General features: G+C 33.2%; 5 protein-coding genes and 1 long non-coding RNA gene across 11 annotated transcripts; 4 read left to right on the forward strand and 2 right to left on the reverse strand.

Moving 5' to 3' along the window:
• The first annotated feature begins 1,566 nt into the window (after positions 1-1,566).
• Positions 1,567-3,432, forward strand: LOC103491077 (cytochrome P450 71AU50-like). The gene is made up of 2 exons (XM_008450900.3): positions 1,567-2,238; positions 2,812-3,432. Exons 1-2 carry the CDS (start codon positions 1,567-1,569, stop codon positions 3,430-3,432), a joined length of 1,293 nt encoding a protein of 430 aa, XP_008449122.3.
• A 12,701-nt stretch (positions 3,433-16,133) lies between these two features.
• On the forward strand, positions 16,134-19,098 carry LOC103491078 (cytochrome b561 and DOMON domain-containing protein At4g12980-like). 2 transcript variants are annotated; one of them, XM_008450902.2, is made up of 3 exons: positions 16,134-16,817; positions 17,570-17,827; positions 18,459-19,098. In XM_008450902.2, exons 1-3 carry the CDS (start codon positions 16,161-16,163, stop codon positions 18,846-18,848), a joined length of 1,305 nt encoding a protein of 434 aa, XP_008449124.2. In that variant the 5' UTR covers positions 16,134-16,160; the 3' UTR covers positions 18,849-19,098. The 2 variants fall into 2 exon arrangements, with proteins under 2 accessions (XP_008449124.2, XP_016900588.2); XM_017045099.2 differs by having other exon boundaries at positions 17,570-17,861; positions 18,459-18,990.
• Positions 19,099-19,973: 875 nt separating this feature from the next.
• On the forward strand, positions 19,974-23,392 carry LOC103491079 (uncharacterized). Its single transcript, XM_008450903.3, has 7 exons — positions 19,974-20,319; positions 20,417-20,483; positions 21,102-21,148; positions 21,551-21,638; positions 22,153-22,286; positions 22,543-22,641; positions 23,190-23,392. The coding sequence occupies exons 1-7, from the start codon at positions 20,098-20,100 to the stop codon at positions 23,268-23,270; spliced, it is 738 nt and encodes a 245-aa protein (XP_008449125.1). The 5' UTR covers positions 19,974-20,097; the 3' UTR covers positions 23,271-23,392.
• Positions 23,393-38,708: 15,316 nt separating this feature from the next.
• LOC103491080 (uncharacterized) lies at positions 38,709-39,649 on the forward strand. Its single transcript, XR_007821453.1, has 2 exons — positions 38,709-39,276; positions 39,395-39,649. It is a non-coding gene; the product is annotated as an uncharacterized LOC103491080 (long non-coding RNA).
• A 1,591-nt stretch (positions 39,650-41,240) lies between these two features.
• LOC103491150 (uncharacterized) lies at positions 41,241-48,549 on the reverse strand. Of its 5 annotated transcripts, none has more exons than XM_051085668.1 (7): positions 47,832-48,549; positions 45,857-46,214; positions 43,486-44,873; positions 43,220-43,339; positions 42,812-42,966; positions 42,564-42,639; positions 41,241-41,541 (listed from the first exon to the last, which is right to left on the reverse strand). In XM_051085668.1, exons 1-7 carry the CDS (start codon positions 48,222-48,224, stop codon positions 41,509-41,511), a joined length of 2,523 nt encoding a protein of 840 aa, XP_050941625.1. In that variant the 5' UTR covers positions 48,225-48,549; the 3' UTR covers positions 41,241-41,508. The 5 variants fall into 5 exon arrangements, with proteins under 5 accessions (XP_050941625.1, XP_050941624.1, XP_050941623.1 ...); XM_051085667.1 differs by having other exon boundaries at positions 41,241-41,595; XM_051085666.1 differs by having other exon boundaries at positions 41,241-41,703.
• Positions 48,550-50,502: 1,953 nt separating this feature from the next.
• On the reverse strand, positions 50,503-59,324 carry LOC103491081 (protein HOMOLOG OF MAMMALIAN LYST-INTERACTING PROTEIN 5). Its single transcript, XM_008450905.3, has 6 exons — positions 59,065-59,324; positions 58,881-58,981; positions 53,036-53,145; positions 52,069-52,144; positions 51,848-51,988; positions 50,503-51,512 (listed from the first exon to the last, which is right to left on the reverse strand). Exons 1-6 carry the CDS (start codon positions 59,156-59,158, stop codon positions 50,748-50,750), a joined length of 1,287 nt encoding a protein of 428 aa, XP_008449127.1. The 5' UTR covers positions 59,159-59,324; the 3' UTR covers positions 50,503-50,747.
• Between the last annotated feature and the right edge of the window lie 1,624 nt (positions 59,325-60,948).

The following is a 60,948-nucleotide window of genomic DNA, read 5'->3' on the forward strand; positions in this document are numbered from 1 at the left end:
TTAAGAAACAAAGTAATTTGTTTTCTTTTCTGCTTTTTAAAATTAAAATGTATTTTTCTGAAGTTTTTAAATTCATTTTCAATTTCTTTTCCTAATTTTAAAATTACTGATTTCTTGTTAAAAAAAATTAGTTACCAAATAATACATTCATTTTTTACAAATTAACCTTTAAAAACAAAAGAAAAAAATGGTTAGCTTAACCGAACCAACCATAGGTATTTATTTAATTGTGAAGACAGAATAGATATTCTACAAATTTATATATGAGTTGTTGAAGCATCTCGATGGAGTAATACGTCTGAAGGATAAATCTGTAAAAATAGAAACTTGTTGGCAGTATGTCTAAAGTCTCGGATTTTGCTTTCTTTAAGACGTTTCATCACTCTGTTCGGTATGCAAACAGTTCTGTAATTGCCCGTCGTCCCCGACAAGGATAAAACAACCTTTGTTTGTTGCATCGATCTGAGCTGCACAGATGCCGAACGAAAAACCAACACTCGAATAGAATATTTGCTCGAAATTCACGAGTTAAAAAACAAAACAAAAGAGAATACAAGAGAATAGTTTTTTTAATGTCTCAAATGAGAGCTGAAGTAGGGTATATATATGGTGGAGAGAATGTAATGTTGGTAACGACTCAACAACCTAAAATTCATTAAGAAAAACGCTTCAACGGTCCACAATATTAATTAAAGAAAAAAAGGTTCAAAAAATTAATTTTAGTAAAAAGATAAGTCTACACAGCACGTGTGGTTATATTGACAAAGCCATGTTTACCTATCTTTTCACCCTGCCTAAAACTTGTGTACTCCTGTACAGCCCAAATCCGGGAACTTCTACTTTATGCTTGCTAAGCAAGTTGAGAATCAAATTTTTGAATAAAATAATAATATTTAATCTATTTTTCATCCACGTGAGTAAATTGGGAATCAAACTTTTTGTGATTTTTACAAAACCATACAAGGAATTTGTTACCATTAAGAATCGACTTCTTAATGGACTTAGTCCCACTGATAAAATTTATTAAGGGTTCAAAACTAAATTCAAGAGGGACATGAAAAGAATGTGAATTGAAGTCAGCATTATTTTATCAATATTGCATGGACATTGTGATCCCACAACATAAAAAGACAAAATTCCAGCAAATTAACAAAAAGTATACTCATAAAAATCCATTAAGCCCCACTCTCAACAATGAACAATGACAATCATTTAACTAAATTGACACAATTCCCATGCTTCCCACTTGAATCATCACTTTTCACGCATCCATAAAGTTGTTCATGTAAATGCACTATAAATAAGATTATAATTAGTTTGTTCTATTCACCATTCTATTGCTACTACAACATAAAACATAGCATTATTATGGCTTTGATTTTAGCCTCCATTGTTACGATTGTCCTTCTTTCTTGCCTCATACATTCATTGTTCTTCAAAAGTAAGACCAAAAATCTTCCTCCCGGTCCAAAAGGATTCTCCATTATTGCTAACCTCCATTTATTAAAAAAATTTGGTCATAGAGATCTTCATAAACTATCTCAAACTTATGGCCCCATTATGCACATGAAATTAGGGCTTAAATCCACCATTATTGTCTCTTCTCCTAATGTTGCTAAGCTCTTTCTCAAAACCCATGAGCCTAATTTTTCAAACCGTCCAATTCCTCTAACTTCCAACCAAATGTCTTACAACCGTAAAAACATAGCATTTGTTGATTTGGGCTCTTATTGGCAAACTATGCGTAAAATATGTTCATCTCATTTGCTTACATCTAGCAAGGTCAACTCTTTTTCATCGATTCGAAGGCAAGAACTTGGGTTATTGGTTGATCGTCTTCAAGAGGCGGCAAGAAATCATGCTATTGTGGATCTTAGTTCTCAAGTCTCTTCCCTTACTTTTGATGTGATTTGTGTAATGTTGTTTGGGAAGAAATTTGTTGATAAAGAGCTTACGGTTGCGATACGTGAGGGTACCTTCTTGTCTGGTGTTCCTAACTTGGGAGATTTTATTCCTTTTATTGCCTTCCTTGATCTTCAAGGGTTATGTCGTCGCGCCAAAGCCATTAACAAGGTCGTTGATGGATTCCTAGACATGATTATCGAAGAACGTCCCGAATTCAAGGACCAAAATAAAACTGACAAGGGTGGGTTTTTTGTGGATGTTATGTTAGATCTCACGAGGTCACAAGAAATAGAACACCAAATTGATCGATCAAATGTCAAAGCCGTACTTTTTGTAAGTAAAACTTTTAACTCTCAATTCATATGCATCAATTAGGTGTCGTATTTTGTCTGAGTACTATTTCTATAAGACACGTTGAATTACTTATCTAAAATTTTTAAAAGCCAACTAAGCTAGAGATGTTCATGTTGGTATGAAATTCTTGTCTAGGCCGAGAATGGGCGAGAGAAAATGATTGGAAAAAATTCTATTTATTAGTAATAAGATGTAAAATTTTGTTATATTTTATAAATATTTTAGTTCAATTTTGCTATATTTGAGAGTACTTTGAATTAATTCGTTCTAAAAAAATTCATATTGAAATTCAAATTCAGAAATGTTTTAATTTCATATTCTCGTATGAAAAATTTGTTATTGTAATAAGACCCTTAGAATGAAAACCAACTATTTAATTAAAAAATTTCAATATAATATAGAATTGTTATGAATAAAAAAAATTAAAACTAATTATAAAATATTGAAGAAAAGTTAAATAGATCTAGGAGGGTTGGATGAATTTTATAAATAGATTCAATATTTGATCGTTAATTCTCTCCCATGGAAACTTTTTTTTTTTTTTTCTGGTAGGACTTGATGATAGGAGGAGTGGATAGTTCAAGCACCACAATCATTTGGGCATTATCAGAGATAATAAAGCATCCACAAGTAATGAAGAAAATCCAAGAAGAACTACAACAAGTAGTTGGTTTAAACAAAATGGTGGAAGAATCACATTTAAACCAACTAAAATACTTAGACATGACCATAAAAGAAACCTTAAGAATTCATCCACCAATTCCATTAATCCCAAGAAAATCCATTCAAGATTGCAATGTAAATGGCTACCACATTCCTAAAAATACAGACATAATGATAAATGATTGGGCAATTGGGCAAGATCCATCTTATTGGACTGAGCCTCAAAAATTCAATCCAGACAGATTTGTTGATAGCCAAATTGATTTCATAGGAAATAATAATAATTTCGAGATGCTTCCATTTGGATTTGGAAGAAGAGGTTGTCCTGGAATGCAATTAGGATTGGTTATGGTTCGATTGATTGTGGCTCAATTGGTGCATTGTTTTGATTGGGAGCTTCCAAATGGTGTATCGCCAAGTGAATTGGATATGAGTGAAGAATCATTTGGGTTGACTTGTCCTCGAGCTCAAAATCTTAGGGTTGTACCTATTTGTCGTGTTTGTATTTGAATTGTGTTTTCATTTAATTTGGATGTAATAATTTATTCTTGTCTTCTTAAAACTCAAGGATAAAAATGTACAACCTATAGAACAGATCCTGTTCAAGTAAGGTTGTTTCGATGTAATAATTTGTTGCTTTAGCTTTTTGAATAAAACTCCGTTTCAAATATCATGTTGGTCCATGTATTTTAGGTTATTTATACTTTTGAATATTGAAATTTACTTTCCGAATCTTCAATCATTTAGTCTCAACTGCTATTTTATTAATGAGTTTTTAATAATATTTTGTTATCTTTTACAATTTTTACAGTAAATTTTACTATATGTAGATTCTTGTAAACCCTTCTACAAGCTAAGAAAAATAGTTATTAGTCAATCTTTTTTTACAAATATTATAAAGTGTATGGTAAGGTATATATGTTCATGTTTTCATATAAGAGTATGTAATTAGAAAGTACTTTGTAATTGAAATGATATGTGTAATGATAGGCCTGCAAGAAATAACAACCTTGATTAATGTATTTTCTTGACGATAAAAAAATGTGGTAATATATGAGTATATGACATTTAATTTTAAAAAAGAAGTGCCAAGGTAAATATATTGCGGACTATAAAAAAACTGTCAAAAAACTTTAAATCAGATAGCTTTTAGTTTTTATAGTACCCTTTATCTTTTGTAGTAAAAATGTTCTAAGATTCTCTACTATCTCCGATTTCTTTGAAATTTCAACAATGTTATTGTGTGTTCTTACAAGATCTATTAAAGACTTTTATTTATAGGTGAAGAGACAAATAGGTGGAAAATTACATTAACACTAATGAGAAATGTAAGCTTGAGACACTTGAACAACAAATGAGGTGATAATTTTTTGACATATGACAATGTACATTAAGAGTGTATGTTTGTAGAATACATGGAATAAGTAGGTGAAGGCTGCCTTGCTTCACAAGAGCATCTAATAATATTATCCTTTAATATTTATAATATAAATGATGATGTAATATTAGGAAGAGAAATTAAATTATAACATATAACAACATTGGAATTAAATTATAACGTATAACAACATTGGAATTAAAATTAGAAAATATAACATAAAGAAAACTTATTATGCATTACAAGAATTTATGGATCTCCCGACGCAGCTTAATATAATCGGGAGATCCGACGTGGGAGATTGGACCGTACCTCTCCCAACGCAAAAATTATAGCGTCGAAGTTATAGTAACTCCTGACACACTCTCTTGATGCATTGGGAGTTGTTAGTGGAACTACCGTCGCCACCATAATGCATCAGCAGTTCTCATTTAAAATCCTTCTTCTAATCGGTTTTACAGATCTGCGAACAGCGCTTATAGAGAGAACGAAGGGTTTACAAAAAGTAGATCGAAGAGAACAAACAACGCGTGATAACCCACCACTGTCGCTCCTAACATCGCCTTTCTCATCGCCTTCCTTATCTTTTTCAGTGCCGCCACCGCTTCTATCTCGTAAGTTTAAGCTATATTTACATTTTGCCCTAATGTTTTTTGGGGCATTTTTGCATATTTGATGTTTTTCCTTATTCTATTGTTGAAGGGTCAGTCATTCTTAGATTTTGCAGATTGACATTCATACAGCTATTACTAAAAATCATATGAGGTAATTCTTTCTTGATATATATATGGAGAAAATATTTGACCTTTGAAGTGTTAGATCATCATGCTTATAGGCTCTAAACTATGCAGTGTAATTATCAGTTTATTAGAAGAACAACGCTACTAACTGTACAATTGTATGGTTTGTTTGCTTGGACTCTTTTTTCACACATGCAATTCAATCTTCTCAATGTTTTTTGATTTCTTGCAAAAGAGGAAGAAGAACCAATTTGATTTCTTGCAGAAGGGAATGTTTTAAAAAATATAAACAACGGTGTCGGGAGTTCGCCATATGAAGCATCAGGAGTTCTTTGATCTCCCGACGCTTCATTTCACAGTGTCGAGAATTCCTCTCCTGACGAATTACTCCCGACCTTGGTCTCGACGATGATTTGTGAGTCGAAAGATCCTTTTCTAACGCATTTGCGTACATCTCTTGACGGTTTTATGCGTCGGGAGATTCCCCATTTCTTGTAGTGATATATCATATAGCATTATTTTTCTTTTTTTTTTCTCTCTTTGCTTTGTTTTACAATTTCCATCTATTTGTTCTTCACAATTTCAGCCTCAAACCAAAGCTTGATTGGGTTTTTCATCCTTGACGTATACCTCTACAACAAATTTATGAATATATACCTAAAAACAAAAACTTCAATTTAAATTAAACTATGACAAACACTTGCTTTTCTTATGCAATCTCTGATATAAATCTACCATCAAGAATTGTTCCAAAAAACTCAAAATTTAATTAAAACCTAATTCATATGCCATTGTCTATGATATATCAGTATTAACATCGGGGTGGATGCCCCTAGTGCTTCGACGACTCAATGGTGTTCTTCCACTGAAAGGCCGACGATGGGTTGATGGAACATTTGTCTCCTAGGATTCCAATTCCATCGGATTCCACCAATTTTGTAGTGAGTCAACTCAGGGTGAGCTAATGATTCCACATCTCAACACGAAAATTTCTCTAATACGCCATCACTAATAGCCGCTATCAAGAATAGTAACTAATAGCACATTTTGCAAATTGACCAATTTATAGAGTCAAGAGTGTCACCACATACCAAGACGACGCGGAGCCATCGACGTCCTTTAAAATGGTTAATTTTAAAAATAAAAAAATAGTCGCCACCAATATTTTTTACAGGTTGACTGGACATTGAAATAAAATAAATAATTTTAAATAAAATAAAAATTGGTCTACAAAAAAAACTAGAGTTGAGTTCGGGAGTCATTTGTATACAAGGAAGGTGTTAGCACCCTGTAATACCCGTTTAGAAAACGGTGGCCAAATTTTATGTCTTGAATAAAATTTATTTAGAAAAACAAATATTTTTTATTATATGTCTTATTCCATTGCTCACCACTCCAATATTTGAAGCAATTATCCCATAAAATGAGTGGGGTACATTAATTAGACTATATTGAGGAAAATTTCTCACCTAAAGAGAATGAGAAATTATTGCAATTTCTCAAATTATTCGAAGACTTCTATAGTAGGCTAGTCTTCGAATAATTTTTTTTAAAACATTGATTAAATTCATTTTTTCTTAGGATTAAATCTCGAACTCCCAAAGATATTCATCCATCACCTCAAGAATCTAGAAATAACGGGCTTCTAGATATTTCTAGATTCCATCACATAATTTTTTTAGGAAAATAAATGTGGATTATTACAAAACAATTTATTAGAAAACCTTATGAATTATATATTTAATTTTGAGTTTTTAAAAAAACATTAAAAAAATTAAAGCAAAAAAAAAATTATAAATGGTTTAAAAAGGGAAATTTAAGGAAGATTTCAAACTTACTTGTAATTAAGGTTAAAAATATTTTAAAAACTTCAAGAAATTTTTAATGAAGGTCAAATAGGAATAGTGCACCATGAACCAAATCAAATATACCACATAATAAATTAGGCAAATAGCGTAAGATATCAATGCATGCATATATGTATTTAAGGTCAATCTTGACGAAGGAGCCTCTGACATTATCATCACTGTAGCATGGTTTGTTTGAGCTACCTCCTCCAAGTCTAGCTCAATCTTTTTCTCATGAGCTAACCTTAGAATTAGCTCCTTCATCACAAAACATTTCTCTACTGGCCAATGTTTTGGGGAAAGTGTATGAGAGAGGAAAGGAAACAAATGTTTGTAATTTTATTGTTTATATTCAATGACATTTAAAAATTGTCAAGACTCGTGAAATTCCATATGAACCTGTGGATCAAATCAGTGGAATCAAAAAGAAGTTGCTCTTTCTTTTATAGTGGAATTCATAGAGAATATGGAATCAGAGTCTTCAAATCTGTCATAAATTCTTCAAATCCAAAAAATTCTGCATTTTCCCGCCAAAAACGCGCTTTCTTAGCATTTATGACATTTATTTCACCGCTCAACCTCAATTTGGCTATACCCAACTATCATAGAAACACATATTTTTTGTAGTGTGGGTGATTAATGACCCGATGATACTTGCAGTAGTTGGGATCATCTACCTTTCCTACTTGCTTAGGTAGCTTACATTCCGACAGCTAGATCAGTTACTTCTCTAGTAATTGTTCTAACATGTCTACAATATTTGAATCAGGAAATGGGTAAACTTTTTCCTATATTTCTTTTAAAGTCAGACGTCGTCTCTTGCTTCCATTATCCTTCTTTTCAGCTCTCACTTCTTTTCTTTTGGAGAATATTAGTAGGGTTTTGTTTACGACCATAGATTTCTTCACGGTGCTCTTCATTATCTTTTTAGCAAACTTGATCTCTTTCATATCTTTTCTTACTTCAAAAACAGGAAAATCCTTAGCTCCTTTATTGGTGATTCTCAACCCCATATCATAAATGCGAGTTGCTAACTCTTCAAATGTGCATGGCTTTATTCCTTGCAGAATGTAGAAGAGTCTCCAGTACATGCCTTAGGTGCACATTTCTACAGCCAACAGTTCGATGAGTCGATCTTTTCAATCAAGACTTAAAGCCCTTCATCGGTTGATGTAGTCGATGACTGGCTCTCCCTTTTATTGTTTCATGTTTGTATGCTCTATCATGCTTACGGTGCGTCTGATGTTGTAGAAACGGTTGAGAAACTTCTTTTCTAGCTGTTCTCAGCTGTCAATGAGTTCTAGCTCCAGATTTGTGTACCACTCGAAAGCATTTTCTTTCAGGCTTTGAATGAACTACCTGACAAGTTGGTCTCCTCTTGATCCTGCATTCTCGCATGTTTCGACGAAGTGGGAGATGTGTTGCTTTGGGTTGCCCTTTCCATCGAACTGCTGGAATTTCGAAGGTTGGTACCCAAGCGACATTCTCAAGCTATTGATTCTCTTAGTGTAAGACTTAGAGTACATGAAAGAAATTTGCAGCAGTCCTCCATAATGAGCTCTAATCAAATTCGCGATCAGATCCTGTAGCTGTTGAACTAAGAGAGAAGTAACAGAAGTTCATTGTTGTTGTGATTGGTTTTCTTACACCACATTCTTCTCTTTATCAGTAGCTTTAACAACAGGAGTTTGACTTGACTCAGCAGTTTCACGAATCTGCATCTGCTCTCTCAAAGTTATGGTTTCGTGGTCTCATTCCTCCACAACCTTCATCAAGAGGTTAATTTTTTCTCTCCATCTCTACCATGGCAACCTCATGACAGGCATCGCGTCTAGGTGTGCTTCTTTCTTTGACTTGCTAGAGGAAGAATCAAAATTATCGTACAAAGAAAAATCAATTTTCCTTGATAACAATCCCAGCTTTAGGAGACTACATCAATTGCATAAGAATGCTCTATGCGATATCATAACCTTGATCCTGCTCCTGAATGATTCCCTTAGAACGACTACGGGTGATAGGTCTTATGTATAAACATCACTTACAATAGAAGATTTGGTTGCAGCCTTCTTTGATGTCATTGCTTTTCTTGTAGATTTGGATAACGAGAGAAAGATGAGAGGTAGAGATGTCCCACTGGACTCACCAATTTGTTCACATGAGATTTTCGGAGAAATTTGATTCGTGGAGTTGAACTTGTGTTGATGTTGTATTTATGTTGATTTGATGCAATGTGGTTCGATCTCTAGATTTTGATCCTCTAATTCTCTCTCGGTTGGACGCTTACGCTTGATTTAAGAAAGTGAGTGGAGCACATGATGTTCTTGAAGTTGGAGTCTTGGAAGAAAGCTTGTATCTTTAAAAGAGCCTCAACCTTTGATGGTGGTCGACTTCAAGAGTTAGGAAGTCTTTTAGCTCTTTGGGAGAATTCTCTTTAGATCTTGTGGAGTAAAAAATTTCTAACCCTACAAATGAAGAGAACTCTTCTATTTATAGAGTTCCCTGGTGGGCTTTTATGAACTTGGGCCTAGTTGATTCATGGACCAGACCCATGAGCTCAATCAGATAGATTTGGGTCATATTTAACTTTGGGTTAAATTAAGCTTATTTTTTGGCTTAATTGAATTTTAGCCCAAGTAAATAATATTTAATTGAACTAATAATGATATGTGGCATTATTAGAATTGTCTAATTTATCTTTAAATTTAATTTGGAACACATGTCAATCTTTAGTTAATCTCAAATACAATTATTTTATTAAATGACGTGACAATTTGTGATTGGTTCCAAAATTTCTTATTCAACACTAATAATAATAATAATAATAATAAATAAAAATTATAAATAGTAAAAAAACTAAATAAATAAATTAATAAAAGTAGAAAAAAGAAAAGAAAAAGAAGACAGATTGCCACCACCCTAATGAAAATAAAAAAAATTATAGAATTTTATAAAATAAAATAAAATAATAATACAAAAAAAAATCTTATACCTTTTTCTTTCACTCTTTTTTTTTTAAGATGAGAAGAAGGTTAAAACGTTTTTTTTTTATAGAATAATGATAAAAATAAAAAAAAAATGTGGCAAAAGAAATAATGAAATCTCCATACATTTTTCCTTTCTTTTTACATATAAAAAAATAAGAAAAAAAGGTAAGAACTTAAATCCCAAAGGAAATTACTTGTTGTATAAGGTGCGGATCATTAGGAGTAAATCTCTACCTAATGCAACCTACAATTAAGTTTTTCCTTCGTTATGTGGTTAGGATTGTTTAGGGAGAAGAGAAAGGACAAAATAAATAAATAAAAATAAAAATAATAAAGCAAAAAAATTAAAAACCTACCTTTTGTAGAGGAATACATTTTTTCACAGAATTTTTTTGTAGAGATTCTCTCTAAACGTATTTTTTTCTTAGGAATTCTCTCTAACCCAATTTTTTTCTCCTTTTGTAGAGATTCTCTCTGAAACAATTTTTTTCTCCCCTTTTTCCAAATGACTAAAAGTCCCTAATTATAGACCCCGGAATGTACTACGAATTAGAAAAATTTAATAACTATAAAATCAAATTAGATATTATGTAGTTTTATTAATTTTCTTTTTCTAAAATAGTAAAAATGTGATATGGAAATATTTTGTAACAAAATAAATATCCTGAAACTGTCTCTAAAAAATAAATGACTTTTTTTAAACATAGGCAGATAACGAATGTCATTTTAATTACAAATGAAGCGGCTGATTTCTGGAAAACCAAGAAGGTTAAAGGCTTTATTATCATACTTGACATTGAAAAGACCTTCGACAAAATTAATTGGCAGTTCATAGACTTTATGCTGTCAGAGAAAGGCTTCCCTCAAAAATGGAGAAATTGGATAAAATGTTATGTGAGCAGTGTTCAATATTCTGTCATTATAAATGGAAGATCCTAAGGAAAAATTCAACCTTCTAGAGGCAATCGACAAGGTGACCCATTATCTTCCTTTCTTTTTGTCCTTGTTATGGACAGCTTGAGCAGACTTCTCAGTTATCTTGAGGAAACGGAAAAATTAAAAGGGTCAAATTCAATGGAGATCAAAATCTTACGCAATTGCTTTTTGCGAATTATATTTTATTGTTTATTGTAGATCATGATGAATCGATTGACAATATGAGATTTGCTATCCATTGCTTTGAAGTTTCCTGGGGTCTAAATTTCAACAAAAATAAATCTACTATCTCCCCACTAAAAAACAAATTGTGTGGCTGTAAGGTGGGAGCTCACATCTCAGTTCCTTTCCGTCAACTACATAGGTGTTCCATTGGGAGATAAACCTCTCACAAAGAATTTCTAGGCTTACATTACTGACAAAATCCACCGAAAAATAGATAATTGGAAATAAGACTTGGAGGAATTTTCTTTGGAAGAATTCATCTGCAAAGTATAATATACATCTGATGAGATGGTCGATTATTACAGCTTCCAAAGATAAGGGTGGCCTTGACATTAACCATGTTGCGGATACAAACTTTACCCTTCTATGCAAATGGCTTTGGAAGTTCCATTATGAAAAAAGTTCTCTGTGGAAGTGTATAATCTTTGCTAAATATGAACATTCCTTCATTGGGGAGATTCCTATTAAGGGCAAGTACTACAGTCTCAAAGCTCTAGCTCTTAGGCTATCAATCATAGAGGGGGTGGATTGGTTTCTTCCCACCAAATTCGATGGAAGGTTAATAATGGTGTCTCTCTCCTTCTGGCATGGCTTAGGCATGAAAATAGCCCTCTACACTTATACAGGCCCAAACTTTTTGCCCACTCAACAAAACAAAATGGTACAATCAAAGACATGTGGAACCCTATCACCCTTGATTGGGATTTATATTTGAGAAGAAATCTGAGATTTTTGGAATTACAACAATGAAGTGAGTTGAGTATCTTCATACTTGCCCCAGAACACAATGATGGCCTTGGAAATTGAACTCAAATGGGATCTTCTCCATTGCCTCTGTTAAAAAACCTTTGCAAATAAATGATCAAAATATTGCAAACATCGACCCTTCTGTCTTTGTCAAACTGTGGAAGCTAAGACAAGCATCCTCAAAAAAAGTGTAAATTTTTCATGTGGTCCATTCTTGACCAAGGTATAAATACGACAGACCGTTTCTAAAAAAGACTCCCAAATTGGTGTTTAAAACCAAGCTGGTGCGTTTTATGTAAAGAAGTCAATGAAGACATAAACCATCTGTTCATATCCTATATTTTTGCTAGAAAAATTTGGAAAAAGTTGGAAGCATTATCGATCTAAGTGGAGAAACAACTTCCATGAGGCCGCTCCTCTGTGCAAAAATATTTGTCTTCTCTATCAAAAAGAGAGGAACTAATATATCCTCTTAAACTAGGTGGCTGTCACACTATGGAATAGTTGGATTGAAAGAAATAATCGAATCTTCAAGGAGTAGGAAAAATCCCTCATTGAGATTTGGGAAGATATCAAGGCTCTTACAGGCCATTGGACGAGCATATCACATCTTTTTAAAGATTATTCCAACGGCTCTATTGCTCTTAGTATCTTATTGTATGAACTTTGGGTCTCTATTGGGCTTTCCTCTAGCCCTTGTTTTGTTTTCCTTTGTGCTTCCTGTACTATCTTTATCTTGTTTTATATTAATGAAGCAGAAATGAAAATGGTGCTATAGAGGTGTCCACCTAGTGGAGATGTTCTGGTGCATCTCATATCTTTTTAAAAAATAATGATAGAATCACACTAGTATTATTTGAAAATATGTATTTAATCTATGATACATGAATTACTTTGCATCTAACAATATAATAAATAGATTATACCTTGTTTTGAATGTTTGATTGGTTGATTAATTCAATTTTGTTTTTAATGTTTTAATATTTTGTTTTTGCGAATTGCTAGATTACCACTTTGTTGAAGTAATTGGTTAAGTTTGCTTACTATAGACATTGATCAATCTAACCTATAATTGAATTTGCATGAATAATACTTATTTAAGTGCTTGAAAACTAATTATTCTTTGTAACTTTACCCCTATCATAATGCAATTGGTATTTAATTTGGACTTAGAATGTTTCTCATCTATTCGATTGATATTAATCGGCTTCCCCAGTTAGGGAATCCAGATTAGATTCTTTTGATATTGAATTTCTCCAAATTTACTTCTTTTAAAATTTATTTTTCTTAGCAATTATAACTATGAACCTCCTTGATTACCACGGATAAAGAAATTTACATGCTCCCTGAGTTCGACATGAACTTTCCAATAACACTAATTCTAGCTGTGTAATTTGATAATGTATTTGATCAAGATTTAGGCGACAAAATCCGTCGATGACTTTACTATCGATGGTTGAGTAGGAGATGAAATAAGACAATATTGCATCAAGTGATATGAAATTACATTAAAATTCAATCGGAAGGAAAGCAGTAGTGATTGGTCAGACGACTTGGAGATGGGGAATAATGTGGGAGCGAGAGAGACGGGCGAGAAGGGGTTCAGGGTGAAGAAGGGGTAACAAACCTGACTTATTAGAGAGGCAATTTTGAAATAAAATTTTAGGGACGTATTTTTAATCATATATATTTTTCCATATTTGCAATATTTTAAATGTTAACGGTATAGATACTAATCAAAATTTCATAAATATAACAAACTAGTAAAATATTTACGGTTCGGATAACAAAATAAAAATGTCTATGAATTGACCATTTCTTTTTAAGTATTTTAAGCTTGTCCTTTTTTTCAGTCTTTCTTCTCTTTTCGTTCATTTTTTTTTTCTTTTCATCATCTTTCTTTCTTTTTCTTTTCTTTTTCCTTTTTTTCTTCAAGATTATATATTAAATATAAAAGATCTTGAAAAAAAACGTTGTTTAGATTAACGATCGTATACCAAAATTAGTCAAATTTAAACGATCGTCTCAAATTTAAACGATTCTTGTAACAAAAAAATGCGTTTAAATTTGACTACCTAAATCAAATCTAAACGATCAAAATCTAAACAATTGTGTAACCAAATTAAACAATTATCTAAAAATTGGTCAAATCTAAACGATCATGTACCAAATAATAGCCTAATCTAAATAATCGTGTACCAAATATATTACACGTTGTTGATAGCATTGTCGACGGGGTATTTTTTGTATTTTCATTGTGGGCTTGTGAGCTTTTTTTTCATTTTCAAAATTTAGTATAAATATTTTGCTACTTTGTTATATTTTTTAAAAAAAAACCTAGATGTTAATATAATATGAAAATTTGCTAAACAATAATGTAATTTTTCTTTTAAAAACTTATTTTTGTTTTTTGAATTTGACTAAGAGCTCGATCATTATACTTAAATGAGAAAGATATAAATCATTATAAGAAGTGGAGAGAAAATAGATTTAATTTTTAAAATCAAAAAACGAAAAACGAAATAATTATCGAACGAGAATGTTAGCATTTTCATATAATCATAAAAATGATTTTACAAAACAAACATAGAGTTAGACATGAAATTCCAAAATATTTATCAATCTCGAGCATCCCATAAGCACTTCTTGTTCAATAATTGTTCGGTTTGCCAAAAAAAGAAAAGAAAAAAGAAAAGAAAAAAAGAGGAGAGAAATAAATAAAGGGAAAAAGAAAGTGTGAAGCTGCCCTAAATGAGAATCATATGGTACGGTGTGATTATATTTTCAGTAGCTAATAATATTAAAAGCTGAAAAAGTGTTTGTTAGTTTAATCTTCAAAGTATGTATATAGGAGCAAGCAAATCCATGAAACACGTGAACTACTTTCTTATATATTCCTTTAAAATTTAAATGTAATATGCATGTAAGTGTCTCATTGGTTCTCATTAATATTGTTTGTTAATTTGAAAACAAGAATTTAGATGTTTGGTAATCACACTCAAAATAACCTTTTCAAATTTTAAATCAATGACTTACAGAAAAACATTTGAAATCAATCAATTTTCAACAAAAATATTTCTCTAGTGATTAATTAGCGGCTAATTGATCTCTCTAATTTGTCTAATATTGAAAGTTACTAAAATGCAATCACTAATCCTCTACCTCACTTCTATCATGAATGATGTCTCGTGTCCGATTATTACCGACTTTTGTCAATCACCTTTAGTGATTAACTCTGTCAATCTACTTTGATGACAATTACATTACCTACTTCGACGGCAAATATACTACTACTAACTCTTGTAATATCAGCATTAATGACAACCTCTAGAAATGGCCAATTTTGAAGAACATTCCTTCAACTAATTCAGGCAAACCACTTCGTGCAAACAACTCTTTCAACCAAAATTTTTAGATTATGCCCATTTATAAACAATAAGTGTATTTTGAACACTTTTTTTCATGTTTAAAAGTATTATTATAAACTTAGAAAGTTTAATTTTAAAGATATTTTTTAGCACAAAATACATACGGTAAATTTCCATCTAAAATTAAAGATAAGAATATTTTTCATTCTTATTTTTAAGTTTAAAGGATATTATTGAAACCGAACCTCCAACAAAAATAATCCTATAGTTCAAACGTAACCTTTGTGCCACTTTTCTTGAATTTCTATTAATATTTAGTTGATGAATCTCTTATGATGAATTAGTAAACTATTACAATGGTTATTAAACTATTCTCATGAATAAGACATAAAAATTATTATCCCTACCAAACAGAGTAAAGTTAAAAAGAATCGTTACCTTTATCAACTTTCCAAAATATACATTCTTAAATAGAGATTAGTGAAAATAATGAGATCTCGATCTTAGTTTCAAAATATATAAACATATATCTATTTCCCTTTATTTTCTCAAATGAAACTCTTATTTTAATTTTTTTTAGAAATATTTTTGAGTTGGTTCTACTTTATAGATGAATTGAGATATGCTACAATAACAACTATTCATAAGAATGCATCCAAACATTACACGACACATAGCATAACTATTTTGTTCTCTTTTTAGAAAGTGATGGAGTGAGAGCTCCCAAAAATACAAAAGAGAAAACTTGGATAGTGTAGCAAGTATTTTGGATCTCCCTTTTGTTGACAGTTCAATAAACCCCTTTAGCTTCATGCATGAAGAGAGAATTTTTAGTGTTTGGTAGCTTTCACTATGAAAAGCAACAAAAGTGAATAGCGTTCTTTGGGTAGTATCAAAGCTTCCTAATATTCCAATTCCAAATCATAAAACATATCCCAAATATATATATTATATTAACAAACGTAAACATAAAACACACAAATTTTCCCTAACAAGAAACCCAAAAAAGAAAAATGCATCATTATTCATCTATCCCTTTCTTCATTCTAACCATTATCTTCTCAACCCTCCTCACCTCATCCAACTCCCACCGTTGTTCAGACAAATTCCAAGAGCTCGTCAATACCCGGAATCTCTCGAATTGCCAACGCCTCCCGACGCTCGGTGCGGAGCTCGGTTGGAGCCTCCCTGTATCCGACAAATCCCACCACGTATTTCGAGTCCTCTTTGGCGCCCCGATGGAATTCGACGGGGGGTGGTTGGCATGGGGAGTGAATCCAGGGCAAAAGCCAGAGATGGTGGGGACGAGAGCTGTGATTGGGATCAAGAACCCTACGAATGGGTCTACTTATTGTAGGAGTTATAATGTGACCTATGAGACACGAATTAAATGCCCGCTTCGACCGACGAATATGGAGGAGATAAAGTGTACAAAATTCGAATATGAAAACACGACGGAGTACCATTTGATTTCCGCTAGTTTGAATCTTTCGGCTGTGGATTATAATGTTTCGAAGCTTAATATTGTGTGGCAAAGTGGATTAGGTGTTGAGGAAGATAGGCCATTAGCGCATACGGCTACTTTAAAGAATGTTGATTGTGTTGAGACGCTTAATTTGTTTACGGCTAAAAGTACTGATATGGCTCACCTCAAGGCTTACCTTAGACAAGTATGCATTTCTCTTCACTCTCTTCATTTTTCTTCCCTCATTTTTCTTATTTTATGAATTTTCCATCCATTGATTTTTATTAGATTACATGTGAAATTGTCAGAAATAACACTCAAGTTTTTCGTGGACTAATTTTTCTTAGTATTTTCCTTGCTGGGATTTCTCAAGAAAGCCAAAACCGAAATTATTAGCTTTGTTGTTTCATTTGAAAAAGTAACTTTCTTTTTGTCTTCTTATCAATCTCCGCCGGGAAGCATTAGGATGAGTCATTAAAACACTATTCGTGAAAGATGAAATATTTTGGGGTTCTTTTTTATAATTACCAAACTAAGATGGGCAGTGATCCCGTCTCAAAATCAATTTAATGAATAAATTAAATATATCTTATAAAAATTACGACATCTATTATTTTTTTTTTTTTTGATATAGAATCACCAACAGGTGGGATTGAGCATGATAAATTAAAAAAACGAGTTGACCGACCAAGATCGATCGAATTGAGATAAGGAGAAGTTCGATCGCTGTAAGTTAGAAAAGAATTCAAACCAACACCATTTTTAAAAAATAAATCAAAGACTTAAACCAACTAATCTACTGGTCAATGATCGTTTTGTAATCTTGCATAGTTGAGGTTAATTTGAACATTTGTTAAGCCGATCATGGTAGGTTTTAAGTGATTTGGTCAAAAAACTGACTACTCGATGCATACCCTATCAACACATCCCTTATTCTTTATTAATTTTATTTTGCAGGTGCATGGAGTATTGAACATTATAGGATGGGGAACATTGTTACCAATAGGAGCAATAATAGCAAGATTCTTTAGGAAATTCCCTTTTCAGAGCGAGGTTTGGTGGTTCCATACTCATGTGGGATGCCAATTTGCTGGGTTCGCCATTGGCGGGGTTGGTTGGGGGATTGGATTGTGGCTCGCACATAGTTCACCTCGCTACATTTTCCTAACTCATCATGTCTTCGCCATCTTCATCTTCGTTTTCGCCGCTTTACAAGTTACTCCCTCTTCCCTTTTGCATCCTTACTTACGTACGTACATCACACCATATTTTAAAAGTGATTTTGAAATCAAAAAAACAACTTTTTATTAATTTTGTAATTACAACTGTTAACTTTAATCTAAGGTCAAACCCTTATTTGGTAACTTTTTTTAAAAATAAAAAAAAGTCTGTAAACATCGATTCCTTCTATCTCTAAATTTCTTCATTGTTATGTACTTTTTTCCAATGAATTGGTTTGAAAAATATAATTTGAAAACTAAAAAAAAAAAAAAAATCTTTTAAAAACTTGTGTTTTATTTTAAAGTTTGACTTAGAATTCAACTATTATACGTAAAAGTATTAAAAAAACATGATAGAAATGGAGTGGAAATATGTTTAATTTTTCAAAAACTAAAAAAAGAAAAAAAAAAAGTGTTTTTGTGTAATTAATGCAGATTTTTTATAATAAATTTCATTTGTTCAATCTTGTCATATTTTTTTTTTATTATTCAAAAAGAATAATTGATTTTGGCCATGTGCAAATATTTTTCCAATCCTTTCAAAATCACTTTTAATCAAATATGTCATTTATACAACAAAACGTTGCTTGCTTTTGACATCTAACACGTTCATTTTTATTTTATAGACATTGGCAATAAAGTTTAAGCCCGGACTTACGGACGAATTTCGAAAAGTGTGGAACATCTATCATCATTTTCTAGGATATGCTTTATTAGCATTGATATATATAAACATATTTGAAGGACTGAAAATCTTGAAGCCAGAGAATAAAGAGAAATGGAAATATGCAGTGATTGGAATTCTTATAGCATTAGGGTTAATCACTTTGGTTCTTGAAGTCCATACTTGGAGAAAGTTTATCAAAGAAAGAACTACAATGAAGAAATTAGAGTCTCAATTTCTTAATCAACCTAAGGCTAATCAACAACAAGAAGAAGATGGGAGTGGAACAATAACTCAATCACCACCATTTTCAAGAAGAAACTCTCCCTCTACACCTACATCAATGGAATAGTAAAAATATTCAATTCCAACTTTTTTGTATGGGAGAGATGTATTTTTGATATATACTTTGGACTTTTGTGATGATATAATTTGTTTTGGTGTTTAAGTTATTTCGTAATGTTAAAATTCACAAGAAAAAGAAACCTAGAATATGATAGATGCCTTTTTTATTTTTTTTAATTTTTTGCTACTACGGTTTGAGAATTTCATATTGCAAAAACAAATTAAGAGAGAGCTCAATAATAATGTTCGTAAAGATACATACATTTCTATAAATTACGCACTGTGTAGATACAGTCGGTTGATTTTGATTAAAATGCATGGAATTTTGTTATTTAGGGTGTGTTCGAAAACCATTTGATTTTTTTTTTTTTTTTAATATTTGAAAAATTAAACATACAAGATATACTTATTTCACTTCTAAATTTATTGTCAATATATTTAACAACCCAAATTTTGAAAACTAAAAACATAATAATTTTTAAAAACTTGTTTTCATTTTTTAAATTTAGTTAAGAATTCAACTTAAAGAACAATCTAGATCTCTGTAAGAAAAGAAAAGATAATAAGCATAATATATATATATATATATATATATATATATATATATATATATATATATATATATATATATATATATAGTAGGTGCTAGTGTTCATATAGTCGTTGGTTCAAATCTTTCTACATGTTGAACAAAAAAATTTACTTCTACTAACAATTCAAAACTAAAAGTGTTAAAAAGAGTTCGATCAATCCAACCCAACTCATATAGTTTAAACTGGATTATCAACTTATTAAGATTAAGTTTGGTATAGATAAAAGAAAATTTTATGATTTGAGTTCATAGATTCAACTAAATAATTTAAATGAACACGAATGTTTATTTTACTAATGATACAATTATACATATAGTATTTATTTTGATTTTATTTAATTTTATAAATCTTTTTGGAAAATTATTTCAATAACTCCAACAAGTTATTTTTTTAACACATTTAAAAAAATATTTCACAATCCAAATTGAAATTGATCTTAATTTAGTATACAAACATCAAACATCAAACATGAGTAAATTTGAGTAACAAAATGAAATCTCAAAAATAATACAAATGTGTACCCTTTTGATCGTTTTTGGTGAAGATTTCTCCGAACCACAAACCATGAAAAAAAAACATGGAGAAGATTGAACAGCTAACCACTTCATTCCACTATAATCACAAATCTTCTTTTCTCTTTCACCTTCAAAAAAATCCTCTCTAATGGCTGCTCCCCTGGTCGAAGGCGCAGCCGTCGCAGCTCTCCGATCCGTAATGTTTCGAGCTCGGCAGGCGGCTGAGCGCTCTGGTCGCAATTTCGACCAGGTCCGCGTCGTCGCCGTCTCCAAGACAAAGCCTGTGTCTCTCATTCGCCAAGTATATGATGCCGGTCACCGTTGCTTTGGCGAGAACTATGTTCAAGAGCTTATCGATAAAGCTCCTCAGGTGCCCTTTTTTCTTTTTCTAGGGATTTGATTGGATTTATGTCTTTGGATGCGCGCCACTTACGTCTGTTTGTGTTCTTCTCGTGGTTTGATTTCAGCTTCCTCAAGATATTGAATGGCATTTCATTGGGCATTTGCAGAGCAACAAAGTTAAATCGCTTCTTGGTACAGTCCCTTCCCTGTTCTATTCTTTCATTGGTTTATTATAGTGTTCTTGTTTGTAATTTCTGCCTTCCTAAGGATTGGTTGTTTTCTTGATTCTTTCTAATGTTTTGAACATCTTGGTTGCCAAACTTTGAGAGTTGTGTCTAATTGGTGCTATAAACTCTATAACATGTCTAATAGTTTCCTAAATTCATAATAGTATTCACTGAATTCCAATTTTGTATTTAACTGGTCTCGAGATTTGAGAAACTTTTTAATATGAAATTGAAAGTTTAGGTGGCTATAACAATTTTTTTTAGGTTTGGGACTTGATAATACCAAATTAAAACTTTAGAAGGAGATCTATTAGAGACAATTGTGGAAGTTTAAGGACTGTATTTCAAGTTTCAACAATAAATCTTCCGTAACAAAAAGGTTCTCTGCTTGCTGCCTTTATATTCTACGAAATATTGTTAACCTCTTGACCTAGCAACTAAAAATGTAGACAATTCTTTTGAAAACAGTGATTGAACTGTAAAATTCACATTTTCAGTACGAAATCATTTTATGATGTATATATCACATTTAGAAGTAGACCTTATTATATCATTGCTCTCAGGAGGCATTTTTTCCCTGCAGCTGGAGTTCCTAACCTGGCTATGGTTCAGGGTGTAGATAATGAGAAGGTAAAGACTTAATCCAATTCTATTATACTTTTAAAGGTAATATTCTTTATGAAATTTTTTTTTTTTTTTTTTTTTGGAACATGAAACAACTTCTCATTGATAGAATGAAAAGAAAAAAAAAAAAAAAGCATACTCAAATTGTACATTATTGTACATGCTGCCTTTTGAAATGGGGCTTGTAATGTGATATAAAGATCAGCATGCAGCACAATAAGCTGCCTATGGTTCCTATTTTTGGTTAAAAAAATAACTTTATGTTATGGATGAACAATGTAGTTGGTAAAATTTATGGTTTCCTACCAGTAAGGAGCAGATATTTTAAAGAAAATAGAGAAAAAGGAAGAAAAGATGCGTTGTGTTCTGCCACCTCTAAGATTACTTGATGTGGTTGTGCTGCTGCAGCTTGCAAATCACCTTGATCGTGCAGTTTCAAACCTCGGAAGGGATCCATTGAAGGTTCTAGTTCAAGTAAACACCAGTGGCGAAATATGTGAGTTACACAGTTCTTTGATGAATTTATGCAAGATCATTCTGATAATTAGTTGAAGCAGTAGAATTTGTTGGATAACCATTTTCCCAGACAACAAAACCTCATTTGGAAGTGGGGGGGGGGGGGGGGGGGGGGGGGGGGGGGGGGGAGTTTATATCTTAGAGTAAAGTTATACGTATATGTATATGTAAAATCATATTTTTAGTATATCCTTAATGAACAGGTAGTTTCAAGTATAAATTAATTCGTCACTGATCAGCCTCTTGTTTCTTGGATATCTTTACTGTCTTGTTCCAGCCACAACTTTTTCTAGGATTATAAAACTTCAATATGTGATGAGTTTCTTTCAGTTGAACTTATACCCCTTGAACCTCAATGCTTTCCTAGCCTTAAGCTTGAATTGTTACATATTCTGTTTTATGCTTTATTTATATCTTAACTACTCTATTTCCATTAGGATTTCCTCTGTAACCAAAGGGGTATTTAGAAAATGACTTATATGAAAATTTGGCAGCAAAATCTGGTGTTGAACCTTCTGGATGCGTCGAACTTGCAAAGCATATGAAGTTGCGTTGTTCACATCTACAGTTTTCTGGCTTAATGACAATAGGGATGCCAGATTATACTTCCACTCCAGAGAACTTTAAGGTTATAATATTTGTACTTTTCTTTGTTATTTTATTTTATTTGGTCAGTTATCTTTACACCATAGTGGAATGTGTGAATATGATCTTAAATAATGTCTTCAAAGTTTAGATTCAAAATCTTTTTAAGTTTAAGAATGTAGACGAATATATATAGACTGAATCTACATTCTACACTGTGCTTCACATTCATAAGTTTTCTCCTTTTGATTTTTTTACTCATTCTACTAAAGCCATAAATTTTTTTCCTGATTTACTAGACGCTACTGAAATGTAGAGCCGAGGTCTGCAAGGCACTTGAAATGGAAGAAGAGCAGTGTGAATTGTCCATGGGAATGTCTAATGATTTCGAGTTGGCGGTCAGTATCACCTAAATCATGATCTTTCTGTTGGCATGCCATTGTATTCCTTTCATTCTTTCTCAATCGGAAGTTCGGGTTTTTAATTTTTAAAAAGTAGAGATATATAATTCATATACTAGTTAACCATAAAATTGGAATGTGATGAATTTTTTTAGGCTAAATGTAATGAACTTGTAAAATACTAAATTGACCCAACCTAATTAAAAGTCTGTAGACCTACTACATTTCTTTAAATTGTTGGGATCTATTACACAAAACTAGAAATTCTCGCACTTGTTTGATTCTTTTTTATTTTTAAAGTTCAGAAGTATTAACCTTTAACTTAGAACATTAGTTTCATTTTTTAGAACAACGGCAAGATGGGAGAATTAACTTTTTAAAGGGAGTGTATATAAATTATGTTCGAGTTAAGCTGTCTTTTTTGTTTAATAGCATATAACTTTCTGTCTTCAACAAAATACTTCGGATCATGGATTTCTTTTATTGTTTGCATTAATTGAAGTCTTATAAGTAATGTCCAATAATTTATTGTGTTTTTGTTACAGATCGAAATGGGCAGCACCAATGTGAGAATTGGATCCACAATATTTGGTCCGAGGGAATACGCAAAGAAGCTAGCTGACTAGCATGTACAGAGTTTCCAACCATCTTACATCTCAAAATGTTATTTAAACATTTTTAAAATATTACAAATATAACAAAATCTATCAGTGATGGACACGATATGATCTAGATTTTGAGAATTAAATCTTTTTATATATATATATATATATATATATAAATTTTGAGAATTAAAATTACAATATATATATATATATATTGTAATTTTTTTTTAGAGATAATCAAGTATTAGAAATCGAACATCTTATTAAATCAACATAAACCAACATAAACATAAGTTTAACCCTACAAAAATAATTCTCCGAAAACATAAATTAATTAGGATATTGATAACTAACGATCATAATTTATATTAAATAGTTAAAAGGTAACATATAATATTAAAATATTGGTTGGAAAGGTTAAAATATGTTTATGTTTAATAATTAATCAAAATTCATAGTAATAAATAAGGGAGATTAATTTATAAACTAAGTTATATTTCGGTTGTTCATCTCTCAAATGTAAAATTCTCACACATTTGTAGGATATTAAAAAAGTGATGTCAGAGGGGTTTAAAGCTTCCTAAATAATAATATTTTAAGATTTAAAAAGTAAAATTCTATGAAACCGCGAAACCTTTGTTAAAAATTCTTTTCATTATTGTTATTATTATGAAAATATTACAAAACAACACTGATCCCTCATCTTTGAATTTGATCAATTACTTGCGATTAAAGTTTTTTTTATCAAATTAAATTAAAGTTTAGGATTTTTTTAAAAAATATAACAAAACGGCAAAATATTTAAATTGTATAGAATAATTTCGAAAATGGAAAAAATCAATAGGTCTATAATGGAAAATACCATAAATGCCCTGTCAACAACGCGCGTAGTATATTTGGTATACGAGCGTTTAGATTTGGCTATTGTTTGGTATACGATCTTTTAAATTTGAATAACTAAATCTAAACAATTTTTCTTTTCAAGATTCTCTGTACACGTTTAATTTGGTTGCACGATCGATTAATTTGGTTACACAATTGTTTAGATTTTGGTAGTCAAATCTTTTTTTTTTTTCAAGATTCTTTGGAATCGTTTAGATTTGACTAAACAATTTTTTTCAAGATTCTTTTGGTACATTATCATTTTTTTTACGTGATCGCTTATTTTTTTGTACACGATCATTTAGATTTTGCTACCCAAATCTAAACGACTTTTAAGATTTTTTGGTATACGATCGTCTATTTTTTATACACGATCATTTAGATTTTGCTACATTTTTTTCAATGTCTTTTATATTTAGTACACGATCTTGAACAACCAAATAACATTTTGAAATAAAATTTAAATAGATCTTTTATATTTGATGCACGATCTTGAACCAAATAACAATTTGGAATAAAAAAGAGGAAGAGAAGAAACACAATAAAAGGAAAGGGCAAACTTGAAATATTTAAAAATATGGCAAACTTCATTGCCTTTTTAATTTTGTTACATGGGTCGTAAATATTTTAACTATTTGTTATATTTATGAAAATTTTCCTAAATTTTATTACGGATGGGATACATGTTTCTCCCTCCTCTCCCTTCTTCTCTCTCCTCCCTCCTTATTCTTTGTCATTCTCATCTATCTCACTACAAGAAGAAGGGAGTTTGTCAATGCAGAGATGCCCGCCAAAGCCTGGAATGCGTCTGAAGAGGCTACATCGACGCAGAAACGTAAGTCGACTAGAACGTCGTGAGAAAAGCGTCATGAGAGGCTCTTCCGACGCGCTAACAGCTAGCGTCAGCAAACGGCTACGGTCGACACAGTGTTCGCCAACATGGTCAACACGTCGACATTGGGTAACTACTGACGTCTAGTGGCGATGTCGCAAACAGGTACTACCGATGTCGTCATGTACGTCAACGTACATGAACCGCTGATGCGGCTTCAAAACGACCATTTACGACGCATAATGTGCGTCACGAAATCTTTATTGTAATATTTTTTAATTTCTTTTACTTTTTAATTTTGGGCAAATTCAAATCAAATTCGATTTACATTCATTCAAATACTAAAAACAATAAACATAAATATAATGAAATACCAAATGAAATTTATAATAAAAATAATTCAAAAGTACGCGTTCATAGTTCAAAAATTACATACATAATGAAAACGAAAAACCCTAAACCCTAACAACATAAAACTAAAAACATAATCAAGGTCCTCTCGAAGCCTGAGAGAGGTCTTCAATCATCTTCCTCATTTCTTCCATCTGTCGAACTTGTTCTTGCATATAGCGAGTCTGTTCTTGCATATAGCGAGTCTGTTCTTGCATATAGCGACCATGTTCTTGCATATAGCGACCATGTTCCTCCATATGGCGAGCCTATGCTGCTATCAGGCAAGTACTTTCTTCGTGTTTCCTATTACTCTCTTCTTCTACTACCTCAAGACGAGTTTTTAGCCCCTCGTTAACCTCCCTGACATGGGCCAGCTCTCGTTCAACAAATAAAGATGAAAAACTGCCTGCAGCGTGTCGAAACTTTGGTTTGGGGTCATACCCAAGACCTTTTGAGTAACCCGATTGTTTATCCAAAATGGTCTCGCATATCTCGTCCCCAGAAAGTGGTTGAGAACCCTCTAGGGTAGGCTAAGACTGGAGTTCCAACATTTGATTCTACAAATAAAATTTTGTTAATTAAGTAAAACGTGTAAATTAATTCTTGTATGAAACAAGAAAAATGGGAGCTTATAAACTTACATGCGCATCCGCAGCCACTTGCGAAACAAATTGGCCACTCGGAGCGTGTGTTTCCTTCAATAACTTCACACGATCGATCGGATGACCCCAATGTTCAACGAGCTCATGTTGTCGTTGTAGAAACGACTTTGCGCCGCTGTTGTGGTTGTAGGGTTGTCTCACTCTAACAGCCATGTTCATTGACGATTGCTCCTACATGCAAACAATCAAAATGTTATACAAAAAACAAATTAAATGAAGTACCATTTGAAAACATTAAAAGTACTAAATCACCTAAAATTGTCGAGTGAGGTAGTCATTCAGGATCCTCGAACTTCTTGAAATGGCAGTGGTTCTGTCTCCTAAACTCCTTCCACATGCTGAGCATTTGATACTCAATAACCGAGTAACTGTTGGATCAGTGAAATCCAGCATGAACGATTGTTGTAAAAGAAAAGTACACACGGATTAAGATTGAGTATATGTATATACGTATAGGTAACATATATGTACGGGATGTGTTGATAGATTTGTATCCCAATTCCACGTGTGTTCTATGATTGTTGTTTTTATCCGTGTCAAACCATCTACGCCTCAATAGCCAAACACGGTGACCCATCAGATATGCCACAAAAAGAACCTCTTCTAATACACCGTAAAAATTATTGTTGTCGCTTCCACTCGTACTGCTTTCACCGACTATTATGACTCCATTATTTTGTGTTGTGCGTCGGAAATCGCAATCTATCGTGTGAAATTGTACCTTACCCATGATGCATCTAGTGTAGGGATCGAACGTCAACTGTAGGTCCCATCGCGAGTGAGAAGAAATTATGCGAAAAGTTGTCCCTCTCACACGTTTTGATGACCTGAAATTATTTTGTTAACAACTATATACATTTGTGAAATAAGCCTATGGAAATTCCAAATTGATTTATACTCCACATACATATCTGATCTCTAAACCAATCAAAAAATGCTCGTTGATATTTTTTGAATAAGTCGATAGCGTTGTTTGCCGCGATATATCAGTCTCAAGTGTTTCCTAAAGTTCATTGTTGTAAGTTTGTGACGATTATAACTTAAGAAAATATAAAGCGCTAGTGAAGTATTTAGAGTTGGAAGTACGTACTTGCAGTACTCAGCAATTTCATCTATATTGTTCAAGATGTACCAATGGATTTAGCGCTACTCTTCTTATAATAGAGATCTTGAACTTGTCGCGCCTAATGGTCGTACCTTCTATATAAACACTTCAAACTCACCAACTATCTCGTCCTCAGGAATGTTATCATCATTTTGTTCATCTCGAGAAAATTGAGTTTCAATCCCACTTAAATATCTCAAACAGAAGATACTTGATTCATTCATGACATATGCTTTGGTAATGGATCCTTCAGGATGTGCTTTATTTCAGATGTATTGCATCAGCATGCATAGGCTTCTCTCAATGGGATACATCCAACTGTAATCAACTACACCAGTGACCTTTGCTTCATACGGTAAGTGAACAACAAGATGTACCATTACACTGAAAAAAGCGGGTGAAAATATTCTTTCCAATTTGTAAAGTATGATAATGATAGCTGCTTGCAACCGGTCCAAATGACTTACTCTTATCGTCCTTGTGCACAGGTCACAAAAAAACTACAAAGCTCAGTAACAACGATGTACACATTTTTTGATAAGTTTGTACAAATATCAATAGGTAGAAGTCGATGAAGCAGAATGTGACAGTCGTGATTCTTAAAACCTGGTATTTTCTCATCTCTCTCATTCACACATCATGAAATATTAGAAACAAACTCATCGAGCAACTTAACTGATTTCAGAAAGTTACAAAAAGCAACTCGTTCATCGTTAGTCAACGTGTAAGTTGCATGAGGCTTCACCAATCTGTTACCGACTTCTATCAAGTGTAAATCTTTTCTTATTTTCAAATTCTGAAAGTCCAACCGAGCAGTCGTAGTATTCTTTGTTTTTCCTTCAATGTTTAACAGTGTACCTACCAAGTTGTCACAAATATTCTTTTCAATATGCATTACATCCAATTTATAACGTATATGTAGACTTGGCTAGTAAGACGGATCGAAGAAGATACTTCTTTTCATCCAGTTCAAAGGTCTCTTTCTTTTTTTATCTTTCGATGATGAATGTTTACTCATCACTGGAAACTCAAGGGAATCTACTTGTTCCAAGATATCATGTCCATTTAGAACAACCGGAGGAGACCTACACTCTACACTTCCATCATATAACTTACTTCTACGCCAAACTTGATTATCAAGAAGATAACGTCGATGCCCCATGAAAGCTATTTTGACTCTTATCCCAAACAACAATTTATTTTCCATGCAGATGAGACATGCTTGATACCCTTTCGTACTCCATCTAGATAAGTTACCATACGCCGAAAAGTCATTAATAGTCTATAACAAAGTAGCGTACAACTGAAAAAATTAACCAGTAAGAGAATCGTATGTACGCACACCAAGACTCTATAATTGTTTCAATTTCTCGATCAATAGTTGGATGTAAAAATCAATTTTTCTATCAGAAGATCTTGGACTGGGTATTAGCAATGGCATGAAGAAGTTGGACTTCTTCATGCATTTCTAAAGTGATAAATTGTAAGGAATTAACACCAGAGGCCACATACTGTAGGTGGTGCTCATATGCCTAAAAGGATTGAACTCATCAGAACCTAACCCAAAACGAACGTTCCGTGGATCTAAAGCGAACCCAGAAAATTCAGAATCAAAATGTTTTCATCCCTCTGCATTAGCTAGATGTCTCAACACATCGTCCGTTTCGACTCGTTTATCCTGATGTCATCTCATTTCTAACGAGCCCTCTTGCGATATAAACAATCTTTGTAATCTCAGAATCAATGGAAAGTGTCACAATACCTTGTGCGAGATTTTTTTTTCCCTCTGATACAACTAGCATTGTAGCAAGACTTACCACTAGTTGGACAATGTGTCAAATCGACGAACTCCTTTCAATACAACACATAATCGTACTTACATGCATGAATAGTATCGTATCCCAAGCCCAAGTCTCATGTAGCTTTTGTTTTGCTTCATATAAAGAACTAAGGATAGTAGTACTACACATTGGAAATGCACGTATTAACAGTTCTAATAACATGTCGAACGCTTGTTGCTCCAACCGTTAAAAACCTTGACGTGCATAAACATAACCAAAAAGTTTAGGGATGAAAATTTTGAACACCCGGGGTATAGTTCACGACAAGCTTGGTTTAATAACTCCTCAATATATTCGTCGTTTGCTTTTCTACACCACTATTGAACAACATGTCATTCTCCAAACTTACTTCCTCCGCTGTTTCTTCTTCATGTTCGATCGAACCTTGTAAATAATCATGCAACATTCTCAACATTTCATTATCTTCATAAAACATATTATTATTGGTTCCTTCAATATGGAAAGGATCACTACTTGTTTCTTCATGGAAAGGGTCGATACTATTTCCTTCATCAAATCTTTCTATACATCTATACAAGTTCACTGGCTCTCCATGATACACTCATTTTGTGTAGGAGGGGCAATTTCCAATGATTAATAAATGTCTCTCCACACCCTCTAATGAGTTCCAATTAGAGTTCATACATCTCTTGCATTGACACATTGTTCTTCCGTACTCATCGACGTGATATTTCACAACGTGTAAGAATTTGAAAACTCCCTCTCTATACTCAATCGATAACTTATTCCTAATGCTCATCCAACTCTTGTCCATCGTTGAACACCTATAACATAAATACATGTAATTATCTTCCACTAAGGGCAACCATAATTCTAACTAGATAAACGCACTCCTACTTCTAACAAGCAACTCAAGTTCACAAATAATAAACTACAAACTACCATAACTGTAGAATAGCCCTAGCACATCAATAAAAAGTTTCAAATTCTTCAATTTCATCAATACCATACATTTAAAAATTTCATCACTATCACAATTTCGATCATTATTATCACAATTTCAATAATAATCATTTTCTAACATATTACAATTGGTAAAATTTCATTCACACGTAGAATTTGGTTCTTAAACAATTAAATATACATTATAACAAAAAAACTCTAATAATTTCAATTTACAATTTAAATTACAAAGATATTTACTTATTCAATCTACTAAATTTTATACATTCTACAATATACATACATTTCCTAACATACATATACAATATTTATACAATATACATTATTCCATAATGTACACATACAAAATTTATATAGTATACAATATACAATTTATACATACAATATACAATTTATATATACAATCTAATATATATTTTTTAGAAACGAAAAAAAGAATAAAATACACTATTTTTATCGATAGAGACGACGAACGAAATAGATAACGGCACGAGGATAGTGGCGACAGTCAACGACAACAACGGACACGAAAGCACAAACGACGACGGATGGCGACGGCGAGCTGACTCCGATCGATCCTCTCCTTTCTTTTCTTTCTTTCTCTTCTTCCTTTTCTCTTTTCTTCTTCACATGCATCTGTGTTCTATAATGTAGAACTAAATTGAGAGGGGATCTCCCGATGCAGCTCGAAAACGTTGGGAGAACCCCTAACTAACAACGTTGTCACTTATGGCATCATCAGTTCGAAAAGAACTGTCGACGCCGTCACTTATGGCATCGTGAGAATCCTATTAAAATTAGTCAAAACGTAACACATCTCACGATGTTACCTATCCCACATTGGTAGAGGTTCGACCTCTCACGACGAGTTGCATGCAACGTCGGCAGTTATGGGGCAAACGACGATGCGTACATGCATGGCTGCGTGAAAAGTTTATATTATTATTTAAATTAAATGTTTTCACGATGCCTCATCGATCGGCGTCATGAAAGCCCCACCCTCTGCCGACGTTTATTGTGCAACGTCACCATATCTTCTTACTACCGACGGCTTCTTCACAATATTGCAAATAGGTTCTTCTTACGACGTCCCTTTTTTTATGTTTCTTTCTATGTCACCAAACCTCCGATTTTTTGTAGTGCCTCTTGTAGTCTATTTTTAAATTTCTATTTTTAACAAGTTCTGAAGGCTTCATAATACAAATCCACAAATGTAGACATGTTCACTTCTCTACATTTTTTCCCTCATATTCTTCATTTTTAACAAATTTCAAGCTCCTCCAAGTTTCCATCACTGGGGCCTCCTTCAATTTGATCAATTAACATATAAGAGGTTTTGCCAACGACAGAGTGGGGGCCAATAGCAGCATATGTATGTAGGGTTGACAACCCCCAACAACGTTTTTTCCTGCCAAAAAAGCGCATTTTCACATACTATGACAATTGTTTCTCCTCTTCTCTCAATTTTTTTTCTTTACAAATGTCATAGAAAGTGACTTTTCTAGTTTGAGCTCAAACTCAAATTAATTGAGAACTCCAAAAATATCATTAGCTACTTTGAAAATTACAGAACAAAACTTAATTCTAAGAAGTCAACCTACAGTAAAAATAATAAGTGATCTAGCTTTTTACCGTCATCCGTGAATGGGAGGATTTTGTGTGGTTTGAGATTCAAATCAATAAAGTGTAAGAAAAATAAAGATAGAAGTGCAATCAAACGAAACGTTCAAGTTTAGAGGAATGGAATTGTCCTATGTAATTTTGATCATCGAATTATCAAAGTATGATTTTTAACTCCTTAGCTATGCATAGCACAATTGATTAGAGAAACTAACCAACGGTCCTAAATATCAATTTAGTCAATTTAATTAGATAAGTAGTATCCTAATCATTTAACTAACTGCGTTATGTTAGGATAACTTTCTAATAGGAAAAGCCTAATTAAAAATTTAATATGGTTTTCCTTAGGTCAATAGAATAATGCTACCATAAATCACAAGTCCATCTAACCTATTGCTTCTTGGAGATTAACATATAATTATCTGTCACATATTATATGTTAATCTAAAGCATCGAATACACAACCAAGCATTGGTAGTTGTCAATCATTAACAAGGAAGTAATTTATAATAATCAATAATTCAAGGGTAAAACTCATAGACAAAAATATCAACCATACTATCAAAATAATCCAATAAATTAATATAATGGATTTCTACAAAATCCTCAAAACTTAAAAGAACAAAGATCTTTACCTTCTCATAATGGTGGATTTTCCCATAATGGTGGAAAAGATAACGACCCACCTCATTTTTTGGTTGATTATTATAGAGAGATAAGATAAAGTTAAACCTGAAACTAATTTTGCAGATGGACAGAAGGCGAAAAAAAGAAGAAGACTGGTCATTTGCCTAAAACGGTCATCCGGATAAAAAAATATGACCTAAGCTACTAATTTATATCCGCGCACAGTGTTAGCACACTTAACGTTGTCACAATTCCAAAAAAAAATGGATTTCGCATCCTTTATAGTGGTTGTTTTGTAATTTTTTACATTTGTTTGCCAAAATGCATTTTTAGGGCTTCAAGGCTTTCATTCTAGCTCCATTTTCTCGATTCTACCTTAATAAACACAAAATATAGGAACAACCTCAAATTAAACAAAGTTAGATATAGCACATTTTTATCACATCAATAAGACTAAGCATGTTTTTCTAAATAAAATTAGAAATGTCAAAAAACGAAAATTTACTTCATTACAAACTCAACAAATCTATCATTCTCTTGAGAAATTCAACCAAAAACATCCCTAATTGGAGTCTTTCCTATCCTCTTAGTATAATGAGGATGTGGTTTTGTGGGAACCAATCTTGATATTTTGGTAATTGGGATTTTTATAATTACCAAGAAGAAGATGAGAGATCATCACAAAACCCTTATGTGTTTCTTTTTGATAATTCGTATATCCTTTTAGGTTTAAAGAAATCAATTGGAGAGTGTGGAAGGTCGTGAGATGAACCACGTAAGTATTCCTCTTCCCACGTATTGATTTATTTAATTTAATAAAAATAAATTAGTTAATCAATTAATTATTAATATAGTTAAATTAATTAAATCTAATTTAAATAATAGTTCATTCACAACATATTTAAATGGGCATCTCTTTCACGTAAGTTAAGATCAATAAATTTAATTTAGTTTAATCAAATCAAATCAAATAATCAATTAATTATTAAATTAAATATCATATATTTAAGAAAAATTTTCATAAATATAACAAACTACTAAAATATTTACGATTGGTGTAACAAAGCCTATAAAATTGGTCATTTTTTAAATATTTCAGGTTTTTCTCTTTCGTCTTTCTTTTCCTCTTTTTTTACGTCGTTTAAATTTGGGTAACAAAATCTGATTTCTTTCTATCATTTTTCTTCTTTTTCTCTTCTTTTTTTTTTTGTTGCGTTTTTTCATCGTTTTTTTCTTTTCCTTCTCTTTTTTTACGTCGTTTAAATTAGGGTAACCAAATCTAAAAGATCGTGTATAAAGAATGTTGGAAAAAAATCGTTTAGATTAGAGTAGCCAAATCTAAACGATCATGTAAAAAAAATAAATGTTCGTGTACCAAAAGAATTAAAAAAAAAATCATTTAGGCGATCGTGTACCAAATAATCTTGAAAAAATTAACAATTGTGTAAACAAATCTAAACGATAGTGTACCAAAAGAATCTTGAAAAAATTCGTTTAGTCAAATCTAAACCATATTCTACCAAATTTTAAAAATAAAAATCGTTTAGATTTGGGGTAGCCTTTGTTTTAATAATCTTTCGGTCGACCTACATTGAATCATATTCATTGCTTTTGTTTTATAACCTATAGTTTTAATCTATATCTAATACACATTAATATTAATATATAGTTTTAATATGAATTCAATTGTTATTAAATTAATATTTGAACAACTTCAAATATTTAATTCTCTCATAAATTAATTTTGAGTCATATCCAAAATTAAATTTATATTATAAAGTTTAATTAAAATTAAAATTAAAATTATCATACATTATATTATTTTCCTAAGTGAATTTGAACATTTCAAATTTCTATTTAAGAAAATCTTACCTCAATACACTATATGAGCTAGAAATGAGATCTAATGGATCTACAAACCAGGAGCTCTGACTATATGAGATTAATTTGTTAAAATCATTAACCACATTAATCAATATTCAATAACTATGTGGACACTTCACTAGAGACTCACAGTTGTACTATTCTTATTGTAGATATATATATGTGTCCATGGATATTATAGACTAGTAACAACAAATGAAATTAGTCCTTAATAAGTGTTCATAAGACCGGTTGTGGTAAATTATCATTTTCCCCTAGTTACTTCTAAATAATCCTTGAATATCTGTGTGTGAGACCCCTACCTAAAGTAGAGGGGTCAAAATTTGACTAAGTGTTTAAAGAAGGTGTTTGGAAAGGAAGGTTGCGATGAGAAGCTGGTGTTTGAGTTAGTTTGTGATAAGGTAAAACGACGCATTAAGACATTCGGCATTTAAGTATCGTTAGGCATTTGGAGTTCTTCACAAAATAGAGTTAGGCGAGGAAGATGTCTAATCTTGATTTGACAGGGGTTTACGTGTAAGGTTAAGAGCTAAGCATGTTTAAGAAAAACATGAAGGTTACATGTGTACCACTAAGAGCAGGAGTTGGCGAGTTATTAAGAGATTAAGGATGACTAATCCAATTTGGGAACGAGACAGATTATTAGGAGGTGTTACTCTAGAAATCTGAAAGGAAAAAGTCAAGTGTTAAGTTGATCCCAGACAAAAAGAAAAAGTGAACAAGGCGTTTTGTGTGAAGGAAAATCAATTTGTTAGGTGTGATTTCTTCTTAAATGAGTTTGTTTATGTTAAAAAGTTTTCCTTAGAGTTCTTACTTATTTGAAATGATATTTTATATATAAATGTTTTAAAGCATTTCGAAAGGAAGCTTATATTATGTTCAAAGCATGTTTTATATGAATGTAAAACGAAATTGTGTTCAAACCATTAGTCTTCTTCCTATGAATGAGTTAAGTGTTATGTGCATATAAGGAGTAAACACAGTCATGTAGAAAAAGACTGCATGGTGGAGAGAGCTAGCCAATGCATAAAAGATGTGTATTGTGCTTTGCGGCCTGAACAACAAGGAGTGAATCAAGATATTCCTGGATGTTGTTGATGAAAAGGACATCACCGTAGTCTAAACGCGAGATGATGAGTCTTGGCGTGGGGAATGATTCATGTTCTTGGCGAAAGGATTGCTTGAGACTAATATGGATTTATGTGTTATGATGTGTTTACGCGATATAATATGAAATGATGTTGTTTATGAAAGGTATTCCAAAAATGAATTTTTTAAAATTTCCTCACTAATTCTTTTGACTTATATTTTTAATTTGTCACTCCCTCGGTATTTAGGTCTTAAGGCCAAGGTAAAGAAAGGATGAGAAGCTGCTACGCGAGAAAAGAATATGCCAGACATTTAATTTAAGCTTTAGTGATACTTTTCTTGTATATCATGTAAAATGTTGTAGAACGCTTGTTTAAAAGTTAATAAAAGAAATGGTTTATCTTTTTCTGATGTGTTAAGTTGTTATTCATCGCCTAAAGTGTAAACTAGTTGTGAAGTCAACAGGCGATTAAGCAAAGCTTAAAACCTAAGCGAGCGTCCTGACGTTTTACATGGCAAGTTAGGATGCGTGGGGGGTGGGGCGTGACACTGTGTTTTTCTAATGAACAACATGTTTATGGTCTAACCATTAAACATAAACTCCTATTGGGCCATGAGAGATAAGATAGGTAGGGCCCTTCGTTCAAATTCTAGAGTTATCATTTAAGGGATTACTCATCTACTTACATTAAAGTTGAAAAAGAGTGAATTTCATCTTGTATTATTATGTTCTCAGCTCCTTACTCGATCTTGCTCCAAAAATGGTAGGCTTATTGAGTCAACAAATTTGACACGCTGGCTCATACAAATCAAGGGACAATCCCCTAATAGACGCTAGTAGAATTCTAAGTAATGTTTATCAGTATCATTGATATAATCTGAAATTTTGTAAATATTTTTGTTCATTGTACTATATTGGAAAATGTCCCTAAAGAATATATATATATATATATACTCACTAAACTCTCTTCGTTGTTTAGGGGCTCGTAAAGGAATGAACTAGTAATGTAATATAGTCTAAAATCCATTTTTCAATTTAGGGTTTTTGTTGATCCGATTAGTTATACCAAATTCATATTGTTTCCACAATTTTCAATCCAAACACTCTTTCTTGTCATTTTACGATCTCATTTATGTTCCACCCTTTATTCCTACGCATCTCTAATACTCTAACCCCGTGAACTCTTAGTAATCCATCAAGAGAGATTCAACTTGAATATAATTTTCAACTTGTTAAATATCAAGGTTGAGTAGTAAAATGGAGAGGGAGGAAGAATAATGGAAACAAAATTGGTTAGGTTTACAAGATATGTTACATAAATAAATAATTTTGAAATATGACCACTTTCAACTTTTGAGTCGATGATTAAGGTAGAATTTACATAGTTTTCCTCGCTTATAGACAAGTAGACTATTTTAGTATACACTAGTCTATTTTAATATATAACAGTGTATCATGCTAGCTAATAGATTTCAATCACATAATTCAATTGTTGAATATATAGAACCTAAAATTGGACACTTTAAAGTAGCAAATTCAAAAAGTACAAGAACTAATAAAAATGATATTTAATTTAATTTATATATGTATATGTTGATGAAATTTTGGCAAAGAGAAACACGTCTAACCTTGAGAAGAAGTTAAAAAGTTATTAGATATCTCTTGTGGAAACTACACGAATATATTTTTAGACGGTTTGATTTAGGATTTATGTTAAATCTACTACGATATGAGATTTTTTTAATATTAAGTAAGATCAAATTTTATGGGCTATTTTTAAATACGAACCAAAATATTTATTAAATACAACAAAATATCACAATCTATTTATGACTGATAATTCAATAAAATATAGATCGAAAGGATTCGAATGTTTAAGGTAGGTAGAAAAGATTTGTACGACTTTAAACGCTTTTATAATAATGAACTAAACCGGAACTAAATGAAAAACAGACTTTTCTAAATAACAGGGAAGGAAATTAGGGTATGAGAAAAAATAAAGTAGGGATAACTAAGCAACTTAATACTCTAATTAAAAGGGTTCGTTAATTATCATTCATATTTGTCATTCACCTATGCTTCTACCTAATCCTATTATTTTAAATATTGTTGACATCTAATTTAACTTATTCCATATTTATATATATATATATATATATATATATATATATATATATATATATATATATATATATATATATATATATATATATATATATATATATATATATATATATATAAAAGGAAATTGTTTCATGAATTTCCTTAGGGGAAGATATATCATTATTTTTTGTTTGGGTTCCAACCTCCAATTTTATATTCGTTTATTGCTTTTGAAATTTCTTTTTTTTTTTCAAAAATTAAATTATAAGATTATTAAATCTTTTATATCAACCTATTTTATTATATTTTTAAATATATGAAATTATTAAATACAAAATTTGATATTTCTAAAAAAAAGTAGATGAAAATTTTTAATTTATACTTCTCAAGTTTAGAATTCTAAAATTTTTATCTATTTAAATCTTAAACTAACAACTGAACCAATTTAAACTCGAAATTTTAAAGTTATATCAATTTTAATAAAAAATAATAATAATAGCAATTTAAATCCTAAATTAATCTTAAATTTCACATTTGCTCATCAAAGTACAATTTCATTTTAACTTATAATTAAAATAAAAATATATTTTTTGAGATAATATATTATAATATTTCTAAATTTACTATTATTTTTTACACATTACGATGTAAATATAAAATGGATATAAATATGAAAATATTGAAATAACTCTTTTAATTTTGTAAAATTAAGTTCAAACTATAATTTTTTCATGTGTGATTTTTGCATACGATGCATGCGTTGTTTGCTAGTATAAAATCATAAAAAATTGACCTGAAAGTTGAACGTTTACTTCGTAAAACTTCTTTTTATTTGTCTTCTTTGTTTGTATTTTTTATACGTTATATCAAGTACATTGTAATTAAAAATTATAAACCCCTAAGAAAAATGTATAGGTTTAGTCTATACTTCCAAAAATAACTTCTTTTTCTCCTTTTTATTTTTTTTTATTTTTTTGTTTATTTCTTCAGTCAAGTATAACAAATATTAAAATTATAAATACTTTGACTGACTTATTTGGTAGAGAATTCAAAAACTGAAATTTGAATGCAGAGTTGTAAGATAAAATTTCTCAATAAATGTGAAAAGTAGAGGAAAAAAAGAAAGGTAATGCTATCTTTAAATGTTGGAAAGATAAAGTTCCTAACCAAATGTAAAAGAAAAAGTAGAAAAAGAAGAAAATATATTGTCAGTCTATAAATGATCAAAGTTCAATATTATTTACCATTGAGATTGAGTTGTTTTTGTCAACTTAAAGTTGGTATACCAAACCAAATAGTCCCTAACTAGTGAGAAAATATTACTATCCTAATATGATAAATGTTTCATACTACCTTCACTTAACATGTCTTGTTAATGGATTTTTAAAATTAGCGATCCACTAATATCAATATACATAAATATTTACGAAAACAAGTTTATAGTAGAAGTAGTAAAAGGAAAAATATGGTAATACGTGGGAATACTAGGAAACTTTCCACTTAAAGAAATATATATCTATATGTGTCGGATTTTCGTGGGGGAGTCGAAACTAAACTTAAATTAACAAATACTAAAATGCAAATATACTTTCTTTACGAGGACTAAAATGCAAATATACCTTCTTTATTTTTCTCTGTTTACAGCTCCCAAGTTCCTTCGCACGCGCTCTATAAATAATCAAGCAAGCAAAGGGAAGCTAAGGCAAGGGGCATTTGTTTGAGTGAGGACTTTTATCAAACAAATGGCGGGCATTATTAGAATGGGGCGTTGGGGGTTGGTGATGGCAGTGGTGGCAATAATAATGGCGATGGCAGTGGGGGAAGTGGCGGCGCTGACGGCGGCAGAGTGTCAAGCGGAGAGAGATATGGCGGTGAATGCGTGCAAATCGGTGTTGTTCGGGAGAAATCCGTCGCCGGCGTGCTGCCAGAGGGCGAGAGTAAGCCATACAGAGTGTATTTGCCCCGCGGTGACGCCTAAACTAATGACATACGTGGATCCTATTCGCGCCATTCGACTCATTGAAAGCTGCGGCCGTAAAGTTCCTCGCCATTTCAAATGTGGAAGTAAGCAATCAACCTCTCTCTCTCTCTCTCTCTCTCTCTCTCTCTCTAATAAATCAAGTTTTTCATTCAATTAATTAATTTCACTCCATTATAATTATAATTAATGTTCGTAATGCAGGTTTTACCACTCCATGAAAGTTATGGTGAAATTATCCAATCAAACCTCAAGATAAAAATGATAGAACGGAATTAAGTGATGTGTGTCTTTTCTTTCTTAATTTTTCTCCAATGTTTAATATTAATTAATATCCACTACTTTAGCTTAAAAGATAATAATAAATAAAGTTAGTTAAGCTTAATGTATGTTTTTTTTCCCTATGATTGAAGATTTGAGATTGAAATAAAATAACTATGTATTGTGGTTATTTATTTATTTCACTGTGCATTATTATTACTACTTCTCTTTCCAATTCACAAATTTGTCATTTTCAACTTACACTTGTGATGTTTGGAGTTATCAATTTAAACCTCAAACTAATAATTGGATCAATTTATACTCAAACTTTTTCAAACATAATTTAGACCTTGAACTTCTATAAATGTACCAATTTAAATCATCTATTATGTTTTATTTGAACACATTTATAAAATTTAAGGGTTTAAATTGATGCATTTATAAAAGTTCAAGGTTTAAATTGATACAACTATTAGTTTCGAGTTTAAATTGATAGAACATCCAAAATACAAGGTTCAAATTGATATGGAACTGTTAGTTTAAGGTAAAATTAATACAACTTCAAAGTTCGTAGGTATAAATTGACATTTACCCAATAAATAAATAAAAAACAATTTACTCTCTTAAACTTCATAATTATATTAATTAAAATACGAAATTTTTTAAGTTAATTTACACTTTCATTTTAAGATTTCATTATAAAACTTTTGATATGCTATCCTCATATCATTTTGAAACCTACTTTAAAGTGCATAGGATTGATGAAATATAATATCAGAGAGATGTTGGAATCAAATAAAATAATAATGACTTTTACTAAGATGAGTATTTTTAGAAAAAAAAATTGTAATACTTTAATTCTTTTTTTTTTTTTCTACTAATTTAAAAATAGTTGATGAGGCAATTTGTTTGCTACTTTGAATAGGGTTCGTGGAGAATAAATAATTGAATAGATAGGCATTGTTTGAATAACTATTTGGGTAAATAATTCAAAGAAGAAAATTTTGATTCCATCAAACATGATCCTTAAACTTAAGTAAAATGTTAAAATTTTCATCTTAATTTAATTTCGATTGGTTCACCTACTAATTTGTAACATCCATTTTTATTATCATCCTTGATCCCCACCCCACATTGTTGGAAAAAAGAAAAGTTTGCCTACTAACCTTCATCACGTTTTGAATTCCATTTTAGCTATGTTTCGATCTGTTAAAATATCCAAACATATGAAAATATTGGACATTTAGCTTTAATTTGTCTTCAAGCATGACAATTCCCACAAATGACTTCGTAAACATCAGGAGGTGAGGGTAAACCAATTATAACATTCTTTGTTAAAGCTTTTCTAATAGATATAAAGCTGACATGATCAAGGCGTTTATGCCACAGACCAAGTTCATTTTGTTTAGAAATGTTGTAAACAACATTAATAACATTGGGAGACCAAAGATAACAATTGTTAGAGGAGCCCATACCTGTTAAGAAAATATTAAAATAAAATAAAATGGAAAACACCGATAATGAATGGATTGACTAATTTTCTTTTATCTCAATAGTTCGAGGGGGGTATCATTCTACATACGTAGTGGCCATTGGCCAAGATAGTTAAGAGGAAAAGAAATTCTCTTATTCGGCCAAAATGGTTAAGATAAGAACTTGCCTCCTTACACTAAATATTTTGTCCACAGAAAACAATACATCAAGAAAAATAAATCCTCTCATACTAGTAACAAGACTTTGCTCTTTTATAAGTAAAATCACCATTTTTGCTTCGCTGAGCTATCAAAAGTAATAAAATATGTATATATTATAAACCTCAGGCATTTATAAAAAAAAAAAAATGGCACATGTCTACAATACAAGGGCACCTCTTTCGTTGTGAAAGCAGGGCATGTGTTGTTGAGATACAATAATATTCAAACAGGGGGGTCCTAAGAGAGAAAGGACTTGGGGATTCATATGGGATGTGGCAAGAAACAACTTTATATTACAGTCACAAAGAAGAAACTAACTGGGAGTATAGCTACCTACTTCTAAACATTTGAATATTGGAACATTCATCCATCAACTTGTTCTTGCAAAGGTTGACTCTGTATTTGTTCTTGCAAATGTTGACTCTCTATTTGTTCTTGCAAAGGTTGACTCTCTATTTGTTCTTGCAAAGTTTGAGTCTGTATTTGTTCTTGCAAAGTTTGAGTCTGTATTTGTTCTTGCAAAGGTTGACTATGTATTTGTTCTTGCAAAGGTTGACTCTGTATTTGTTCTTTCAAAGGTTGACTCTGTATTTGTTCTTTCAAAGGTTGACTCTGTATTTGTTCTTGCAAAGGTTGACTCTGTATCACGGCAAATAAACTGATCAACAGTCTTCCAATTTGAGAAATGTTTGTAAGAGAAACAACTAAAGATGAAATACATGGTTATGACATGAAAACGTGAGAAAATCAAGAAACAAGAAGCATGCGGCAACTAACAACTCTCATTCTACAAGAATGCTTTTATACCTAGTGTTTTTAAAGTTCAAGACGCAATAGAGTGCAATAGTCTTTCGGGGTTTAGGCACAATGTGTGGAAAAAAAGGTTTTATTTGTGAGGCACGCCAATGTAAAAGTAGTACATAAAGAAGGGAAAGCACAGTTGAAGTAGAAATAAGAAAACAAAAACAAAAAGACCTAAACATAAGACATTTCGAATTTAGGTTTAGTAAAATTGACTTTTTTTAGTTAATAAAGGAAAACCCCTAGTAATTAATATTTTTTAAAAATAATGAAAAAGACTCAAGCACTTGAGCTGCACCTTATTTTGTGAGTCTCGCCTTTTTAAGGAAAGACAAGGTGCCATGGGTGCACCATATTTGCACCTTGCGTCTAGGTGCATGCCCCGGAGAGGTATTAAAACACTAACCATACCACAGACCAGCTTCAAGTGGATTACGAAAACAAAAGATATTCTTTATGGATTACCAACGTCTTAGCAATAGAGTGCCTCCAATTGGCACACATCCTAAGTGGATGAATTAACAAACAGAAGACACCAATTTAAAGGGATGAAATATAAATGGCAAGCTACGACCAACAAAGATCTTAGAACAAATGGGGACTAATAAGTCCATTACCTGCGTCACTGAGAAGTTTTCACAAATGGCGCCAGTAAAAGGTACAAACTCCTTGCTAGCTTCAGTATAAAACCATCTGCAAATCCATAATTTACCATTATAAAGGGAACTCAGCAAGCTAAATCATCCTCTAAGAAGAAATCAATCACAATTATCGATCAGCACACATTCAATAAAGGAGAAGTGCTTGATATCGGTCTCCAAAAGCAACAAATGGATTAGAGAATTGTCCAAGGAAATCGACGTACTTGCACAGGAAAATTGGCTTTATTCCATTATCTTCCCCAGGACCCAATTGTTTTCGTCTTTCAAGTTCTTCTTTATACTTGGCAACAGAAAGAACTTCACATGGTCCTCGAATTAAGCCCAGATCTAAACAAATATAGCCATCGGATGTATATACCTACGGAGACAATTACAAATATGAGGTCCATATATGAAACTCTCTACACCGACAGTGCAGAAATAAATCTCCTGGAGTGACGTGAGGAATCACATAGAAATAGACCACGATAATGTGTGAGTGAGATCTTAGTGTAACTTCTTGAGGTTTGTGCAATAACATATCTGAACGAGGAATCTCATAAAATGCACAAAGGGATGGGCCTACAAGGGAAATGGAGAATTTAAAGAAAAAAAAAAAAAAAAAGGTGTACCTCATGTTCTTCAGGGGAGCACGGGCAGAGATGGGCAACTTCCTTTGGCAAGTCCTCATAAAAGTAACACTTCTTAAGAATAGCCCATTTCAACCCACTTTCATATTCATGGCTGAAGGACTGCATTAAAAGTAAAAGCTTCCCCATGTTACTTCCACGTATTATTCATAAAATGTAAGAAAACTATACAAATTCAACAATCAACTTAAATACTCTATTAGATAAGTTTTTAAGAGGCCTCAAACTATGTTTAACAATTTGCTCACATGAAGCCTATAGGGCATCAATTTCCCGTTGCTGGATTGAAAAAGAGCAAATTCTTCAACTTTATATGTCGCACCATCAACTCTACAGGATTTGTAATATGCCCTCCTATCTAAAATCTGATATTGGTCTCCAATCCATTCAACGTTATGCAAGTCATTGGAAGAAGCACCGGGCTGCTCTCTATTTATGATGCTAGCTTCAAAATTTTCAACATTATTCTCCTGCAGAACTTCATGGCCATCTTTCTTCACGTTTGAAGTATCATGAGCACTTGCTGTTGAGGAGGGTATTTCGGGGCCTTCAGAAACCATTTTCTGATAAACAATTCGAGGAATGTCAGGGGGTTTAGGAATACTAGAATTATCAGCCATTGTTTGGGATTCTTCTGGAGGCTCTGCTTTTGTTGAGGATTTATCATCACCTATTGATGCTTGAGAACTTTTAATGGGCTGAGCAAATGTTTCACTTGATAACTCACCAGAAGAGGGTTCACAAACCAGCCCCAAGGATTTGGCTGGGGTATTCAAGGAAGTTGGTGAAGTTGGTATTGGTTTCTCATCTATGTCTTTCCTAATTGGTAAAAAATTATTTCCATGAATCTCTTCCACATTTGGAAGTTTGAGACCAGGTGATTCATTGGCATTGCTTCCATAGTCAGCAGGCTGAGGAGTTGGCAAATCTGAACCTCCATTAGAAACTAACTTCAACTGACCAGCACTGACCTTCTGTTCTATGGCTCCTGATTTCTTCTCTAGTGGCTGAGTTCCACTGGTATTGACCGATAATTTTGGCGGCGGATTACTCCTCATGACACGCCCATATTTAGGAGGTAAAGGCTTCCCATTGCTTATAGTTAAACATCTTGGGCAGTGCCATTCGCCTCTAGGAATTGCTCTCTGATTAGGTGACTGTACACATTTCAAGTGATATCCTTTCTCACAAGCATCACATATAAGTACAGTATCAATCTCATTAATGGTAACTTGACAAGTTTGGCAAGTCACAGCCTTGTTCATGTAATCTCTTGAAGGAGGATTCCAAGTAGGATGATCGGGCAGTTGTGGCTGTAAGAGCTTCTGAATAATTTTGACAATTTCATTGTGGTTATTAGAAAGTGAAGGTCCTTGCACAAAATTCATGTTCTGTAAAGGCGTATGCAAACCAGTAGTATTTCCTGTCCCAGTTTGAGAAATAGGAGGTCTAAAGCTCTGGTCCCTTGCAGCTTGAGAAGACGATCTTAATGCTCTTGAGTCTGTGGTTCCCTGAGCATTAACAGCAGAATGATTGGGAAACTTGTGCTCTGGCCCACCTTTAGCTGCCAAAGCGGATTGAGTTTGAGCAGACCATGTTGGAGCACTCGCCAGAGGATGATTTGCCAAAGAGTTAACTGAAAACCACCAAAACATTCAAGAACAAAATAAATGCAAAATCAAAGCAACAAATTGTGAGCAAAGACTTTAACTTAACAAGCCACCTGATCGAGTTTTATCCCCACTCTCACCTCAAGAAAAAAAAATTAATATATATAAAATCAAAATACTGAAAACATCAAACGCCAAGTCATAAGTTCAACAAAAGAATCACAGGAGCATGCTCTTACACTTGCACGCAATACCTTATCAACTGTGCAAAATCTTTTTTTTCTTATAGAAACTACTTTTATTGAGAAAGATCAAAAGAATACAAGAGCCTACAAAAAAACCAAGTTCACAAAACATCCATTAAAGAAAAGGTTCCAACTAAGGCCTAAGTAAAATGTTGACTAAAAAGAAATTAAAAACGTCTTCGAAATCGAAGCACAAAGGGAGACATGAAACTTCACCATGGACCAAACATCATTAGAGTCCCTCTCCTCCCTTCTAAACACTTATTATTTCTCTCTTCATAAATCATGCAGCACCTAGCATCCCAAAGAAAGCAGCCCTTCTCACTGAAAGGCAGATGGAGGAACTCCTCTGTCGAACCATTGACATTCCTTTGAGGAGCAAGCACGAAACCAAGCTCCTAGAAAGAGTGGTTCCACAGCGACCTACCAAACTCACATCTTTAGGATGACTAAAATTTAGGAAACAAGAGTAAACCTATAACATTTAGAAACTTAGGAACTAAAATAAAGTCAAACATAAAACATAAAGACTAAAAAGTGTAACATTTTGAAACCTAAGGACCAAATGGAAACAAGACCCAAAACTTAGGAACTAAAAAGGTATTTTTCCCGAAAGTAAACTAAGCAAGTGGCCATATCAAGAAAATTCAGAAAACAAAAGGGGAAAAAAGACTTAATAAAAAGCAATGGATGAGATTAGCTGCCCGTTGTATACATCACCAACTTGAAGCCAAAACTCTTCCATTGTTAGAAAAATGAAATACCTTGCATTTGAGATCCATATGCCCCATTTAATGGTTTTTCAGTGCCATGCAAGAGTGAAGAAGAACCCATTCCTTGATGACCAATAGAATATCCACTTGAAATAATATGTGATCTAACTTCATTGCTCGGTATTTGCGCCTGAACCTGTATAGATGTAGGACCAGTGACAGAACTATGACCTGAAGGCAGAGTACCTGCAGTACCTCCCACAGAAGCTGGAACGGGACCTGATTTTTCTGAGGGAAACATCCTTACTGTAGGCAATGGCCCACGGCTCTCAACTGATGAACTGGAACTTTTTTGGGTTGTATGGGATCCATAACTCGGAGGTGCGACATATTTCTTGGAATCTTCCATCTAGATGAGAAAGCAAGAATAAAAAATCTCTTTATCATTCACGTTCTTGGGCATTCTAAAATATACCTTTTCAATAATAAGCCAAACAATTTTGAAGATCATATGAAGTTGCACAAAAGAATAAAGTTAAACTCCATGCCAAAGAAGATTACAAAAAGCTCTTCAAATTAGAAAATGAATACTTAAACTATCAAGGTTGATAACTCATCGAACAGAACATGTATCGAAATGGAATTTTAGTGTATTGTGTATCAAAGCGTAAAAATGTGTTTACGTATATATTGAAAGTAAGAAATTCTTAATGAGGTTTTTGAGCCTTAGGACTTCACAAAAGGCATCTACCTCAAGCACGCCATATTTTGTAAGTCTCACCTTTTCCGGGCGCCAAACCTGGCCTTGAACCTAGGTAAGTGCCAAGAGGACTTTTTAAAGCACTGCTCTTAACATGGATTGGATTAGGATAAATCATCTTCTTTTAGAGAAACAAGCATGTTTTTCCAGGCAGAAAAATATCTCCTGCCTTGCTATTTCTTCTCTCTTATGAGAACCCTTGCGATACTTATATTTAGTGGTATAGTTCAAAGTGAAAGCTCAAGGCTTGTCTCTATCGAAAAATGTGCGGCTAACCCTTGCTCAGGTGGTGTTGAGCAGTCTACCTTGTTATTTCTTCTCTCTATGAGATTCCCAGCCAAAGTGATCAAATGACTTGAAAAGATTGTAAACGATTTTGTATGGGATGGGGTCATGTTCAACCAACTTCCCACCTACTAGGTTCACTTCCTTTAATTTATCGTAATTTTTCCTAGTGAAATTGCTTTGGAGATTTCATCAGGAGAAAAATGCTTCATGAAGCCTGAAGGAGATTAATCAAAAGATGGTTCCGAGATATGCAACACGATCCCTTCTTTGGTATGTCTAGAAAGAAACAAATAGTGGTTTGTGAAGATATGTGTTCCTTTTTTTGCCCCTTTTAACTTTTGTTGCACCACTTGGATGAAAACAATCATCAATCGCAAAAAAAGATCAAGATCCTTTTGAAGAATGCTCTCACATAAGGCCTTCGGAAATTATGGAAAGAAAGAAACAATAATGTTTTCAAAACCACAAGGAAAATACTCAATCTATTTGGAAGGCTAACACTACCTTTTACAGCAACAAATCTATTTGCAACTGTTCAAGCATTTTTTAGGTAATCATTTGGCCTAGTCTTCTATGAAATCTTTTCGTTCTACTTAATGAAAAGTTATGTGGATCTTCCAGAGAAAGAAAAAGAAAAACTAATGTATCTCTACGAGAATAATGAGCCAGAAAACTCGTAAGCAGATTGGAGAAGTACATCATTTTCTCTCTTTCCCCGGAAGGATTGAAGATTTCTAGGTTATCAGTAACCAAATAAAGACTAGAACACCTATCCAATCTCATCATACAGGTTTCATTCAAACTAGTTTGAACATAACGAACAGTCAAGCAGAGTAATTCACGAAGTATTACACGATAAAGCAAATCAAATAGTAAAGGGCAAGAGAACATAAAAGTAGATAAAATTGAAGACCCAAGTAGCAAATTTACACACGACAATCCACAATCCCAAGAAGCCTGAGAAAAAGCACAAAATACCTTCTTCTTCGACTGTGCCAACTTCTCTGCTATCGTCAACCTAGGACCTCGAAACCCTAACTTCTGATCACTACCATGGAGCCCCAAATCTTCAATCAAAGAACTAATACCCTCCCTTCCCACAATATCCTTCGGAGCCAATCCTTCACAAATCCTAACCAACTTAGCCCTAGCTTCAGCCATTAATCCAACCTCAGCATCACTGGGTTTCTTCCCACCACGCAAAGCCGTCATGGTCGACATAACCAACACAATCTCAGCTACCCTTCTAAGATTCGGACCCAAGTCGCAACCATTCCGAGGTTTCTTCCTCGATTGAGGCTCCGCAGGTTGATTGTCGTCATGAATCTCAATGGGTCTCTTGTCGGAGGGGGGGGAGAGCGGGTTGGACATCAACAAGGGCGGTTTCCTCCATGGATTCGGCCATGGGAAAAGACCCAGATGAGGAAAAGGAGGTGGCAGGTGAAGAGAAGGAGAAGGGGGAAGAGGGGAATTTGAAAAATTGAAAATTGAAAGGTAAGTAAGAGAGGGGTTTTGGCGGGTAATTAAGATTGTTGGAAGAGTAATAAAAAGTGAAAGCGTTGAGTTTTTGGGGGGAAGAGGCGAAAGGGGGCTGTGGTTTGTAAAGGCCGTGGCTGTGGCTGTGGCTGTGGCTGTGGCTGATCTGAAGGATTTTCTTTGACGACAAAGAAAAGCGGCGGTGTTGGTTTGTTTGGTTTCTACTTTAACTAAACCGTGGATGGACCGGGTTTTATATAGAGGCGAAAAGGGATTGCAGTTTTTACTTTAAACCAAACCAAATCAAACCCTTTTTTCTTTTTGTGAAAGATTTTAAATTTCCTTCCTAATTCTCCTTTGTTCTTTTAGTTTTAAAAATGTACCTTTTTAGTTTCATGTTTACAAGAGTAGACTAATATGATCTCTAAGTTTTCAAAAGCTACATTTTTAGTTTTTTAGTTAGAAAAAAAATCAAAATGTTCTTTTTTGTATACTTCTTTTTTATTGTATTATATTTTAAATTAGAAAAAATAGTATTATGGATGATATGATTTTTAGAAATTATTTTTCTAATTTTAAATGTCACATAATTATTTAAAATAAAAATATAAATTTATTTGAAAACCTTACAAACCTTTAAAAAAAATTTCTGGTCTAAAAAGATATATCTTAAAAACTCGAATGCTAAATGGATCTATATTTATAAAGATAGCGACTAAAAGTAGAAATTTTTAAAACTTAAGAATGAAAACATATTTTTCAAAGCTTGAGAACTAAAATATCCTTATATTTTTTTGGTCATTGGGTTTTTATTTTGATTTTAATTTAATCATTATACTTCAAATTATGACAATTTTACATTTGAGATTCGAGTTTCACTTTAGTTTGGTTCTTATATTTCAATGTTTGCTTTTTTAGCCTTTTTTTTTTCTTGTTTGTTATTGTTTGTGTTAATGTTGATCCCTGAAATTTGATGTTAGCGTTTATTTAGTCTTTGAAGTTTTAAAATAAGCTATTTTTTAATTATTTACATCAATGTTCCAAATTGTTAGTTGATTACCAAAAATATTATGTGGCAGTTACTAGTTTACTGACTTGACATATCATATTGATTTTATATTGGTTATTGATGATTGAACATGTGATTAGACACTTTGTTCTCTTATTGTCTTCCTCTCCATCTCTTCCTACATTCATCTGGAAAAGTTTGAAAATAATGACCCATGCACTTGAGTTTTCTCTCTTTTTTTTTCTTTTTTCCTACTTTTGCCATAGTAGATTCTGGTTTGGTTGTAAATTCATGTAGCAAAATAACCACTCATTTTCATACACTTGTTCAGGTTCTTTCCAATCATGCTTGGAAAGAAAACAAATGCTTAAACAAAAACTTTGAATTCCAAGCTCCCAAAGTTAAATTTATCTAAGTTTAAACATTGTAAGGTTATTTGAATTCAATAGTTTCTTGAAAAATAAAATGCTCCTTTTTTTTGTTTGATTGCAAATAACATGAAAAATAGTATAAAAAGATGGGATCATATGCATATTGTATTATGCAAATGTAAATTTTATTTTGGTCATTATCTCCGTCAATATAACTTTGTTTTAACTAAATGATTGATCTATATTTAATCATATTCTCTTAAAACATACTTATAAATTAGATTGATGTTTTTTACTTTTAAATGCTCCCAAAGTTTAAACTTAGATCATTTAAGGTATTTGATGTTTTATTAATAAAAAGAAACATGAAGATGAAAAATGGAAAAATAGCTCATTTAAAAGCAAGGACAAAGTAGGTATTTTAGAAAAAAATACATGTTTTCTAAAGAGATTACTTTGATAAAATAAAATTAAAAAAAATTGAGTTTTGGGTTTCTTTTAGCAAATTTTTCGCCAAAGCATAAGACATTGTATTCAAATCACATTGCATACGTGCAAATTGGATTGATTGAAAAAGATTATCGAACTACACAATATAAGCTAAAAATTGTCAACTTCAACTAATTCCCCTTCTCATTAGTCATTCAAATAATTAAGAGGAATTTTTATTTTATTAAAAAAAAAACTGATGAACACTTTCAATAATCTTAAGATTTTCAAATAACAACCAAAGCCTCCACACAAATAGAGGACAAGTATGAATGCCTGATGAAAGGCATACCAACAATCCACAGATCCCAAGAACAATTTATTTCTGTATGCAATCTAAACTCATATTCAACATTCAACCAGGCCATTATTAAATTATGAGTAGAAGACATTCCTCGGAATTGTAAGATCAAAGATCAATAACATTTCTCAATAACATGTCCGATCAATCATTTCCTGGGGCACAAATCGACTTAAATTTACACATCAAACCTGGTATAGAAAGCATAAAGAAATTCACATAAGCCAATCCAGCAACAAAGCAGAAAATCACACATTGGCTGAAGGATTAGTCAACAGTTCCAGTGATTTCTTCAAATGCTCTACCGCAACTGAAACATCATCAAATGCCAGAGCCCCTACTGCAAACCTCGCGGCCTTGTGTGCCTCGGCAATTTTCTCAGGAGCTGGCTGGTAGTTGCTGTCGTAATGGTATGATTTGGCTGGAGCTTGGGTAGGTTGAGGTTCTGAGGCCATCTCCTCTCTGCCGTTCGAATGATACTGGGAAGCTGATGGGTAGCTGGCGGGAGGAGGAGTCACTTGAGAAGAGTATGAAGCATCAGATCCTTGGTAATAGGTTGGATAGTGAGAGGGGGCGGCCGGGAGGCTGCTTTCAGAGAAACTTGGATAAGATTGGAAATGGGGATAAGAGTAATTAGGGGAAGTTTCATTAGATGGATAATTATGAGGCAACGGCTGTTGTTGATGCTCTTGCGAGTAGGAATGGATGTGGTGGTATGGCTGAGTGTACGAGGAATTGTCTTGTTCATTCCTCGGAGGAGGTATATGAAACTCATGGGATGGATAACCAGCTGCAGGGTATGATGGAATGTTTGGAGGGTGCTGATTGTCAACTTCATTATGGAATCGGGCAGGTGGAGATGTGTTTAAAGATGTGTGATTGTTCATGTTGTCATATACCTGAGGACTTTGTGGCATATTTGTGTGATCGTTATTAGCCTTGTCATAAACCTGAGGCGACAAATCTGATTGTGATTGAGTTCTTGAGACTTGAGGCTCTCCTGGTCTTGCATCCTATAAAAACAAACGTCAAACATCATGGTTGCATTATAACCCTCAAGCGAAGATACTACTGATTGAGCTTCAGAATCAGATCATTAACAATTTTAATACGATGAAGACTGAACTCAAGCGAAGGGGGAATAAAATAATAAAGGCAGCAGAAGACTTCCTGAATGGTGCAATTTTCTCCCACAATATCTACAAGACTCCAAAAAGGGAGAGTACTAAATTAAACAAATAATTCTACTTTCTATTTGTGTAGTCTGCTGTTTATGTTGCTCATTAGACATAAATGTAGTTTTTAGAAGGTAGTTCAAGAGAAATTAGAGTTAGGGACCGAACCATACATTGGCATTGGCAGGTGTACTTGAAGGAACAGACAGATCATCATCACCAGAAGGTGGACCAGGCTGTGGCTTCCTTCCCTCTTTCAAAGCCTTCCTGATATCTGCTGCTTTCCAGACTGCATATTTTCGTTTTTGCTCAAGCTACAAATGAAATTTTAGAACAATTAAGCAAAGATCTGATTCAGAAAACTAAAACACGGTCATTCAGCAAAGAAACTCACGTCTGGTTGAAGTGGACCAAACTGGGAAATAATCTCAAAGAAAATGCTGGCAGCATAAAATGTTTTTGCAGTGTTCCTGTGAATAAAATCTCAAAACCAATTAGAAACTCAAGAGACTAAAGTATGTATCAGTCAGTCCATAGCCAAATAATGGCAAAAGCTCACAAATGAAAAGGGATGCCATAACTTAATTGAGTTTAAACATACATATACACCCTACAAGTATCTAAATGAAACACTTCAACAAAGGTACTGAACACGAAAAACTTCAAAGGCAATTATCATCTAAGCCTGCATCTTTTATACCCATCATGAGAAGTTATGGAAAACTAAGAATGGTGCTTGAGCTCAACCAACAACTATCCTGAAACAGATTTTGGTAAGACTTAGAACACCAGAACTTCTCTTTTTTCTTTTGAGAGGGGGGGGGGGGGGGGGGGGGGGGGGGGGGGGTCAGTCAAATGTTCTGCACATAACACACACAGGTACCCAACAACATTCCACAAGTGAGAAAAGTTAGCTGCTTGGAATTCAAGAAAATAGAAAACTTATTCCAAAATTATTTTCAAAGTAGTTTCCTTTTTCATTTAGAACAAAAATCAAATAAAAATATGTCGGAATTGTTTTTATTTATTTCTTATTATTCTTCTTTTTATTATTTCTTATTTATTTTATTTTTTAATACACCATATTCTTCTTTTTCTTTCGGGTGTTCTCCTAGATAACTTGAATTTGAGAATAAATTAAGTAACTTAATTATAAAATCGTGAATAATGATTTCAAAGTGAACAATAGTTAATAATGTGAACCATTAGAAGTCATCCGCCATCCAATCTAATCCAATCATAGTTTCTAAATGCACTTGTCCAAGTCAAGTCAGACAACGATGAATCTTCATAACTAACTAAAAGTACCAGAATAAAAATATTATTCTATATGAAGGAAGATCATTGATTCAGTGCCATACAAATCTGCTCGACCAGCATGATCTTGTTTGTCTGCCTTTGCAAAGACATTCAATGCAAAACCCTCTAGATGCAAACTATCATCCGGCCCAAGGTTTAGTGACTTCTTATCCTGAAAACGATAGATGGATTGATCAGTAAGCAGTCATATTGCCAACCTAATGTATGAAGTTACAAATGAGGTAGAGAAGTGATGCATGAACTCCAGTAAGATCCATACTTCTCCATGTTCTAATCAAAGGTCCTAAGGTTCTTTTTCTTTTCTCTCTTTTTCTTTAATAAGAAAGTAATTCCATTGTATAAATGGAACTATATAAGAGGAAAGTGAAGCCGTAAGCTAAAGAAGATTACAACACAAAACTCTTTCAAATGGCATGATGCACGAAGTCAATTTACATTGTAATAGCTAAAAGGCACACATATAGTTTACACCAACTTGGTCAGATCCTTTGTTTGAATAGGCTTAGGATTGGTTTCCTTGAATAATTAAATTACAATTAGTTTCCTTGGTAAATGAGGATTAGGACTACTTCCCTTGATTAATTAGGATTAGGATTAGTTTGTTTTGCAATTCTCTCTAAATAGAGAAATTGTCTTCTTACATTGATAACTTTTGATTCATACAAAAGACTAATTTTATTCTTGGAGATTTCTCTCCTTTTATCCCTTAGGCTACACCACCAATGATGCAGCTACGTTTAGCACAAATGATAAAGGTAGGGGAAAAGGGCATGGTTTGTCTCCCACCCAACACCCTCCCAAAAGTAGGTATTAGAACCATCCCAATTGAGCATTTTAGAAACTAGGAGAAGGGGAGAATTGCAGAGATAAGTTTCCAGGGACGAGTAGAACTCTTAAACCCACTAAAAAGCGTGACTGTGAGGGCCTTACTTGCTGACAAGGATCCTTCTCCATCGAGCATTAGGTTCATGAAAAAAGAATCATAACCACTTAGCAAAAAAGGTCTCATTACAAGACCTCAACTTACCCAATTTTCTTAAACCTTGACACTACCTCCTACCAACCAAATGAGACTCACCCTCTTCTTCAGTACCCTCCCACAAGAAATCCCTCATCAACTTCTTTACACTCTAACACACTGCAAATGAGATCTGGAAAACATAAAGGAAGTATTAGGGACTACACTTATGATGGTTTGGATCAGCGACCCCCCTCCCCCAGTATAAGAAACAAATTTCTTTGATGTATGAAATTTACAGCCAATAAAAATGGCCGAAGCCCAATCCAACAGAGTTACAAAAGATTCCTCCAACTGGTCAATAGAGGATAGATTGTATGAACTACATAAGTATGTACATTTGTGCCAAGTTCATAGCATAATAGATAACGAGTTCGACAAGTTATCAAAAGAACTTCCATTGTCATTGAAAAGGCAGTCGTTTCTGTCCTTCCATGTAATCCATAGAAAGGCATGAAGCAAATGCATCCACATGGTCCTCTTCGCGTTATGGTATGGGTGTCCATTGAGAGTGTAACTGTGTAAGAGAGGAGGTTAATAATGTCATTGGGCAGAGCAGTGAGCCTCCCTTTGTAGAAAAGGCCTTCTTCCAAGAGCCCAGACACTTCTGGACCTTTTCAAGAACCATCTCCAAAATGGCACGCCCTTTGGATCATGACCAAGCGGAAGCACAAGATAAGAGGGAAAAGTTGGTTAACCTTGCATCTCACTGAAGCTTCATGCCTACTCAACCTAGTTGAATCACAATGTAACTCTTACCTAAATTGATCTTTAGGCCCAAAATCACGTCCAAAAAAGTAGAACAGAATAACCAAAAACAAGAACCTATTCATGTCCACAAATGAACTTTCCTTCCTAGGATAGAAAAAGAAAATATAATTTGGAAACAAAATATGCAAACGGCCAACTCTCTCTATACATATCAAAACCCTCCTCAAAATCCTTTTCTACTCCAGTAAACACCAACCTATTGAGGATATCCACACCCACAACTCAACTGGAATGAAGAGAAATGGATAGAAATAATTGCCTAGCCTCAGCCCCCTTGTAGCCCTCATCTTACCCCTAGGGCTACTATTGAGGAAGATGGAGACATTAACGATTCTAACACACCGACTACTCCATTTATACCCAAAAGCAGTTTTACCAATAATCTTTCCCATGAACTTTCCATCAGTGTGATCATATACCTTCTCAAATCCTTCTTCGCTCCTTCCTTTTTGTCTTTCCTATGGTCTTCAATAGCTTAGCACTTGATCCAAGATTTGCCTCCCAATGATAAAGGCTCCTTAAGAATCCAAAATAATACTAAGATGAACCTTCCTTAAACTATCATATAGTACTTCGTTGATGATCCTAACAATGGGCTATACAATATTATTTGGAAGGATCTCTACCTAAAAAGGTCAAGTAATTCCACTAGGAGCTTAGCTACGTATGTCTCAATACTCCTGATCATTTGTAAATATGTTCCTTGGATGGTCATTCGCCAAATTGGTGTCAACTATGTAAATCAGATAATGAAACAAAAAACCATATCTTCATTGCTTTTACTTTTTCTTTGAAGATTTGGGTATATGTAGGGTGCTTGGTGGTTCCGCCTAACATTGTCTATGCTTGGTTATCTTTGATCCTTAATGACCACTATTTCAAATAGGCAAAAAGAAAACACTACGAGTACACTTCAATAGAGCATGAATTTGGTTGGTTTTTTCCTATCCAAATGGACATGTCAATGCCAACGGAGCTGTAAGCTAATTACAAGTCTTCAAACCTAATCGCCTTCATTTCAATTGGAGGCAAGAGGCAAGACATGAGTTGTTTTGTGACATTTGATTCGTTTTCAAAACATACCCATAATTGATCGGTTCAAATTGAGAGAAAAGCCTAAATATTCCAAAGCAAGGGGAAACATCAAACTTGAATTTTCTTTGGGAAAAAATGTGTCACCCTTTGTAATTATATCTTCAACAATACAATATCCAACTAGAAAAGTTGTTAGGAACCTAGGTAGTATAAGATGTCTTTGTCCCACATTGGTTAGAATGGAATGACCAGTGTGGTACTTAAATGACTTGGCTCTCCAACCCAATAGTTGGCTTTTAGGGTGTGGTTCAACAAGGTGCTTAAACACGTAACAATGGTATAAAAGCCAGCTGACGGTGTTTTGAAGTTGAACTTGCGGATGGTTTTGATCGGGTGTGGCCAAATGAAGGGCCACTGGAGTGGCCGATAGGACATCGACTTTCCAATAACGGAGTATTGTTAGGAGCCAAGATATTACCGGATACCTTTGTCCCACATTGGTTAGAATGAGATGACTAATGTAGTACTTAAGTGGCTTGACTCTCCCACCCCAATAGCTGGCTTTTTAGGTTTAGTTCTCCAAGGTGCTTAAGTACCTAACAGAAGTTTTGCAACTTTATTAGATGAGATCTTAATTCTTGTTTTTAGTATAATTTCATATCTTTAACAAAATTGTTTCATATTAAAACAAACTGTACAGCCAACATTTGTTTGTGAGCTTATGATTTGTAGAAGACAATAATAGAACGTAACACACCATAAACAAAGACCTGGCTTCTTAACCTCAAATTACAAAATCTAATTTGTGAGCCAAACAACCCCTCCAAAATTTTGAAATAACTAGTTTCTCCAAGTCAAGGCAAGTTAACCTTTGTCCTAATTGATAAACCGGTAACCCTTGACAGTGTCGATCTGGAGTTTTATGCTAATACCTTGGGTTGTATGGTGGAGACTCTCCCCTTTAATTACTTGGGTTTCTCCATTGGACGGGCCCACAATAGGAAAGAGGCTTGGATTTCCCTTGAGGAGCAGTTCAAGTATAAAATTGATAGACGGAGGAATGTCTCTCTCCAAAGGTGGCAGATTAACCCTTGCGCAAAAATCAGATTTTGGAAGGATAGTTGGTGTGAGGTTCAACCCCTAGCGGAAAATGTTAGTCACTCTTGGAATCTGGGTCTTCTGAGAAATGTGTCGGATAATGAATTTGATAACGTTGCCATTGGAAACTCTTCACTCAAGGGCCCCAATGGATGATCGTGATGGTCTTAGCTGGAATCTTAATGTTGCTGGTAGTTTCACTGTGAAGTCTACCTTTCTTAAATTAACCAAAAGATCCCCCCCCCCCCACCACTTTACCTTTGGTTCGTTACATTTGGAAGACTAAAATTCTGAAAAAGGTGAAGTTCTTCGCTCGCCTACAATAGTCTTAACACTCATGAAAAACTTCAAAAAAGATTCATGTACACCGCGCTCAGTCCTTCAATATGTTGCTTCTGTTTCAAAGACAAGGAAACCTTAGACCACTTATTTTTGCATTGTATCTTTACTAGCAAAGCTAGGAATGCGTTATTCATAATCTTTAATCCGGAGTCTTAACTTCTTAGTAAGGTTGATAGTTGGGCGCTTGAAGGGCCCAATAGCAGAGGTTTTAGTCCAAAGGGTAACATTCTATGGAGATGTGCTACCCGTTCCCTTTTGTGGTGTATTTCAAAAGAGATGAATAATAGAATTTTTTTAAGACAACTATAATTCTTTTGATTCTTTTTTGACTGTGTTTCAACACACAACTTCTTGGGGGGAGAGTACAAATTACACCAAACACTTCTGCAATTACAACCTTTCTACGATTTTCCACAATTGGAAGGCCCTTATTCTTTAGTTTTCTCGAGGAGGGCCCTCTTGTCCCTTGCCCTTAGGTTGTTCTCTTTTGTTCTTTGAATATATTTGTTTCTTATCCAAAAAACAAACTGGCAACCACCCTCTTATCTGGCACCTTGCAAAAGAAGTCTCCGAAAAACTTACCAATAGCTGGTAGGAAGAAGCATTATGAATTAAGTAAAATATTTTGAAATCACGTCAACAAGTCCCAAGGATTTTGCCAATTACCTCTCTCGGTTCTAGTTGTAGACCATCTAAAGGCCTCTTTCCCATATAAAACAGCCTATACTTTAAGCCAAATGACACCTGTTTAAAGGAGAATCACAGCAACATATAACCACCAAATACATGGTTTTTCCCAAAAAAGTTAGCAAGACCTCCCTCTACAATAAATAAGGTACCACTAACCAAGGGTCCACTTGCTTTCCAAGTTGGCGTCCTCCCACAAAAATAAACCAATTTACTTCAAAACGCAATGTGCAAATTTGGCTAGAACCTAAGAAGGGAAAGGTAAGAGATCAAAATATTTGAGAGAACAAATGAAATCTTCTTCCAATTTTTTGGAGTGTTCAAGAAATTTCTCCTAGATCAGTTCCAAACATATACCAACTCAGGATTGCCACAAGAAGGAAGGACAAGGTAGGACAAAGACCAATTACTGTTATCACTTGGAGAGCTACAAAATGCACAAGTCAGTATACTACAGCTAAACTTACTGATAGATTAATCTTAAACCTCAAGGATGATTCCAAAATCTGCAAAATCTTAAAGCACCCGTGAACTTTCTATAAGTTTGACTGTTTAAGCCAATCTCTCTTTCCCTACCCTCTTCATCTTAAACCTCCCTTTTTGTTTGTTGTTGATTTAGCAGCTCTAAGCAACAATAAATTCCATATACATTGTGTTTTGTTACAGAATACTCAATTTATTAGAAAAATAGAAAGCCCTCCTAATACATACATATATATATATGTTTTCCCAAACCCCAAGTAGCTCTGATCGGCCCTGATTCTAGGCAACATGCTGCTACCCATTCCTTTAAGATAAAATACCAAATCTTCAAACAAAAACCCATCAAAATTAGCAGTCCCAGTTCGTCAGCCTCCCAATACTCGGGACAAAACATCCATATAACCCACCAACTTGAACAAATATTAGATTAACAAAAGCAGTAAAACTAAAACCTTTTCGAGCTGATTCATGAGGGAAACAAGGAGGGCATTAGTGGTCTTGGTACGTTCGCCCGGTGGAATCTTTAGTCCGCGTTCCATAGCATATAATCGACCTAAACATGGAGGGAAAAAAACCCCCGTCAATCAAGAAATCAAAACGAGAAAAGCCTGGAAGAAGATAAAAGCTAAGAATTACAGTAGTATGCGACAAGAGGTTCATGCTTCTGCAATTCGTCGGCTCGCTGGAGGTAGGGCAGAAGGAGCTTCGCCGGCTCGGTGTCGCTGGCCATATCGAAGTGGTTAGGAGAGAAATTTTGGTGCTGAGAATCTCGAAATCTGATACGATCAAAGGTGGTATTCTTAATAAAGAAGGAGAAGTCGTTTTTGGCTTAAGAAAACGAGAGATGGCGGTATGCCATTGTACCAAGTCTGCTGGAGCATTATTTGGGAGAGTAAAGAAAATGCAATGTCTTGTTATATTTTTTAAAATTTTCATACCCTTTAAATTAATCTTTTAGATTAATTTTCATGAATATAAGAAAAAATAAACAATCGTGTAAAAGAAAGCGTAAAAAAATAAAAAATAAAAACTCTTACAAAATCGATCTAAACAATCAACAATTGTGTTCCAAAAGCCAAATAGCCAAATTTAAACAATTGTCACTTTGTAATATTTTTTAAAAAACTCTTTTCAAGTTTAAGATTTTTGTCAAATTAGTTTTACTATGATAAATGAGTGTCTATATTTTAAAATTTCTTTCCAAAAGGAATTTGTCACCTTGATCTTCGTAAAAGTTAAACGAGAAACTTTGAAGGGATGCAATACACAAAGGGTTGCAAGAACTTGGATGAGAAAGTCATGCCAATTCTCGTGTATATCATGTAAACATCTCTATTTGATGGGTTCTGGTTACTAGTTGGCTTGTTTTTTTTATCTCTTTCTCCGTGACTATCCTCGTCCCACCCTACTAAAGCTTGAAGTGTGCTCTGCTCTAAATTATAATTGAAGACATAAGTTGGCAAATCACGATGATGTCACGTGTTTGCATTGTAACTATTTGATCAAATAAAAAGTTTGACTAAATTTGGTATTAAGTTCTAAAAATTAATTTGGCTTAAAGTCTAACTAATCCCAAAATCCAATCAATTGGTTTGAATGTCAAATCCATAAATCAATCAAGCTCAAATTCACAGCCTTTAAGTTCACATGAAAACTTTAATAAGTAAAAAGATCTGATAAAGGGTTTAGAATTTGAAAACTCTCCCAACAATAACTAAAGTCACTTTAAGAATAGAATATTCATGCATTCAACTTCCAATATTAGTGATCGATCCAACACAAGTTCAATCCCCGTGAAATAGGTTTCTCCAAAAATATCATCCATTCTTTTCTATTTTATTTGTAACTTGAAGAACTTTGGCAAGGACAAATAGTTTCATTTATGAGAGATCATTTGAATACCAAATTACCCTGCAAACATATAAACAAATATAAATAAATTGTGAAGCCAAATGTAAATAAACATTTAATGATTACAAATTTTTCCTAAGTATCTAAAAATGTTTGCATTTCTTAATTAATTTTTGGGACAAAACTCGTTAACTTAAAAGCATATGTGTATGCGTAAATAAACGTAAGATAGTTAATGTTCTTTTCGAAAGGTGAGGGTATCGAACCAAAAGAAAAAGAAAATAATAAAAAACGATACAATTTTGGTTTTATATTTCAAAAATAAGAGTGTTTAAGAGTCCACTAGTTTTGAAATATAAAACCAAAATTATGTCGTTTTTTACCCTTTCCTGAGAAAGTAGGGTAACCAAACATTGAAAATTTAAAAGTCAAAATATAGTAAAGTGTAGGTAATAGCATCCTTATTAAAGAACAATTCCAAAGTAAAAATGAGTTGCATACAAAATTTAAATGCTCCTTATAACAACGGTCTTGCGAAAACCATGGAAAATCCAAATCCCTTCAACCATATCTCTATTATGCCAAAAATCATCCACATTTGAAACTCTTTTGAACTCCACACCCTAGACCAACACCACAAATGGTAGCAAAAACGCCCAAGAGGACACC

The sequence above is a fragment of the Cucumis melo genome, chromosome 6 (assembly GCF_025177605.1).
Source record: "Cucumis melo cultivar AY chromosome 6, USDA_Cmelo_AY_1.0, whole genome shotgun sequence".
Classification (NCBI taxonomy): Eukaryota; Viridiplantae; Streptophyta; class Magnoliopsida; order Cucurbitales; family Cucurbitaceae; genus Cucumis; species Cucumis melo.

Coding starts and splice junctions, on each gene's coding strand:
- LOC103491077 (XM_008450900.3), top strand. CDS start 1,567: ATGAAATTAGGGCTTAAATCCACCATTATTGTCTCTTCTCCTAATGTT. Junction 2,239..2,811: donor ATGTCAAAGCCGTACTTTTT/GTAAGTAAAACT, acceptor TTTTTCTGGTAG/GACTTGATGATAGGAGGAGT.
- LOC103491079 (XM_008450903.3), top strand. CDS start 20,098: ATGGCTGCTCCCCTGGTCGAAGGCGCAGCCGTCGCAGCTCTCCGATCC. Junction 20,320..20,416: donor TTATCGATAAAGCTCCTCAG/GTGCCCTTTTTT, acceptor GTTTGATTTCAG/CTTCCTCAAGATATTGAATG. Junction 21,149..21,550: donor AGGGTGTAGATAATGAGAAG/GTAAAGACTTAA, acceptor GTGCTGCTGCAG/CTTGCAAATCACCTTGATCG.
- LOC103491150 (XM_008450978.3), bottom strand. CDS start 48,224: ATGTCCAACCCGCTCTCCCCCCCCTCCGACAAGAGACCCATTGAGATT. Junction 43,340..43,485: donor TGATGCCCTATAGGCTTCAT/GTGAGCAAATTG, acceptor CTTTTAATGCAG/TCCTTCAGCCATGAATATGA. Junction 41,785..42,563: donor AAAACTTCTCAGTGACGCAG/GTAATGGACTTA, acceptor GCCGTGATACAG/AGTCAACCTTTGCAAGAACA.
- LOC103491078 (XM_008450902.2), top strand. CDS start 16,161: ATGCATCATTATTCATCTATCCCTTTCTTCATTCTAACCATTATCTTC. Junction 16,818..17,569: donor TCAAGGCTTACCTTAGACAA/GTATGCATTTCT, acceptor TTTATTTTGCAG/GTGCATGGAGTATTGAACAT. Junction 17,828..18,458: donor TCGTTTTCGCCGCTTTACAA/GTTACTCCCTCT, acceptor TTTATTTTATAG/ACATTGGCAATAAAGTTTAA.
- LOC103491081 (XM_008450905.3), bottom strand. CDS start 59,158: ATGGCCAGCGACACCGAGCCGGCGAAGCTCCTTCTGCCCTACCTCCAG. Junction 58,982..59,064: donor ACCTCTTGTCGCATACTACT/GTAATTCTTAGC, acceptor CTCCATGTTTAG/GTCGATTATATGCTATGGAA. Junction 52,145..53,035: donor CATGCTGGTCGAGCAGATTT/GTATGGCACTGA, acceptor TTTTATTCACAG/GAACACTGCAAAAACATTTT.